Source organism: Lolium perenne, chromosome 7 (assembly GCF_019359855.2).
Source record: "Lolium perenne isolate Kyuss_39 chromosome 7, Kyuss_2.0, whole genome shotgun sequence".
In the NCBI taxonomy this organism is placed as follows: domain Eukaryota; kingdom Viridiplantae; phylum Streptophyta; class Magnoliopsida; order Poales; family Poaceae; genus Lolium; species Lolium perenne.
Window position 1 is genome coordinate 144,403,490 of NC_067250.2, and position 72,089 is coordinate 144,475,578.

General features: G+C 44.5%; 3 protein-coding genes across 3 annotated transcripts; 1 reads left to right on the forward strand and 2 right to left on the reverse strand.

Annotated features, from left to right (window-relative positions):
• The first annotated feature begins 18,445 nt into the window (after positions 1–18,445).
• On the forward strand, positions 18,446–22,124 carry LOC127318590 (uncharacterized). Its single transcript, XM_051349074.2, has 9 exons — positions 18,446–18,589; positions 18,702–18,817; positions 18,914–19,031; positions 19,123–19,178; positions 19,268–19,315; positions 19,402–19,499; positions 20,259–20,328; positions 20,402–20,512; positions 21,827–22,124. Exons 2-9 carry the CDS (start codon positions 18,728–18,730, stop codon positions 21,872–21,874), a joined length of 639 nt encoding a protein of 212 aa, XP_051205034.1. The 5' UTR covers positions 18,446–18,589; positions 18,702–18,727; the 3' UTR covers positions 21,875–22,124.
• Positions 22,125–25,130: 3,006 nt separating this feature from the next.
• Positions 25,131–26,788, reverse strand: LOC127318625 (DIMBOA UDP-glucosyltransferase BX9-like). The gene is made up of 2 exons (XM_051349113.2): positions 26,252–26,788; positions 25,131–26,083 (listed from the first exon to the last, which is right to left on the reverse strand). The coding sequence occupies exons 1-2, from the start codon at positions 26,763–26,765 to the stop codon at positions 25,203–25,205; spliced, it is 1,395 nt and encodes a 464-aa protein (XP_051205073.1). The 5' UTR covers positions 26,766–26,788; the 3' UTR covers positions 25,131–25,202.
• Positions 26,789–34,783: 7,995 nt separating this feature from the next.
• LOC127318637 (DIMBOA UDP-glucosyltransferase BX8) lies at positions 34,784–36,599 on the reverse strand. Its single transcript, XM_051349120.2, has 2 exons — positions 36,093–36,599; positions 34,784–35,978 (listed from the first exon to the last, which is right to left on the reverse strand). The coding sequence occupies exons 1-2, from the start codon at positions 36,592–36,594 to the stop codon at positions 35,077–35,079; spliced, it is 1,404 nt and encodes a 467-aa protein (XP_051205080.1). The 5' UTR covers positions 36,595–36,599; the 3' UTR covers positions 34,784–35,076.
• Between the last annotated feature and the right edge of the window lie 35,490 nt (positions 36,600–72,089).

The window sequence follows — 72,089 nt, forward strand, 5'->3', positions numbered from 1 at the left end:
CGGGGAGCGGCCCAGGCCGCGTGGCGGCGGCGGCCCAGCAGCGCCGGGCGGCGCGGAGTGCAGGCCGCGCGGGGGCGCGACGGGGGCGCGGGCCGGACGGAGTGGCGGCCCGGTTAAATTCCCGGTTGGACCGGACTGGGAGCTGGGCTGCCCGGCGCGTGGGCCGGTGGCCGCCCGGTCCGGTTGGCGCCCGGTGCGGACCGGGTGGGCCGGCGTGCAGCCCGGCAGGCCGGGCGGCAACCGGCTGCTTTCCCTTTTTTTTCTTTTCTTTTTCTTTTTCTTCTTTTACCTTTTCTTTAATAACTATTGCTCCCGAACTCCGATTGACATGAAACTAATTTCGTTGGAAAGATAACAACAAATGCTATCCAATAGAAAGTGCAAACTCAAGAAAATGTAGGAGGGGATTTTATCATGAATATAAAAGGGTAGAACCTTATATCATGAATACCCTGGTAAAATCACCCAACTTCGAAAACGCAATAGAAGATGCATGCGAACTCCGTTTTCGATGAACTTGGGCTTGTTGTAAAGCTAGCAACAAGCTTAAGAACCTCACATAGAGAAACACCAAGAAGCAATAAGGATATGCAAAGTATGCAAAGGATTGAGCTCCCTAAGACGATGTGATCAAGTTACTCAACCGAAAGCCCCTCTTAATAGTGCGGCTATCTATCCTATAATCCGGTCTCCCAACATCCACCTTGAGACCGGTAAAAGGAAAACCTAGCAAGGCCATACCTTTGCCTTGCGCATCCCGCTTGATCTTGATGATAAACCTTCAAGCTTCACACAAGCCGGAATACCTCACTTGACCAATGTTGCTTCGTGAAGACTCACAAATGCTCCCCCATACACTATGATGGGAAAGCTCCATTGATACACATCTTCACTAGTCCATTATCACCAAATGGATGGCAAGCTTCAAGCATGTGATTCACTTGAGATGCTCATCTTAAACTTGCCCAACTCAACCTTGTATCTTCTCATACTCACATAAGATAGAGCATGGCTAATATTGAGTTCCACATAAGAACTCCATCTTCATTTCTTCTTATTGATCATATCACATATATGTATCTTCATACCGATGATCTTGATGCCAATACACAAGGAATACCTTTATCTTCATGGCATCCATACTTGAGTCCAACACATGGAGTACAAGTAGTACCTATGGAATATTCCTTCATATAAACTCAATGAAAGCATTAGTCCATAGGGGTTGTCATTAATTACCAAAACCACACATAGGGGCAATGTACCCTTACAATCTCCCCCATTTTGGTAATTGATGACAACCACAATAAGAGGGTTTATATAATGAATATTAGTGACAAGTACGCAACTTATCCGAGAATAAGTTGTATACAAGAGGTTGTATTTGATATGGTCAAGTAACACAAAGCTACTAGCCCATATCAAAACCGGCTCTACTCACACAACTACAACAAATGCAATGGATGTGAGTAGAACCAATATATATAGAGAAAACTCCCCCACAATGTATGCACGTGTGATGAACATGAATTCATTGCATACATTGTCAAGATTAACCTTTGGGATAGTTTCCACTATATATATACAACCATGCAAGACATATAAATATGGAATGCATGAGAGGCAAAACACTTAAGCACAAAACAAACTTAAGTATAAAACCATTCCCTTAAACCCTCTAAACTTCTCCCCCATTGGCATCGATTGTCAAAATGGGTGAAAAATTTAGAAGGCCAATATAATGTGAGTTCCTCCCCAAAGTGTGCACTTCTCATAATTTGAGTGGAATCAAGTGCACATATCCAATGATGAATACTTGAAGGAAGTCAAACTATATTGAGGATCAAAGATTGCATAAAGATAACATGGTGAAGTGAGCTTCAACAAATAAAGCAAGCAATCAAAGATCCACTTGGACAAACAAATATATCATGATAAGAGAGATATAGTGCTCTAAAAATAAGAAAGCTCCCCAAGGTTCGTGCACAATTTATAATGTTTGCATTTGAATACAATATGCACAAACATGGAATCCTTACTCCCTATATATCATTTAGAACACAACAAAGATAAAGAGAGTATGCTTATCAAGAACAACTTTAGTCCAACAATTACGAGATATGAGAGCATGAAGAAAATAAATAAACCAAGCACTCATAAATTTTCTTTACCAACCCACTAAAAACAAAAAGGGTAAAAGATGGTCGGCAAAGATCAAGGATATCAAGGTGATGGATTAACACTCTTATGTATATGAGTTTCTAAAGTGGACAAAGTGATCCATAAAGAAACATGCACACACAAGAGGTTAACAAAGTAGATAAAACAAGATATCCAGGATGAAGTCATAAAATATACCAAAGGATGTTTGCTTAAGAAGCATATATAGCCTATGGCTCCAATTTTCACTTATGGTATATATGAATGAACTTCAACCAAGTTAAACCTCAAAAACATCACAACTAACAATAAGGGAAGTAGAGCTAGTTGGAGTGTTTTGAGAAAGGCAACAAGTATCATAAATACGGATTTATTTCGCAATTTCATCAATATTGCACATAAGAGCTCTTTGAGGAATAGATATGCAATAAATTGCTAGAGGGCATATTTGGGTAGGTGAATCATAAACATGATGTATATATATTCCCAACATATGCATCTTCTCAAATTACTCAAATGTACAATAAAAAGTTTTACTTTAAAAATGAGTTTTCAAGAACCGCAATATTTTTTGAAATAAATAACTTCATGCCAAGATACAACCTACAAGAGGTTGGATGCTATATGAGAATGCATGAAAAGGATACTTGTTACCGAGATAGCAATGGCTTGATGTAGTAGATAAGAGTTCATCGATCATCCTAGCTTGACTCCAATTCTCATATGGTGACAACACCTTCCTTATAGATGAGACAAGCCTCCATTGCATCTCCAATGTACCTAAAACATTATTCAAGTACATCTTGGTCCCCAAACTTATTGCGTCCAACATGGTTAGACTAACCACAATATATAGGACACACTCCATATAAACATGTGCATATTTAGATGAAATTTGAATTTCATGCACATCTTAGCCATTTAGGATTTGATGGAGTATATCCTACATAATGGATCAAAAGAAAGCAAGCATGCTACAAGTATAAACAAATTACATATAAGCATGCACCAAAATTTTTAAAGATCCAAGAAAGACATACTTTGGACAAAACATCAAAAGAATTAAATAAGACATAGAGGTGTCACAAAACTAATTTGTTGTCCAAATTATATCTAAGAAGCAAATCACAAAGATTTGTTCAACAAAGTTCAACAAGTGAACTAAGAAGAAACCATTGAGCATAGAGGATGAAATAAAGCAAACATGCTCAAAGATTTATCTCATTCAAGCTAATAAAATATGTAAGAAGGAATGAGATAGCAAACTCCCCAAAAGAGCAAGGTTCGAACAAATAAACCAAACCCTCACTTTTCACAATGGCACAATGTACCGTAAAGAAAAGGTATGTATCCCAAAACAACCACTTGATATGAATCAAGGAGTTTTATCAAAAGATTTTTCAAAAAGGAACAAGGAAGACATATGGGAGCAACAAAGATTTCTTGGAAATAAAATAAGGAAGTAAGAAACAATCCAATGTGAAGATGATCCAAAAAATCAACCACATACAAGGTTATCACTTGTCAAAGACAATGAGTATATTGGAAATAATTTCCGGTGGAGTATTGACAATGATAGTAAGGATCAACTTCACAATAAAAGGCATAGGATAAGTATATAGAATTATGCACTATGCACGGATGATGATTCTTGATAACTTCAACTAGTCACACAATCACGCACGGCAATGATTAGAATAACTTGAAGCAAACGGTGTCCCAAATAAGATATAGAGATATGTATTTGAGGAAAAACCGCACCAAGAATTTCATATTCAAACAAGAGCCCACAAGATGAGTAATAAAATATTTTATTAGGAATGGAGCTTGTTTGAGCAAACATGCCACCTAGGAGCAAGATAATTAAGAGCATCAACTCTAAGTGGCATAACCTCATATGTTCACATTTTCTAGGCTTGTGATATGTACAAAACATATTACTCCCCCATAATGTGATAAAACATTTCTTCTAAATAAGAAGCAACTAAAATTCAACTAGAGATGATTAATGGATATTTAGAATTTGAATTTCTCATGAGTATGGCACACCACATAGTGACTAGATAATCTTGCAATATCAATACTAAGTGGTGGTACCCATGTACACACATTTTAAAGGAAGGGAGATGCACAAAGCATATCACTCCCCCAAAATGGGATGTTCCATTAATCACTTCAAAGAGAGCCAAATAAGATATCATCAAGATGCATTAGGCTCAAAACAATACACAAGTATATGATGAGTCAAACGAACATACTTGAATACACAAGATAGGCAAGTAAGACACAACACATACATACACATATTTGGTACAAAACCAAACATGCAAAGGGGCAAGTAACTTACAATAAACATGAAGAGTTGAAGTATAAGTTACCGCAAAGAGGAACATTGGATATAAGATATAGATGATAATCCATACGACTTGGCTTGGTAAAAATATAATATATGAAGATCCCTTAATTCTTCATGAAGTAGCCAAGTCTCCAATGTCCTCCACTTGTACCTATTGATCAAGTTTGAGATTGTTGGTCCCCAACCAAGTTGGGTCCTAAGAGGTTAGTCACAATAGGCTTGGCAACCCAAATGGTTCTTTTCTTGAAACCACTTTGAGTTCCAACAAACTTGGCAAACACATTGCCATCCTTATCCTTCCCTAGAGAATAATCATCATCAACAATTATAGGGTTAGATAAGGTACCACCTAAGCAAGAAGAAGCAAAGTGCCCCTTCTCACGACATAAGTAGCAAGTGTTCCCCTTTCTCTTCTTTATTGATTTCTTCTCTTGGGGAACAATATCTTGATTCTTCTTGGGAAGTGGCCTATCTTCAACTTGAGGTCGAGCATGAGCTTGACCTTTACCTTGTGGTCGTTTCCCTTGTTGTTTCTCACTCAAGTGCTTCTTCTTTTTCTTTAATGGGCATGATCTAACATGATGCCCTTCAACCTTGCACTTGAAGCAAACTAACTTGGCCGGATCATCGACTTTATCTTGGCCCTTCTTCTTGTTGCTCTTGCTCTTGGACTTGTTCTTGTTATTGGAGTTGAATCCAAGTCCACTCTTGTCATTGGGGGATTGTTGCACACTTAGCATCTTGTCAAGTGCGGATTTCCCTTCATGACGCTTTTCCAAGTCTTTCTTCAAAGAAAGGACTTGGGCCTCGAGCTCTTTGATTTCCTCTACATGGTTAGTAGAAATACAAGTACTAGAGGAAGTAGAAGCTTCATTGTTAGAGCAACAAGGCAAAGTGAGTAATCCAACACAAGGTGTATCACTAGTTTGACTAGATGGATTACAAGGACTAGCACATGGCAATATAACATTTGTAGTAGAGATTGTGCTAACATCCATATGAGGCTCACAAGATGTTACCTTAGTGATACTTGCCTCATGAGCTAACTTTAGCCCATCATAGGAAATTAGAAGATCATCATGAGAGCTTGAGAGCTTTTTATGATTTTCTTCCAATTCCCTATAATTGCTAGTTAGCAACTCAAGTTGAGCCCTTAGCTCAACATTCTCCTCTAAGGTAGATGCTTCACAAGAATTAGAGTTAGTAGCACAAGCATCAACAATATTTTTCTCATTTTCATGCATATAGGATTCAATTTTTTGTGTAAGCATAAAATTAGTATGCTTCTCATCTTTTAGCTCATGCTTGAGGAGAGTGAATCTCATTTCCTCATTTTCAACATGGGACTCCAACTTCACTATGGTTTCCCTATATTTATTCAAGGTATCCATAGAGTGTTCGAGATTAGCACGAGCTTCTTTATTACCATGAAGAGAAGCATATATCGTTGCCATATTATGCACCAAGGTATTATATTCTTCATCATTATCATCATCATCACTCTCATCATTAGAGGAAGTGTTAGGAGTCAAAGTAGGAGATACCTTTGATCCATTTGCCATAAGGCACATGTGCATACCGGAGGATGAAGATGAAGATATTCTTGAATCCTCATTTGAAATCATGTCTTGATCCATAGAGTGTTCGGTTTCCTCTACATTGTTAGTCAACAAACAACTAGAGGAAATATAAGCATTTTGATTATGGGAGCAAGACAAGGTAAGCATATCTTCATGAGATCTATGTAAGCAATTTACACATGATATGCAAGGACTATCAACACAAGCATGTAGGTCATTTTCAATGCTAGATGTGTTTAAGTCCAAAGAGGAAGCATTACAATGGGATAGAGATGAAGAATCATCATTATTGAGCACAATATCAACATTGCAATTTTCCTCACCACTCACCATATCATTACCTCGTGTCTTGCTACACGTTGGTGAAGTGAAAGAAGATGATAACTCATCACGACCGGAGGTGGAAGCAACTTGGAGCTCTTCATGATGTGAAGGGGAAGAGAGCTCCTCGGAGTCACCACCGACCAATTGAGAAGTGGATCCACCAAACATTTCCTTAAGCTTGATCCACATCTCATGAGACGATTTTCGCTTTATATATATCAAGAACCTACGAAAATCGGGTCTCAAAGAGAATAAAAGCTCATTAGATACTTGAGCTTCAAGATGTAAGTTTTTCTCATCCTCTAAAGATAGATTTTGAGAATCCATCGGAGGAGAAAAACCGACATCTAGAAATTGCTCTATATGTGGACACAAGGTCCGAAGCTTACAAAGCAAGCAATTTCTCCACAAAAGATAATTTGTGCCATTAAAGACAATTGTGTCATTGTGCACTATACTAGCCGACATCTTTACTCTCAAGGCGGTGAAGCCTTAAACAAGGAGAGACCTTGCTCTGATCCCAATTGAAAGATCGAGATGTCGCCTAGAGGGGGGTGAATAGGCAATTACAAACTCTTGCGGATTTGTCTTGTAAGAATGCGGAATTAAACTATCGTTTAGTTTACAAGCACAAACCCTAAATATGCTAAGCTCAACTAAGTGTAACAATAGCAACTAGAGCTAAGCAAGATAGGCACAAGATATATGTAGCACAAGTGATAGCAAGATATATATACTTCAAGCACGATGGCTATCACAAGGAAAGAGAGCTCGGGTATAGAAATAACCGAGGCACGCGGAGACGAGGATGTATTCCCGTGTTCCCTTGCTTTGCAACAAGGTACGTCATGTTTGGAGGAGTGGAGGTCCCACGAAGGATTCCCCGCGCCACGAAGGCTCACCCTATTCTCCGAACCACACCCACGAAGGATAATGGCCCTTTCCTTATGGTTAGCTTTTCCTCCGCTCCGGAGATGGCAAGCTCCACAACCACTTCACAAGCTCCACGAAGGAGAAGCCCGGGCCCCTTCACAATCTTCCACGAAGAGATCACCGGGACACCAACCAAGCCAACTAGGAGGTCACCCTCCAAGAGTAACAAGCTCACGGTCTCTCACTCGAGCAAATCGTGGTGGAGAGCTCAACACTATGCAATGATGCAAAGCAAGAACACCGGAGGTGTTCAAGTCCTTCACACTCAAATCCCACCAAAGCAACGAATGCTAGGATGAGATTGGAGAGGAAGAACAAGGGGGAACGTCAACCAAAGACTCCAAGATCTAGATCCCAAGAGATTCCCTCACTTAGAGAAGAAACGGTTTGGTGGAAGTGTAGATCTAGATCTCCTCTCTCAAATCCTCAAATATGAGCAAGAACAGTTGGAGGAATCAAGGGAGAGAGCAACTTCTTCAAATGCAACAATGGAGGTGAGAGAAAGGGGAAGAAGTTGTTGCTCAAGGTGGAAGAAGGGCTATTTATAGTCTAGGGAGAAAAATAACCGTTGGGGAGAAAACCGGGTGAAAATCGCATTAAAATCGGGCTAAAAAGAGGCCAGCCGGTTGCCAGGCCGGCCGACCGGCCTGGGCGCTGAGGAGCCCGGTCGGCAGCCCGGTCCGACCGGCCCAGCAACCGGGTGCGGCCGGTGGCGCGCTGGGCGGCGGGAAGGCCACAGGCCGCGTGGGCGGCGGCGGCCCAGCAGCGCCGGCGGCGCGAGTGCAGGCCGCGCGGGGCGCGACGGGGCGCGGGCCGGACGGAGTGGCGGCCGGTTAAATTCCCGGTTGGACCGGATCGGGAGCTGGGCTGCCCGGCGCGTGGGCCGGTGGCCGCCCGGTCCGGTTGGCGCCCGGTGCGGACCGGTGGGCCGGCGTGCAGCCCGGCAGGCCGGGCGGCAACCGGCTGCTTTCCCTTTTTTTTCTTTTCTTTTTCTTTTTCTTCTTTTACCTTTTCTTTAATAACTATTGCTCCCGAACTCCGATTGACATGAAACTAATTTCGTTGGAAAGATAACAACAAATGCTATCCAATAGAAAGTGCAAACTCAAGAAAATGTAGGAGGGGATTTTATCATGAATATAAAAGGGTAGAACCTTATATCATGAATACCCTGGTAAAATCACCCAACTTCGAAAACGCAATAGAAGATGCATGCGAACTCCGTTTTCGATGAACTTGGGCTTGTTGTAAAGCTAGCAACAAGCTCAAGAACCTCACATAGAGAAACACCAAGAAGCAATAAGGATATGCAAAGTATGCAAAGGATTGAGCTCCCTAAGACGATGTGATCAAGTTACTCAACCGAAAGCCCCTCTTAATAGTGCGGCTATCTATCCTATAATCCGGTCTCCCAACATCCACCTTGAGACCGGTAAAAGGAAAACCTAGCAAGGCCATACCTTTGCCTTGCGCATCCCGCTTGATCTTGATGATAAACCTTCAAGCTTCACACAAGCCGGAATACCTCACTTGACCAATGTTGCTTCGTGAAGACTCACAAATGCTCCCCCATACACTATGATGGGAAAGCTCCATTGATACACATCTTCACTAGTCCATTATCACCAAATGGATGGCAAGCTTCAAGCATGTGATTCACTTGAGATGCTCATCTTGAACTTGCCCAACTCAACCTTGTATCTTCTCATACTCACATAAGATAGAGCATGGCTAATATTGAGTTCCACATAAGAACTCCATCTTCATTTCTTCTTATTGATCATATCACATATATGTATCTTCATGCCGATGATCTTGATGCCAATACACAAGGAATACCTTTATCTTCATGGCATCCATACTTGAGTCCAACACATGGAGTACAAGTAGTACCTATGGAATATTCCTTCATATAAACTCAATGAAAGCATTAGTCCATAGGGGTTGTCATTAATTACCAAAACCACACATAGGGGCAATGTACCCTTACACTTGGACTCTTGGAGAAGTTTCTTGAAGAATCACGTAGTCTTCTTGATCTTGTGTTTCGGGACTTGTTTACCTCCCAAAACTTCTTGGCGGCGAGTGCCATGTGCTCATGATAGTTGGTCTTGAGATCACCCGGTCCCCACTCAATGGGATCCTCATCGATTTCACTAGCCTCATGAACCTTCATCTTCAATGCAAGGTTGGGCTTGCGGGTGTTGTGGGCGCGAGCAACAAGATCCTCCGCATTCTTCTTGGAGATGTCCAAAGCGATGACTTCGCTAAGAACTTCATCGGATGTCATAGCACGGAAAGAGGCGTTTTGGCGGATGGCCGTCAACTTCACTTCCTCATAAGGGAGGAGAGCGTTGTAGAACTTGCGCTTGATCCAATGGTCATCCACAAACGTTGCTCCAAGATCTTGCATTTGCACGGCAAGAGCGATGGGGCGCTGACACATTTCTTCGGGGGTCTCTCCTTCATTCATGACGAAGTTGTCGTCCATGTTGTTCACTTCATCAAAACGAGAGCTTTGGATGCTCTCATTTCCGAGGAAGAGCTTGTCGAGTTTATCCCATGCTTCCTTGGCGGTCTTGAGCGAGCGGATATGAGCGCGGTCGTTGGGCGTGACGGCCATGTGAATCATGTTGATAGAGGTGGCGTTGAGTTGGTCATCCACCACTTCTCTTCTTGTCAAGTTCTTTGGGTCTCGTGGTGAGTAGCCCTCCTCGATGATGCGCCAAAGCTTGGTAGATGCGCTGCGCACATGAGAACGCATTAAGAATTGCCAATTTTCAAAGCTATTTGATTCAAGTAACGGTGGTGAACCATGCGACAAGATATGTGGCATAGGTATTGGAACGTTTATGGTGTAATCACTTGGTGGTGGCACCGCATGATTACCGCCTAGGCGTTCCGCAACCAGTGTCTCATCCTTCCCCTTTGTTGAAGTGTCGGTTTCCCCAAGCCCTTCCTTTTGTGGATCTTTTGTCGATTGCGCGACAAAATCAACAAGAGGAAATTGGTTAACTTTTGGTGGGGGATCCTCGACACTTGCCTTAAGATCTATGATAGGGGTTGGTTTTTGAGGAACCAACTCCAACTCCATCATCATTGTCTTCATTTGGTTAGCGATAGATGACTCAAATTTCTTGAGGTTATCCAACGTAGCCGTTGTGCTATCGATGGGTGATGATGGAGCGAGTGGCACAAGGGAAGGTGACCCATTCACAACCGTTTCTTGTTCGGCCATTTCTTAGGCGGTAAAGCCCGAGCAAGAAAACCTTGCTCTGATACCACTTGAATGGATCGTAGCGAACAAGAGGGGGGTGAATGGACGCTACATCAAGTTTTAGTCTTTTTCAATTTTAGCGGTGCGGAAGGTAAAGGTGAATCCTTAAATGGTGTTGGTGTTCCTACAGTGATCCTAGGACAAGTGCAACAAGCAAAGGAACAAGCAAGATAGTAAGAGTAAGGAGCGGGACAACCGGATGGCGCGGAGACGAGGCGAGGTTTTTTCCCGCAGTTTCTCTCACAAAAGAGAGTACATCTGCGTTGAGGAGGTGCTAGCCTCACACAAGAGGCTAGGCGGCCACACCACGAAGGAAGGCCTCACCTTCTTCCTCGAGAGAGCTCCACAAAGGGGCTCCCCCTTCTCCACTATGACACCGGTCGAGGCGGTGATTCCTTCACAAGGTTGGGGCGAGCTCCACACCACACGGAGGCTCCCAACAGCCTATGGAGCTAGCACAACACCAAGCTAGCCTCCATAGGTGCACTTTCTCCAAGATCCCACCATAGGAACCCTAACACCAAGATCCACTAAGGAGTAGCAAGTATTGGTGAAATCTCTCTTGGTAGAACTATAGATCGGGGTCTCCTCCACCACTTCTCAAAATTTGGGCAAGAATGGTTGGATGGTTGGGGAGATCCTCAAGGTTTAAGCTTAGCAACAATGGAGGAGAGAGAGAGGAGAGATAAAAACAAGCTGGGGAAGAAGGGGTCTTTATATAGGTCCCTTCAAATCCAACCGTTAGGTGCAGCTTTTGCCTAAGCGATACTACCGCTCTGAGTTCGAATCCCCACAGATCTGGTCCACGTGGACACAGAGCGGTACTACCGCTCGCGGTACCGCTCGAGGTACCGCAATAGGGTCCAAACCTTACTGGACTCAAAGCGGTACCACGGCGGTACCGAAGTGGTACTGCCGTAACTAGATACGGTACTGTGAGCGGTACCATGGCGGTACTACCGCTTGCAAGCGGTACTACCGCTCAAGGTACCGCAGAGGCACCGTAACTCGTACTGTGGGTCGAATTCAGCGCAGAACTTCAGAGCGGTACCGTGGGCGGTACCAGTAGGGGTAGCGGTACTACCGCTAATGGTACCGGTAGTACCGGCCTGACAAAAACTGTATTTCTCCCCTTTTTCTCTCCAACCATGTGAAAGATCGAGATGTCGCCTAGAGGGGGGGGGGGTGAATAGGCAATTACAAACTCTTGCGGATTTGTCTTGTATGAATGCGGAATTAAACTATCGTTTAGTTTACAAGCACAAACCCTAAATATGCTAAGCTCAACTAAGTGTAACAATAGCAACTAGAGCTAAGCAAGATAGGCACAAGATATATGTAGCACAAGTGATAGCAAGATATATGTACTTCAAGCACGATGGCTATCACAAGGAAAGAGAGCTCGGGTATAGAAATAACCGAGGCACGCGGAGACGAGGATGTATTCCCGTGTTCCCTTGCTTTGCAACAAGGTACGTCACGTTTGGAGGAGTGGAGGTCCCACGAAGGATTCCCCGCGCCACGAAGGCTCACCCTATTCTCCGAACCACACCCACGAAGGATAATGGCCCTTTCCTTATGGTTAGCTTTTCCTCCGCTCCGGAGATGGCAAGCTCCACAACCACTTCACAAGCTCCACGAAGGAGAAGCCCGGGCCTCTTCACAATCTTCTTGAAGAGATCACCGGAGCACCAATCACCAAGCCAACTAGGAGGTCACCCTCCAAGAGTAACAAGCTCACGGTCTCTCACTCGAACAAATCGTGGTGGAGAGCTCAACACTATGCAATGATGCAAAGCAAGAACACCGGAGGTGTTCAAGTCCTTCACACTCAAATCCCACCAAAGCAACGAATGCTAGGATGAGATTGGAGAGGAAGAACAAGGGGAAAGTCAACCAAAGACTCCAAGATCTAGATCCCAAGAGATTCCCTCACTTAGAGAAGAAACGGTTTGGTGGAAGTGTAGATCTAGATCTCCTCTCTCAAATCCTCAAATATGAGCAAGAATGGTTGGAGGAATCAAGGGGGAGAGCAAGTTCTTCAAATAGCAACAATGGAGGTGAGAGAATGGGAAGAACTCTTTGCTCAAGGTGGAAGAAGGGCTATTTATAGTCTAGGGAGAAAAATAACCGTTGGGGAAAAAACCAGGTGAAAATAGGCAGAAAAACGGGCCAGAAAAAGTCCCCAGCCGGCGGCCCAGCCGGTTGACCGGAGCTGTGGCCGGCCGGGCCTGGGGTCCGGCCAGCCAGCAGCGGGCGAGGCGCGCCGCGCCGGGCGGCGGAAAGGCCCCGTGCCGCGCGGAGGGAGCGGCCCGGCCGTGTGGCGGCGGCGGCCCAAGCCGCGTGGGTGGAGGCGGCCCAGCAGCGCGCGGCGCGGAGTGCGGCCGCGCGCGGGGCGCGACGGGGGTGCGAGCCGGGTGGGCCGCCGGACCGGGAAGCGGCCTGGTCAAGTTCCGGTTGGACCGGAGGGCAAGCCGGGCTGCCGGCTGGTGGGCCGGTGGCCGCCCGGTCGACCGGGTGGGCCGGCATGCGGTCCGGCAGGCCGGGCGACAACCGGCCGCCTCCCCCCTTTTTCTTTTCTTTTCTTTTCCTTTTTCTCTTTTACCTTTTCTTTAATAACTATTGCTCCCGAACTCCGATTCGCATGAAACCAATTTTGTTGGAAAGATAACGACGAATAGAACCCCAACAAAAACTGGAAATCTGGAGACTCCTCTCAGAACATTTTAGATGATTTTAGAGAGGGAGTCTCCCACCGTCAAGAACCGGTGAAGACGTCCAAACTCGAAAACGCAATAGAAGATGCATGCGGATTCCGTTTTCGATGAACTTGGACTTGTTGTAAAGCTAGCAACAAGCTCAAGAACCTCACATAGATAAACACCAAGAAGCAATAAGGATATGCAAAGTATGCAAAGGATTGAGCTCCCTAAGACGATGTGATCAAGTTACCCAACCGAAAGCCCCTCTTGATAGTGCGGCTATCTATCCTATAATCCGGTCTCCCATCAACCACCTTGAGACCGGTAAAAGGAAAACCTATCAAGGTCATACCTTTGCCTTGTGCATCCTGCTTGATCTTGATGATAACTCTTCAAGCTCTACACAAGCCGGAATGCCTCACTTGATCATTGTTGCTTTGTGAAGACTCACAAATGCTCCCCCATACACTATGATGGGAAAGCTCCATTGATGCACGTCTTCACATGTCCATTATCACCAAATGGACGGCAAGCTTCAAGCATGTGATTCACTCAAGATGCTCATCTTGAACTTGCCCAACTCAACCTTGTATCTCCTCATACTCACATAATATAGAGCATGGCTAATATTGAGTTCCACATAAGAACTCCATCTTCATTTCTTCTTCTTGATCATATCACATATATATCTTCATACCGATGATCTTGATGCCAATACACAAGGTATACCTTTATCTTCATGGCATCCATACTTGAATCCAACACATGGAGAACAAGTAGTACCTATGGAATATTCCTTCATATAAACTCAATGAAAACATTAGTCCATAGGGGTTGTCATTAATTACCAAAACCACACATAGGGGCAATGTACCCTTACACCATGTCACCTTGCGATACACACACAAAACCAGAAAACCTATAAACTACGCTTCAGTCCTCCGATCTTGACGTGTCCAGCGAGGTCACCGTGCAAAGCACACGGTGAGAACCTTCAAGTGTTGTCATCAAACACACAAAACCCGGGGTTTAGACTTTGCTCTTACAGCTATGACTTTTAAGACATCTTCTAAGTTTAAACTGCAACCACACAACCCTGTCATGGATAAAATAATCATCACTAAAACCAGGCCGATTTCTGAATATGGTCGCTAACCCACAGTCGTAAAGTCAACCTAGTCGACTTGCTGGTGTACTATAAATGAACATACAAAATATGTGGCTAGGTAGTTCTTTCAAACAAAAAATTGATGCGTCTATCTATAAATAGAGACATTTAATTACAAAAAATCTGCTCATGGAAATGTATAAGAAATATTGTATAAAATTCAAAGTATGGAACACATCATATATATTTATTTCCAACATCAGTGGTCATTAGTACCAGCCTATAATTCAACAAGTGTTGACCCAATATAGGAAATTTTACAGACATTTACCTCCGGCAAAAGAGTTAGCCCTTTCTGGGAGGTAGTACATATGTTTTACAATGTATACAGATGTATTGCCTGGTCTAATATATCTGCAGAAACTGATCAATAAATTATTTTGTCCAAGCAGATTATTAACTTGTTACTCCTGGTCATTTTGAGTACTTTTAACCGAGCACACACATGAAAACATTGCGAATAAATACACATTAGCACATGCTCAGAGTTCAGAGCTTGTAACATTATCTTGCCTATCCCATTTGACTGTCTATCTAAGTAACAAAATTAGTTGCAGAAAAACTGTACAATTAAGAAACTTAGCTCCGTGAGGGAAATTTTCACCCCAGTTGATGGACATCCAATTATATGTTCTAGGCAACGGTGGGCTTCCTCAGGCCCGGTCAATCGCACAAAGCATTATTACGCAAATGAAAATATATGATCAAGTGGAAGGAATTAAGAACTCAAATTTACTCAGTAGGGGAAATAATTAACTCACCAAGGGCACTAAATACAGTGATGTTCAATGGAGTAGATGCTGATGAAATATATGGTTGAATGGAAGAAGAAATAAGCACTCATATTTATTCCTTGAAGGCCCCAGAAATAGTAAACACAATTTTTTTTTGTTAGAATCAGGACGCAAAGCAATACATAATTTTATGATCATGAAACAAATGAAATTATTGTTTCACTAATCAATATGGTGTTAACACACCACTTCAGATATCCGAGTTCGTTCAATGTCCCTAGGTAATTACTTATTTTAGTGAACTGCTTGATGGTTATTTGTATTTCTTCAGAGGAAGTTTTCACGGTGCATGGGAACATGAAAAACATATGCTACACTAATCACATTTTACGGGTACTTTTGATAAAACAAATTCATAGTAAGAGATTAAGGCTAGATAAAATATGAACAATATGCATCTCACGTGAAGGAAAAGGAGCATAAGATTTAGCTTACTTGTGAGATGCCCTTCAATTGCAGCACTGCAAATTCTGAACTGCTCGATTGGATGTTTTAACTGAATCACTGAAGCACATATATTTTCGCCTTCAGTCTGCTTTCACATTCACTCAATAACTTGTGAGCATGGGATAAAGCCCACTTGCTGATAATCTTTTTCTTATGGCTCTAACAGAATTGTGCTAAGAAGAAAGAGCAAGATAATTAGATAATCCTAAGAAAATCCTATTGGTACAAGTGTGACGATGAAGATAATCCTTACGCCACACCGAAACTGATGCAGTTGAGCAGCCACTGCTGATCATGGCCTGGCCGGTGCTTAGACCGCTGAAGCCACCGCCACATGTGGTAGGCCTTTCAAATACAAATAATCCAACCGAAAATAAGTTTACGCCCAAACTTTGACCAAACAACTGACTGAGCACTGAACCAAACAACTGATCAAGCACTGATACTCGTACTCCTGTATATATTGATCAAATATAACAATTCATCAAGAACTGATTAAAATAATTGATATACCCTGATTGTCAGAGCATATTGCAGAGAATCGATAAATATGTATCCTTCATTTTTGACACTGTCCTCACTGAAAAATGGCATCCGAAATTTGACAGCATATTCTTAAAAATCCACAGTATGCACAATGTTATGCATCAGAGAAAGCTACAGCAGAGGACGGTGTGATTGAGTGTATGGGTGCCGTATGAAGGTATGTTTGGGAGCATTGTAAAATTCTCCCTGTTAATAAAATACTCTTGTATGTTAAAGCACCAATAAAACGACTATAGACAACAGTTTTACCTTACATTTCTAAATTGCTGTTTGGATACAAAGCAATTCCCTGCCCTTGTACAGTTTATAATGAATATAGAAACAAAGATAGGAGGAGAGGGACTTTAGTATTCTACATAAGTATATAATCCGGTGTTTCTGCACTGATCTGAACATACGAAAATTCAGAAAACAATAATACTAAATGCACACATGGTACATAAACTGCTAAGAATATCAGAGAACGTCTGCTATTAAATCGAAGAGGACGTACACATGGTCTGCAACTGATTCACACATCTGATGCAGAAATCATCCCTAGCTGGAGAACATGAGGAGTATCGAGGTGGAGAAGAGGATGGGATCGGGGAAGTGCCGAGGGTAAGCCGGCAGCACCTTCCCTGCGTATTTGGCTGGATTAGCCTTCCTCCTGTACGGTGGTTGTTCAGCAGAGGCTGACGGCATCCTCAAGTGATTAGTCAGCGGCCGCGGGGAAGTCACAAGTCAGGCAGGGGCGGAGCCGGGATTTAGACATAGGGGGGGCGAAGCTGATGCTGTAAGTATAGTAGTATGAATATTTTCAAGTGTTAAAAAATAGCATAACATCACATGTTTCGCTTGTTTGCCATCCTTTGTTTATATATAAGCAAACCGGCATATTTTTTATCAATAAAAGATAATTTCCGTACGTTTGAATATAGTTTTTTTCGTGAATTGTTTAAATATGGTTCTATTACACGGGATTTTACCTAAACTTGACACCAAACCAGATTCAAGCTCGATACAATTGGCAAAAAGCCACGAAAAAATATTATGCTGTAGCATTTCTATTTTTCTCTGATTTTAATCAGCAAATTGTACCTAAATTGAGGCAAAAGGGACTTGGATTAGACTAGCGATAAGTAATTTCGTGTACCTTGGACAAATAATCTGGCAGTGAGTCCACTCGGCATATATACGGCAATCTGGCAACGACGATCAGCGGCGGCCGGCATGCTGGCTGCCTTCATAAGCCGGCGGCGGCTTGCCAGAGCGAACAGCCGACGGCGGCTTGCCAGAGCGAACAGCCGACGGCGGCAGGCGCTCCTAGCGATCTGGCAACCAGACGGGCGAGGCGAAGCAGGCGGCCGGGGTTACTTCCACGATCAACTGCCTATACATTGATCCATTATTCATGGCCTGGACCCCTGGAACGATAGTTAGCACTTTAGGTCGTGGCCGATCAATTTGCTAATCAATATAATGGGCTAACGGGCTGTGCCTTTGTGCATTATGGATGATTAACAGGAGCTGTATTTAGGGGGGGCCGGCGGTTGGGGGGGGGGGGGGGGGGTCTAGCCCCTGCTCGCCCCTGTCTCCGCCGCTGAAGTCAGGAACTGCGGGTAGAGTGTCTCACCTTCTCGTATCCCCTCAACTCCTTCTGTCGTAGCCGCCCGAGGCCGATAATTTATTTTGCGTCGTGCGAGCATAGGAGGCGGCGGCTTGCGGCTAGGGTTTGGGGCCTGGGGACGTGTGGGCGTGGAAAACTGGCAATGGTGTGGGAGCGATGGAAATCTGGGAAGTAAATATGACAATAGTGGAGATGCGATGGCGGCGATCACGCGCGTGCGGGCGGTGGTCGATAGGAGCGTGATTTTCACGGGGATGAGGGGAGAACAAATGAATATGAATCGTTCGACTGATGCATATGAACGGTGGAGATTTGATTTTCCAACAGCACTTCGTGCCTTTATAAGTAGTACAGATACAGATACATATACAGATAATCGGATGTCAGATGGCTGATGGTTTGTATTTTTAGTTTTTTACAGCCGGGTGTAGCCTAGTGTTTGCCTTTTTCTCTTAGGCATACAACTTTCTTAAATCACTCCTCATCAGAAAAAAAAAACCGTTAAGATGCAATGAAATGGGCTTGTTGTGTAATGGGCCAGGCCCCGAAGCCTCCATCTCGAATCCAACAAAAGGAAACCCCATGCCCAGGGCAGAAAACCCTTTCTCGTCTCCGGCTCTCCTCCTCACCTTGGCGGCTGCTCTTCCGCCGCCTCTCCTCTAACTCCGCCGCCTCCCACCTCTGCATAGCCAGGTAACCCGACGACTCAGCAAACTCTCCCTTCGATTCACTCCGTTCCCCTCCGCCGTCGAAGATTTCCTTGCTTCGGCTGCGATTTTCATTCTCTCGGAACGGTGCTTCGTAGGTTTCTTCAACGACAGAGAGGCAGACATGGGGTTGAGGGACAAGAAGAGGAACCAGAGGCGCGTGCTATCGCGGCGCTCCGCTGGTCCCAAGACCGGCGAGGGGAAGGACTTCCTGGTGCGTGCTTTCCCTTCGAACCAAATCGAAACCAACAAGGAGAAAAACCAATCCTTTTGGGTCTCTGTCGCTGATGTTTTGCTTTGATTGGTGCAGCCGCTGGAAGGGAAGGAGAAGAGGATCAAGGAGAAGCTGCCCGAGGAGCCGGAGAACACGGCCACGGTCCTCTATATCGGCCACATCCCCCACGGCTTCTACGAGGACCAGATGCAAGGTCTGTCTTTGTCGGTACAGCTTCGAGAAGTATAGGCGACGCTAGGGGTGTGCTCCTATTAACAATCCTTTCGGCGTGGTTGTTTTTGCAGGTTTCTTTCAGCAGTTTGGGGCTGTCAAGAGGGTCAGGATCTCCCGGAACCGAAAGGTATCCTATACCGCAGTGCATACATGGTGTCTGGTGTTATGCGTGGATTTTATGTAAGCCTCTAACCTGCTGTTTGTTTGTGTATTTAGACAGGAAAGTCTAAGCATTATGGATACATCGAGTTTGAGAACCCTGAGGTAAGCGCCTGCGTTGGCATAATATTGGGGGCACACTGTACGTTTCTTGTCTGCTCACAAATTTGGGCATGTTCTTGGTGTATCAGGTGGCGAAGATTGTAGCCGATGAGATGAATAACTACCTGCTGTATGAGCACACCCTGCAAATTGCTCTTGTCCCACCGGAGAAAGTTCATGCCAAATTGTAATAACCGCAACCATGCTGCCTATTCAGTTGAAGTACTTGCTTATGTTCGTTTCCGCTTTTTTGATATCGTTTCTGCACATTACTTGCTACTAAAATTAGGTGAATATGATTTCTGCTCATGCAAATGGTCTAGAGTTCATGTTTCTCTGATGTGAATTACTGCTTATACTGATACAATTTCCCCACCATCAACAGACACTCCTTTAAATATTACCCAGGCTACTTGTTTCCACTGCATAGCACATCCTGGTATTATGCTAGTTCATTAATGCAAATCAAAATGAATCAACGATGCAAGCACATTAGTCTAATGCAGACTGGCGTCATTAATTTCTAATTGCATTATGCAAAACGTAAGTCCTGTCAGAAATATGCATGAAAATGTATAGTAAGTGGTATATGAGTGATTTGTGAGAATTGACCATGCTGATAAGGATCGATAATGATGAAGATGTTGTCTTAATAATATGAATATGCTTTATGCAATGTATGTATGTCTCTGCATTGATAGCTTTAACTATACTGTTAATGTAATCTCGTAGGAGCTTGCAAGGCTCCTGTATCAGACGTCATTTGTGTATAGAGATTTATACATGCTCTTTTTCTGTACCTCACAAGGTCTTAAGTACTAGAGTTTTTTTTTTCCTGTACCTTTGTACCAATATAGCTGTGCATAGTCACTGTTTATTGTCTTTCGATAAAAATGAGCACATGATTCTCATGATCTACAATGTGTACATGTTGTATCGATTTAAGATGGAAAGGCGTGCGGAAGGGATTTGTACCAATTGACCGGGTAGCAATTGAACGCAAGAAGTTTAGCAAGGTAAATCCATTTCCTAACTACAATTGTAAGAGGGAAGTGTGTGCTATAGACTAATCGGCTGTTCTGTTACCAGGATAAAACAGTAGAGGAGCACAAGAGGATGCTTGAAGGAATTGTAAAACGGGATGAGAAGCGTCGCAAAAGAATCAAGGCTGCCGGTATTGATTACGAGTGCCCAGCCCTGGTAAGTAACACTTGATGCAGTTCACTTTTTTTATGATTTTGTTTTGCTTAATCAGATGTGAAATAGTTCTCCACTACAGAGTTCTATTTGACATGGACTTCTCTCTTTGTTTTAGGAAAATCTCATGTCAAATTTATGGAATGTAATTATTTATTGACATACGTTTTGTGAGATATAAAAAGAGATTAGCCTAGAAATTCCCAATTTTCCTGCCTCACCCAGTGCTGTGGGAACTGCAGCCTCCACATCTCTCTTCCTTGCCTCTTCTTCGGATCCATCTTCTCTAGAGCCCCCCTGTCTTCGCAGCCTGCTTACATCCTTACTTGATCCAAAGATCTGGCCTCCCTGGACTTGAGCCGCCCTGAGTTCGCCAGTGCTGAAGGGGGCTACTGTCATTGGTAGTGGCGTGGAGCTCCGTCATGTGGGTTGGTCACCACATTGCTGGCCATATCCATCGCAAGATGCTGATAAAGAGGCGATTTCGCATGATGAATTGATAAGAACCGTGTGATGAGCTCCTCAAGACAGGTAGAGAAAATCATGATACTTTTGCAAGGTCCTTCTGTTCCAAGCAACCAGGCTTACTAATCTTGGCAACCAAGCATCACATTGTCACGCCCAAGTCTAGTTCTTCTAAATACCTGATCCCAGTGTAGCGACTAAGTGAAGTCACTGATAACAGTGATGGATGCACCTGCACGCTGGTGACCTTGATGAGCTGTTCCTCCATGTGGGATAAATAGCGCTCAACGAGAAAACTCGCCTTTGCTTCTACAGTTTGCTCCGTGGAACTCCAGTTTTGTTTGTTGTCAAAATCCTTGTTTGGATTTGAGCAGAAAGAAAAAGAAGAGACTGATGAGATAGAGGCTGAATATCCTTACATTTGCCCCCCATATGGCAGTGACAATATAGTGATTAGATGAGGAAGAAATCCGTTTTACAAAAAGTACCATCATATTGGCTGTAGTGTGTTTCAGCAAATTGCCATATCATTTATTAGGCCTGGACAAATTGCAACTTCTTTTTATGTTGTGGAGCAAAAGACAATTGTAGTATCCTAGAGCCGTTTTGCTGTGTTCTGTTGTGTAGTCAGATAATTCACAGTTCTCTTCGTTTATTCTCGCGTAGTTATTTTACATGTGTGCAGCGTGGAGATAGATTATAAAGGATAAACAGTTCATAATGCTGCACTTTAGCTCTTTACTTTCTAGCTGGCTCAGTTTAGCTTAACAACGTTATTTTCTGATCCTATGCTATGTGAGATCATGTCAAAATATGTGCTTGGTTGCTAATAGTGTTTTCTACCTTGTACAGGTCGGCTTTCAGCCTTCAGCTAAGAAGATCAAGTTTGATGAGGATTAGCTATATGCCTATATGGAGGGCACAAACATGGCTGGTCGGTTTTAGTGAGGACGAGATGGTGATTTCGTACTTGGGTTTTGTATCTTGTCTCTTTAGTCCATGTTGTGTTAGTTAAATGTGACTGGTTTATGTAGCGAGGAAGCTTATGAAGCTTGGTTGGAAAAAAGAACTTTCTTGCTTTGCTCCACCATGATATATGTATTTACATCTATACCTCTCAATGCAGGCTTCCTGAATGTTTGACAGAGTAGCTTTGCAGAGATTTTGCTGGAAAACTATCAATTTATCTATCAGTAAAACAAGTGAATAAAAATCGGAATAGCAAGTTATCTGAGAATTAAATCTCAGGTGCTCATGTAGGCCCTGTTAGATCCATAATTGAGATTTGTGCTGGGATATCTAGTTGGTAGTGAACTAGTGATTGATAGATTTTAGCAGCCCACTTACGTTGGAACTCAAGCCGAGATTTGGTTTCAATAAGGTTTTGTGTGGATTTTGTTTCGGAAAAGGCTAATCAGTAATCATTGAACATATAGCCGTGCTCACTGGGTGAATTCTGAGCGGAGTAAACTAAAATTTGCTCTTGACAGGAGCTTGGTTTGACAAAAGAGAAGCTTGGAGCCGGGCATGCCAGCGTATTGCCAATTTGTCAAGGCCGCAACATGATTTGGTCTCGTTCCACTATTAGCCAATCCCCCTATTGCCATTGCGCTTGCTCATCTTTTGGCACATCTAAACCGTGATTATAATCCATGTTCAGTTCAGCAAAATTTACCCTCTCGCCGTCTTTTTCTGAGACGTGCTTCTCAGCCATTTTTTTTGAACAGGGATAGGGTCCGAAGACCCTAGATGCTGCTATCATTTCCAAAGCGGCGAGTACATGTTTCAGAAAAGCCCCTACAGAACAGGTGAATTCTGGATAAGGAATTTTTACAGAAAAGACCCTAGAAAGATTATGGAAAAAGCAATCAGGTCCTTCCAACTGAGCACCGCTTCTGATGGATGTCGCCGTCGACATGCTCCGCCACAAAACTGACACCGGCGCCGGGGACGAACCACTTGGTCCAGCGTCATGGCTGGAGAAGCTTGTCTTCCCCTCAGACTGCTTGGTCTCTGGGATGAAGAGGTTGAGGAGGGTCGCATTCGACCATAGATTGCGGAGGCAGGGCGGCGGAAGCCGCCGGCATCGGTCCTCCGTTGAAGAGCTCCTGAGACAAGAGCACAGAGGCTCTCAGGTGCAGCACCAATATCCCATCTCCACCGCCGATTACCTGACGAGCTGCATCGGCCTCCCAACTCTTCCTCGCCGCCACAACCGGCCAAGAGAAGAGAGACATCAGCAGCATCAGGGAGAGGGCGATGAAGACGACGCTTATTGAGGGGATTCGCCACCAGGACGCCATTTATCCCCTTCCACCTTGGAAGCAGGAGCATGGTGTCCATGAGCGCCCATCCCGGGCCGCGCGAAAGCACCAGGAGGGAGAAGCATCCCCGCCCACCTCCAGATCCCGCCGGCACGGAGCTGCCCTTCTCACCCCCCTCGCCTCCACGGCCGGCCAGGAGAAGAAGAAGCAGCACCAAACAGCAGCAGATCGAGAGGCAGCAACAACAGGCCTTATTTGCGGAGATCCTCGAAGGAGTCAGCACCACCGCCCACTCCGGCCGCCGGAGCAGAAAAGCAGTGGAACCACACCTCGAGCTGCTCGAGATCTGGCCAGAAGAACCCGAAGCCCTACTCCAAACTACCGGCATATAGCCGAGAACTAGAAGACTAAGCCTAATATCTACTCCGGCACCCCTCCCTCGCCATCTCCGGCCGGCAAAGCCGCCGGAGAAGGCTCGGGAGCGGCCCGGTCTCTCTGGGAGCTGTCAAGGAAGGGGAGAGGAGAGAGAGAGAGGAAGGGGGAGGTCTAACTCACCTTCTTCTCAGCCATTTTCAATTGCATCGAACCCAAATCTGTTCCCAGTTCAGTTTTTTTTTAAATGTTCACAACAAGTGTTTTCTCCCCCACAAAGGAGGCCAGATGACGGGCTACTCAGCTGACCGCCTGGAGATGCTGAGCCTTCACTTCCGAGCAGTCACTGCTTCCGAAGATGCCAGCAGCCGCCATGGATGTCACTCCCGCAGCCGCAGGTTACTTGTTGGTTTCGTACTTAATTTTGTCTATGAATTATAAATCGTCTAGGAATATGAAAGTTAAGTTTCAATTGTTTGGTGAAACTAAACGTCTCTATCAGATGCGCGACATCTAATTGTAGCCCATAATTTTCGTAAATTTCTCTATTGTCGATTTGGTTTTGGGCTCTAACTAAAAGCAGGATGAAGTTGCTGTTCTTGCCAGACTACTACGTATATTTGGTACTCCAATATCAATTGCATCGAACCCAAATTTAGTTCAGTTTTTTTAAAATGTTCAACAAGAGTGGCTCCCCCCCAACTGCACGAAGGAGTGGTAGACGACAGGCTATGCAGCTGACCGCCGGGGGATGCCAGGCCTTCACTTCCGAGCAGTCACTCTGCTTCCGACGATGCCGCCAGCCACCATGGCTGTCACTGATGCAGGTTACTTTGTGTCTTTGTGCTTAATTTTGTCTATGAATTATAAATCAGCTAGGAATATGAAAGTTAAGTTTCAATTGTCTGGTGAAATTAAACCAGTGTGTATCAACTGTATCACATACTTTTCGTATATTTTTCTGTTGTCGATTTGTTTTTGGGTTCTAAAAGCAGGATGAAGTTGCTGTTCTTGCCAGACGACTACGTATATATATCACTGGCTTCCCGGAAGCTTCTTTGTTCCGCGGCTTTACCTGAACCAAAATATCCATCCTTTCCTAGCCATGATTCCTAGGTGTGATGAGTAATCTTAGCTGGAGTGCTATAGTTAACTAATTAATTAGAAGCCAAGAACAAGAAGCATTCGCAAGACAAAAACCCCAAGAACAAGAAACATCATTAACCTCTAAATGCTGAATTGTTTTGCTTCCAAGTTCCAACCATAGTTTGCTTTTAATATAGTAATAGCCTAGCCTTTTGTATCAAAACCTTTTCTGATCAACTAAAGTGTGTCTAAACCTAAGTAATATACTGCTTATGCGAGTAAACATCCACAATTGATCGAGAGAACTATAAATTGCACCGATGCTAACAACATGGTAAGGGTTTGAATAGCAACTTGAAACATGTCCACATGTTTTGTTTTCCAAATGAAAGAACAACAAAGGACAACAAAGTATCATAAAAAAAATTGGTTGGTGAAAAGAAGCCTGGTACTCCAATACCAACATCATCAATTATTTAGCTGCAAAAATCTACACAACACGAATTCTACAGAGACAATATTTGTCCAATCAACTTATCAATGGCTAGCAGAGAAGACCCGCCACTCTCTAAACAAGACTCTACCTTCTTCTTTAGCTCGTGTGCTCTTTCCCTTGCAACCACTCCCTTGGCGTCTTTCATAAGCTTCCGAACTGCCTCCTCGATTTTGTTTCTCTTCAGCTCACCCTCCAGCTCAAACCCTACACCCCATGCTGCCTCCACATATCTCGTGTTCATCATTTGGTCCGCGAACTGAGGCCTGCAGATCATGGGGATACCCTCGCTGATGCTCTCCAGTGTCGAGTTCCAGCCATTGTGCGTCCAAAACCCACCCACTGCAGGGTGGGCCAACACCTCCTGCTGCGGGGCCCATGGGATCACCTTGCCCCTTCCCTCCACGGCGAGAGCAAACCCCTCCGGCAGATCTGATCCGTGTGATCCTCGCACGAGGTCCCGTCGAACAACCCATAGAAAGGGCTGGCCACTGTTGGCCAATCCCCAAGCGACCTCCAGGAGCTCCGCGGCGTCCATGGACGTCAGGCTTCCAAAGCTCACGTACAGCACGGATCCTGTGGGTTGCGTGTCCAACCACTCGATGCAACTACGGTCCTCTCGCAGTAAGCTGCTCCCGGTGCTCCGGGTGGAGAGCTTGTGCAGTGGACCGACCGCGAGCACGACGGCGACGTCTAGCTCCCTTCGGATCCTCTCAAGCTCCGCGGTTTCGAGAGCGTCGAACGTGTTGATGACGAGGGCTTTTGAGTTCATCACTGCTTCAGTCGCTCTGGCCAGAACTTTGCGCATCATTTCATGGTTGCTGCTGCTCGAGATGAACAGGTCCCTGACACGCAGGGGTGGCAGCTCCTTCACCGGCGTGTAGAGCTGCGATTCTGAAACACACAGATTCAACGGCTGCATCTAACCGCTAGAAATGTATCTTTCTTTGTTTCTAATGAGCTACGAGACTGATTAATTAGCAAAATTGCAAGATATGCAAACACGGATCAGAATTTAGTGCCGATCTCATTCTATTTAGTGAAATGTTTTTTCTTACTGACCTTTGGGAGGCAGATAACCGTTTTGGTGGAGCATCGGATAGGCGAGGAAGCAGCTGAAGCAGGCGGCGCTGGCGGAGCGCAGCACCATGGTCGGGAGCCCGAGTGCCGTGGCGGCCTTCTGCACTGCCAGGAGGTTGGCGTCGATGAACAGGCACGCGGCCGTACGCTTTCCCGTTTCCCCGAGCACCGATGCGAGGGCGTCGCGGACGGGCCCCGGCTCCTCCATGGCGGCGTTCATGGCGAGGATGATGGAGATGACGCTCCCCGAGGCGGCGACGTCCGCAGGGATGCCGTCGGGCACGGCGACGAACGTGAACTCAGGGTGGAGGGCGGGGTCCAGCGCGTTGAATCGGGTGTGGAGGACGGTGACGGCAAGGCCCCGGGAGTGCAGCGCGTCGGCGAGCTGCAGCATCGGGTTGATGTGGCCCTGGAACGGCAGCGGGAACACAAGCACCCGGCGCCCGAGTGGCCGTCTCCGGCCGTCGCCATTGGATGATTCTTGGGCACTAGCCATTCCTCTCTGCTTGTGTCTCTCGGCTCGTGGTGCAGTTCGATCCCGATCTTAGCAAGCGGGAATATCGATGGCTAATTGGCTAGAATCAGTACTTTAACTGGTGACGTCTTGCTTGCCGGCCATCCGGCCAGGCACGTTTTGACGTAATCATTGGAGTTTTCAATTAAGAATAGGCACAGTGGAAGTATTAGGCTACCACTAGTATCGTAGATATCATCTAAAAAAAAGTATCTTAGATATACTAGTTTAACCAATCCAAAGTACCTTGAAACCAATGGCGATATCCAATAGAAAAAACAGGACCGGTCCGTTTTCGGTGTCGTTGTTAATTACAATGTTAAAATATATAAACTAATTTAAAACAAATTTTATAGAAATTCAATTCAACACATGGGAGCATATGCTCAGAAAGAACTTTTAAAATGTTAAAAAAGTTTGAACAAAATTTTCCACGCTTACATATCGACATTATATGTGCACACATCAAATTTTACGAAAAAATGATATTTTTTGTAACTTGCGAAAAAAGACAGAATTCCGTCACGTGTAAAACCTTTTTTACACCAAAATCCATCCTTTTTACACATGACATTAAGAATGTCGGTTTTCTATGGAATTAATTTGTGAGCCTGTAGAATTTCGAGATGCATGGATTAAATTTTTTGTCCGACTTTTTCAACATTTTGAAAGAGTATTTAAAACAAAATTTACAAATTGGGAGCATCTCCCACGTGCGAAAACACCATTCCCCAAATTTTAGATCTACAATATAGTATTTCAGAACAGAGAAAATATTATGCATTCTAGCTCCATAAAAATGCTGATGTGGCGGTTAATTAAAGGGTTGAGAGATGATTTAGAGTAACATATGTGGATACCGTATCATAACGCACAGTACGATAAAAGTTGATGTCAAATACTCCCTATGTCCAGGTTTACAAACCATGAACATCTCTAGATGGCCAAATTGACCAACATAATAAAAAATATATAACATAGATAAATATCATGAGAAACTTGAACATCTAAACTTTCCATATTATATGCTTTGTAATATATGCTATATATTACGTTGGTCAAATTTACGCTCTAGGGATACGCGTAAGGCTGGACACGAGCCAGCTCGGGCTGGGCTCAGTCCGAGCCTGAGTTTAGCTCGCTCTAAAGTGGCTCGGCTCGGGCTGGCTCGTTTGTCTCACGAGCCGAAAAAAGAGGCTCGGCTCGAGCTCGCCTCTAGCTCGAGTTGGCTCACGAGCCAAGCATCAGGAACAGCTGACAGAGAATAGCTAGTCAGTACAGAGAGTTGTTTTGCAATTTCTGAAACTTTTAGACATCAAATTAAGCGATGATGTTGATGGCATGGACAAGGAAGATTTGTCACGTCCGGCCACGCGTCCTACATCGGCGATGTGGGCAGCGAGCTGGCGAGGCGCTGCTCGTTTTCTTCACCGCCGGCGCCGGATCTTCATACAAAGAGGACAGGGGTTTCTCCATCTTCGAGTCCATGACGTCGTGGACGGCAGGGCACGGCCACAACGAGATTCTGTGGCAGAGAGGCCGCGCTGGACGGTGGGCCGCGAGGTAGACGGCTAGCCAGCGGTGGTAACATCAGAGGCGGCGGCGCGGGGGGGCTTCGTGCATTGCGTGGGAGAACGAAGAGATAAAATACTGAGCATGCTAGCGTGACCTACCGCCTTGCTCCCTTTCTTCATGGGCTAGAAATCAGCCCACTCTCTACTTTGACCTTCTCTGATTTGTAAAAAAAAAATACAACGAGCTTTCGGGCTGGCCCGATCCGAGCCTGGCGAGCCAAAAGCCCGCGACGTTCCGGAAAAATGGGCTCGGCTCGGTCCGCCTCTTCCGCGGGTCGAGCTCAACTCGGGCCGAGCCACAAAAAGCTCGGGCCGAGCCAAAAACTCGGCCCGTTTGTCCAGCCTTAGATACGCGTAGGGCCTACAAACCGGAATCGAGGTAGTAGAACTTATACACAATTTTATAATAAAATTCTAAAAATTAATAAATATAATAAGAGTATGATATTACTCTCCATGATACATTGCATGATAGAGAAAATAGCATACACAAGTATGTATACATGATACTACTATATGATGGTAACTAATATGGCTAGCCTTATGCATTTGATACATTTAAAATTATTGTGTTACAGAAAATGATAGAAAAGATCATAGTAATATCATAGTTACTCCTAACCAGAGAGTGAAAAATAGAGTATCATAACACACTAGAAAAAATACTTATAAATAGATCTTGCACATAATTTTGCCTTAAAATTATATAAACTAATAAATATGAACATAAATAGCGCATGTGAGTAGGTAGCCGTGGATCTAGGCAACGACGATCATGGTTTTCTCACTATAAAAAATAAGAAAAGTACGAATTTCCATGGCCCACAACAAACATGCGCTGGCAAATTTTTTTTGTCGCGGTGATATTAGAGAAGAGAGGATAATAAATGAGAGATCTTATGATTTCTAGAAAATTCTCTAGCCTTATACTAGTCCCTAACAGAGGGAGTAACATATACAACTATGCGCAACGTTAACTACACATTTTAATAACATGTCATATACTTGGGACTTCCTCTATCACTCGTTAGGTTGACGAGACGTGATCTACAACCGTAGGTCGACAAAGTGGCAGCGCATGTGCCTACATGGAAAGATTCAATGTTTGGGAGGAGTGGAATATTGATACTTGTGGACTCAACTTTGATCGTGACCCCCATTTACCATCTGCTATGCCACCAGCTGTACTCAAACAAGCTCCTAAGTGGCTTGTTCTGGTCGACAGCAATAGAGGCAAGGAAATGACAATGTATTCTAGCCAGGGACATGATCTGTTCGCTGAAATTTTTTGGTGGGCTGGGGGTGGAGAATTTGAGGCTGCTGGATATGGTGTTCAGAATGAGATGTCGTTGGCTCGAGATGGAGGAGAAAGATAGACCCTGGAAGGGACTGCAGTTTGCCATTCATGAAGTTGATGAGGATCTATTCAGAGCTACAACAAAGTGCGAGATGAGCAACGGCAAGCGATTGAAATTTTAGGTCGACCAGTGGATCGATGCATGGCCATTGTGTTAGGCAGATTGCGCCTAACCTGATCAAGCACTTGAAGCCCGGATAGCTTGAAAGTTAGTGTGGCATCCGTGATGGGCAACAACAACTGGGTTCGCATGATCAAGGGTACATCGTTAGGCTGGTGCCAATGGGGGCGGGAGGGGAGGCGATAGCGCCCGGCGCGGGGCGGAGGCGGGCGGGACGAGAGCGAGGGGCGACGGCGGGGGCGCCTGGCGGTATCGCCCGCTCCCGCCCGCGTTGGGGGCGAGAGCGAGGCGAGAGGCGGGGCGGCGCGCTGGCAGAGGGGGGCGAGAGGCGGGGCGAGAGGGAAGGGCTGAGGTGGCGCGTTCTGATTGGTCGTTGGGGTAGCCGTTGCTGGTTCAAAAAATCCGAAAAAACCCCAAAAATTCATCCCCACCCGCTATAAATACCCCCATATGGTTTCACTCATTCCACACCTCAATTCATCTCCTCCACTCTCCATTTCCACTCCTCTCAACGCTATGTCTTCGTCTAGCAGCAGTTCGAGCGAGGGAATGGAGGGTGATATGATCGAGCAGTTCCAGGAGGAGTATGAGGAGGAGATGCTCAACGAGGAGGTGGTGCCAAGACGTCGACGCCGCCGAGAGTTCATCAGGCGTGATCGTCTGGGTGCCCACGATCGGCTCTTCGAGGACTACTTCGCCGACGACTGCAACTATCCTCCGAGCTACTTTCGGCGAAGGTATCGGATGAGGCGCTCCCTTTTTCTGCGCATTGTGGATAGATTGGGTGAATACTCTCCCAAAGAGTTGATGCTCTCAACCGTGTTGGTTTTTCTCCCCTACAAAAGTGTACTGCGGCTTTGCGTCTGTTAGCTTATGGAGCCGCTGCAGATACGATAGATGAGTGGCTTAAGTTAGCTAGACAAACTTCATCAGATTGTCTAGATAGATTCTGTGAATGCATCACTGAGTGTTACGGGGAGACGTTTTGCCGTCGCCCAAATGTGGAGGATACTCAGCGTCTGTTAGCGAAAGCCGAGGAGCGTGGCTTTCCGGGCATGTTAGGGAGCATCGATTGCATGCATTGGCAGTGGAGGAACTGCCCAGTGGCTCATGCTGGTCAATTCACAAGGGGAGACATCAAACACCCTACCATAATCTTAGAAGCCGTGGCGTCGTATGATCGTTGGATCTGGCATGCCTTTTTTGGAGTGGCCGGGTCCAACAACGACATCAATGTACTCAACCAGTCGCCGTTGTTCACTGATGTGCTTAGGGGAGAAGCACCCGTAGTGAACTTCACGGTGAATGGACACGAGTACCACTATGGTTACTACCTTGCCGACGGCATCTACCCCTCCTGGCCGGTGTTCATGAAAGGTGTTACTCTTCCACAAAGTGAAAAGCATCGAGTGTTCACTTCTGCTCAATCAGCGCATCGCAAAGATGTCGAGTGTGCCTTTGGAGTGTTGAAGGCTAGATTCAACATTCTAGCAGTTTCGGGACGCTCCTACTCGAGGCGTACTCTTGGATTGATCATGCGTGCATGTGTCATTCTGCACAACATGATCATCGACGATGAGCGTGGTACAAATTTGGACAACATCTATGAGACAGTTGCTTCAAATGTCGGCCCTGCAATACACCAGCATGCACCACCAAGCCTAGCAGCCAGGATTCAGATGGACACCGAAATGAGGGAGTCACCGATGTATACACAGCTCCAGCATGATTTGATTGAGCATGTGTGGGCTCATTCCTAGATTATGTAATTTTTTCAAATTTTTATGTAATCTTTTCAAATTTTTATGTAATTTTTTTATGATGTAATCGGTAACAATTTTAGTTCAATAAAATAATTTTCTTGCATTATTTATATTGTTGTAATGTGAAAAAGAAATGCTGATGTTGAAGAGAGAGAAAAGCTGACGTGGAGGAGAGAAGTAAAGCTGGCACTATAGCCTGTGCATTGGCACCGTGGGGTGAGAGTGTGGTGAGAGTGGGGTGAGAATGAGGGAAAAAGCTGACGTGGCGGGTGAGAGTGTTGTGGTGTATTGGCACCAGCCAGTACATACAATTGCCGAGTATCTGGAACTATGAGAGAGAATGCACGAAATGATTGCTACAGATGGTGTACCCGACTTCGTTAGTTGGAGGCTCACGGCTTGTTCGGCGTACTCCGCTAAGACTGTGTATGACATGTCCTTCATCGGGGGGACAAAGATGTTGGGAGCGAAGGAACTGCGGGCGGCCAGTGAACCCCTAAAGCACACACTTCACATGTGGCTAGTGCTCAAAGATAGGCTATGGACATCGGACAGATTGGCGAGGCACGACCTACAACACCCGACTCTATGTGTGATGTGCTGCCATGAGGAGGAGACGGTCGAGCACCTCACGCTGCAGTGCTCATTCTCGAGAGAGATCTGGTACCATCTGCTGCTACCATTAAGGATGTACAGACACACGCCAAATATGGATGCCTTGCCTAAGTAATTGTGGCCGAACCTATCTAGTGCAACACCCAACCAACACATGAAAGAGATGAACACCCTGGTGATTTTTGTGGCGAGAAAGATTTGTCTCGAGTGAAATTTCAGTCTTTGACAAGGCTGCAGTACTGCTGGCTGAGCTTAGACAGATCAAGGTCAAGTTTCAGTTTTGAAAGGATGCTAAGCTATGTGGAAGCGGATATTAGAGAGGAATAACTTTTTTTTTTAAACAGGGATAGGGTCCGAAGACCCTAGAAGATGCTGGTATTACCAAAGCGGTGGGTACATTTTGCAGAAAAGCCCCTACAGATCAGGGGATTGGTGGATAAGGACAGAGCTTTACAAAAACGATCTCAGAAAGAAATTGAGAAAAGCAATCAAGTCATCTGAGCTTGGCACCGCATCTGGAAGCCGCCGGCGAGTTCCTCCGCCACAGAACGGACACCGGAGCCGGGGACGAACCACTTGGTCCGGCGTCGTGGCGGAAGCTATAGATCTTCCCCTCGGACTTCTTGGTCTCTGGGAAGTAGAGCTTGAGGAGGGTCGCCCTTCGACCATGAGATGCAGAGGCAGGGCGGTGTTGGCCGCCGGCATCAGTCCTCCGCTGATGAACTCCTTGGACGAGAGCACAGAGGCTCTCCGGCGTTGCAGAAGGATCTTCCCTGCTCGCTCCAGATCCTGTCAGGTCTAGATAGATCTCAAGACGAACTGCTCTGTCCGCCCCCATGGTGGCAAGAACAGCATCAGAGCCATCCATATCTTGCAGCTCTGGAGCAGCGTCGAGCTTATTCTTCATGGAGGGTGAGGGGTTGCTGCTGCTCACGTCCGTCTCCGCCCTCCGGAGCTCTGCAAGCAGAAGCCACACCATCACCGGCCGCCGAGCACCGCCCGCTAGCGTCGGCCACCAGATCTCCACCGGCATCTCGCCATACTCCACTACGGGAAGAAAAACTAACCCTACACTACTATGTACAGAGGGGGGCCGGCCTCCCCTCTCCCAGTCACTCCGACCGACGAGGCCGCCGGAGGAGAGGGAGAGGGGAGCCGGAACAGAGAGAGCGACTCTCAAGAGTACTGTTCACTCGCGAGAGCTGGGGAGGGGGAAATGAGCTCTTCTGCGCTATCCAGAGAGGAATAACTTACGCGTGTCCCTAGGTCGTAAATTTAACGATGATAATGCAACGTACATATGTATTACAAAATATATATCATTAGAAAGTTTAGATGTTTTACTTTCTAATGATATAATTTTTACATTATACAAATGATATTATGTTAGCCAAATTGATAATCTAGAGATACGCGCAAATCCTATGAACTAGGACGGAGGTAGTACCTCTATTTGGATTTAATTGACTTCCATCACTACGTTATTTGTTCATTAGCCTTCACCCCTTCGCGTCGATTAAATAGGTATGAAGGGAGCATTGGAGAAGATTTAAGTACATGACTCGTGCATTAATTACCATGACAGCCTCTTGACCGCCTTTTCTTCCTATCACACGGACTATGGCCGCCTTTTCTTCCTAAAATAAGATGAACATAGTATTTTTAATCAAAATCAAACATTTTGAAAAAAATTGACCATCTATATAAACAAATGTCAGACATTTTTATACTTGACAAATATTTAAAAATATTGTAAAAAATGTTTCAAAACGGGTCTATTTTGTGTTGATGTTTTACAAAAGAGCCAAATTGATTCATTTTCACCATAGCAGCAGCCGTCTATGGAACGTGCTAGCCACTGAACAAAAGGCAAATCTTTATTCAGATACGTTTTTGTCACTCTCCTCCACGTGACCGATCCCTACGACAACTTGAAATGGATGCAGATCCAATCCACACATAAAAATGCAAATGTTGGTTGGTGCTTGGAACGGAACCGGGGTCTGACTGTTTTTTTTTTGACAATCAGTACGACATATATTTATAATAACAAATAATACATGGTATAGATACACGAGCCGTCTCCATAATTACAAAGTAAAGTCTAAAAGGTACTACTGTAGCAAATTTTTGAGGTCTTCAAACTCTTTCTTCTTTCAAAACTTAATCTTGTACTTTCCTGAAGGCAACCAAAGATAGATAACAAATCATAGACCTCTAAATACTAACGATGGTTCTTCCATAATTTTAATTTAAGCCGCAATACCAAGGTTGCGTGCATGCGGGCAACCATTAAAGTAGTCGATCAACATCGGCAAGAGTACCAACACCAAATATGTCAGGGAATAAAAACCGATCAGCCTTATCGACGTTGATGGCGAGCCGAGAGTACGAATCACCATTGTCGAGGACGTAGCAACCGGGACAAAACTGCGAGGATAATCCTCCTCGCGGCAACTATGAGAAAAGATCCAAGATCGATCTGGCGAAGCAAGATCTGAACACCCATACCTAGATAATTGTAATCTTTCAATACCACTATTAACGTTGGGAAGGAGATCTCGTCATCGAACAAAAGACTGAAAATCGTTTATTGCAGACGATGTCATCTCTATTGCGGGGAAACCAACAAGAAAACGGTGACCAAAATCCTAACATAGACTACTGAAAAGACTACTTTTATTTAAAACTTCACGCATAGATCGGGTTCCCCACTCCTCCCGACACCGATGAAGCTGGCCGAAGGAGAGGGAACTGATCTATGGAGGAGACTGAAGTGGAGGCGGCTATAATTTTTTCTCTGGAGGCGGCGGCTAGTTAGCGAGACTGTTTTTCCGTCCGTTTCCAGACTCTGGAATTCGTACTACCGGGTCTGACTTGACTTATACAGCGACAGAATGTGATTCACTAACTTGTCGATGTTGAGACGAGAAGAGCCAGCACCGTCGGTAGCCTGAGCTGCTCTGCTTCTGAGCTCCTGAGCTCGCTTCCTCATCTCGTCTCCCTCCTTGCTCTTCATCAGCCTTCGGACGGCCTCCTCCACCTTGCCCCTCTGAAGCTCACAGTCGAGCACGAACCCAGCCCGCCAGACGTGCTCGACGTACCTCGCGTTGCCCATCTGGTCGCCGAAGTAGGGTCGGCACAGCATCGGCACTCCGCCGCACACGCCCTCCAGGGTCGAGTTCCACCCGCAGTGCGTCCAGAACCCGCCGACGGCGGCGTGCGCCAGGACCTCCTCCTGCGGCGCCCAGCTCACGATCATGCCCCGGTGGCGGGTCGCGGCGTCGAAGCCGTCGGGCAGGGTGGCCTCCGTGACACCGCGCACAAGGTCGGACCGTAGAACCCATAGGAACGACTGGCCGCTGTTGGCGATGCCCCATGCCGTCTCGGCGAGGTCGGCGGCGCTCATGCTCGCGAGGCTGCCGAAGCTGATGTAGAGCACGGAAGCCGGGGCCTGCACGTCCAGCCACTCCAGACAGGCACGGTCTTGCAGCAAGAGGCTGCTGGACGCCGCCGGTGAGATCTTGTGGAGCGGGCCGATGTCGAACACGGGCAGGGCGAGGTCTTGCCGGGTCGTCGCCAGCACGTCGGACTCCAGCGCGTCGAACGTGTTGAGTATGAACCCTGACGAGGCCCTCACTGCCTCGACGGCCCGGGACAGGAGCTTGCACGATAGGTCGTGCTCGTCACGGCTTCGGCCGATGGTCATCAGGTCCCGGACACGGTACGGCGGTAGCTCCTTCACCGGCAGGTCCAGCTGCGATTCTGCTTAATCACAAGTCAATCACGGCGATAGAGGTAGTCAAGATCACGCCATGAGCGAGATACATTGAGGAGGAGCACGCACGTTCGTGCACGTGCAGAGGAGGGCGAACGAACCTTGAGCTGGGAGGTAGCCCTTGTCGCAGAGCATCGGATTCGCCATGATGTTTCGGAAGCAGGCGGCGCTGCCGGTGCGCAGCGCCAGCGTCGGCACGCCTTGCTTCCGCGCCACGTCCATCAGAGTCAGCAGGTGCGCGTCGGCGACCAGGCACGCGACGTCGTCCCTGGCGCCCGGTGCCCCCAGCAGGGCGGCCAGGCGCTCCCGGAACGGCGCCTCGCAGGAGCTGTTGATGGTCAAGATGTGCTCGGCGGTCTCCTTCACCGAGACGGGACTGTACGGCGGCAAGCCATCGGGAACTGGGACGAAGTCGTAGGCGGGGTGGCGGGACGGGTCAGGGGCGTTGAAGTGGGAGTAGAAGACTGTGACCGCGAGGCCGCGCGCGTGGAGGAGGCCGGCGAGCTGTAACATGGGGTTGATGTGGCCTTGGTACGGGAGAGGAAACACCAGCACACGGCGGCCGCGCAGGCCGCCGCTGACGGTATTTCCTTCCGATGCCATGGAAATGGAATGGATGGCTGTCGTCCAGAAAAACCTCTTTTTGCAGTGAACCCTACCTACAGCAGGCGTCATCAGTGATGTCAGCTATGTGCTAACCTAGTCTACTCACGAAACTATGAAACCAAACCGAAATAAAACTGGAACACGATATTTTGTGAAACTTATCGAAGTGACATCAGTCATCAGTTTCATTTTTTGCCAGAATATTTCACAATAGTTTCCATGTATTAGTTTAGTTTTATAAAAGTTTCACCTCTATTTCAATTATTATTTTTATATTAAATAAATATCAAAAGCCTCACCAATCTCAAAACATTGGGTGAATGGTAGATGTGGCTCCTGTAGGTAACGTTGCAGTTGAAAACGCCTGATAAAGTTCAAAATATTGTGCTCCTATGTTTCACATCAGGGTAGGTAGTTGGCACTTGAAACTTATATAACTTATCAGGACGATTGGTACCTAGGGTCCTAGGCGCATGAATATATGTGACGAGGTTGGACCATGAGTACAAGATAATATTAAATATAAACGTAGACAATAACAAATTGCTTTTGACGTTTTTTTCTTTGAGGGTATGTTTGAAGGTATACCATATCTTTACTATTAAATTATAATATCTAATCTTAATTTTCTATATAATATATTTACTATTAAATTGCAATCGGAAGTGATGCTTGGTAGTAACAATTAAAGTTGCAAAGGGTTGTGGTACTTGGTTGTAGAGTTTTCTGAAAAACACAAAAAAGATAAAATATGTCTAAGATTAGTCAAAAGTCAATGTTCTCTGAGTTTGATCGAGTTTATACACATAAATATGAACATTCATGATACTAAAACATTATTAATACATTCACTATAAAGTATACTAGGTGAAAGACGCACTTGGCTGGGCCGCCTGCACTTCATTTTGGCATAGCTTGGTCAGCACTGTTAAATTACACGCATATTGGTTTGAAAACGAACAAAGCAATTGCGTAAACCTGCATATTGTGTTTGGAGGCATAGAATTGAGCATGGAATCATGGAACCTGAAATTGGCGTTCAATTCCACCGTTTGGATTGGCCTCGGAATTAAAGCCTGGAAACTGAACTAAATTCCGAGGTACCCCTTCGTCACATGTAAACAACCTGAATTTTTTGTGTGCTCGCCCACTCCAAATCGCGTGGAAACACTTATTCCTTCGTACCTGTTCATAACTGAGAGAAACAGAGAGGAGCGAGCTCTCACGATGCGAGTTTCCACGTTGTCGCGGCCGACGTGCGACCGGCGACCGGTGGCACCTCGTAGGTTCGGCCCTCCTTCTCTTCTCCCTTACCTCGCCTCCACCTTCCTAGTCTTCGCCTGGACCTAGTTCCCTTGTGCCCCAACAACCACCCTCGTGCGCTGATGTGGGCATTAACCTTCGCGTAACCCATATTATGTTACCTTTTACGGCCCAACCAGGGGCCCGTAAAGATCATCCACCGACCAAGGTGGGCCGATACCGCGGTTCCGAAGAAATATACTTGAAGAACAAGGCAAGAAGACGAAGGACAATGAAAGTCTAGATGTAGGACTGTTTGTAACCTAGTCGAACCCGGACAGAACTCTCGAGACCTGGCTCACAATATAAGGACCATGAGAGGGTCTGCCGAGGGGCACACAATCAACATTGCCAGAATCACCGCAAGTCTATAGTGTTGGAGATATGCCCAAGAGGCAATAATAAAAGTGGTTATTATATATCTTTATGTTTATGATAAATGTTTATATACCATGCTATAATTGTATTAACCGAAACATTGATACATGTGTGATATGTAAACAACAATGAGTCCCTAGTAAGCCTCTTAACTAGCTTGTTGATTAATAGATGATTATTTTCATAATCATGAACATTGGATGTTATTAATAACAAGGTTATATCATTATATGAATGATGTAATGGACACACCCAATTAAGCGTAGCATAAGATCACGTCATTAAGTTATTTGATATAAGCTTTCGATACATAGTTACCTAGTCCTTTTGACCATGAGATCATGTAAATCACTTATACCGGAAAGGGTACTTTGATTACATCAAACGCCACTGCGTAAATGGGTGGTTATAAAGGTGGGATTAAATATCCGGAAAGTATGAGTTGAGGCATATGGATCAACAGTGGGATTTGTCCATCCCGATGACGGATAGATATACTCTGGGCCTTCTCGGTGGAATGTCATCTAAAGTCTTGCAAGCATATGAATAAGTTCATAAGAGACCACATACCACGGTACGAGTAAAGAGTACTTGTCAGGAGACGAGGTTGAACAAGGTATAGAGAGATACCGATGATCAAACCTCGGACAAGTAAAATATCGCGTGACAAAGGGAATTGGTATCGTATGTGAATGGTTCATTCGATCACTAAGTCATCGTTGAATATGTGGGAGCCATTATGGATCTCCAGATCCCGCTATTGGTTATTGGTGAGAGAGAAGTCTCAACCATGTCTACATAGTTCGCGAACCGTAGGGTGACACACTTAAGGTTTGATGTCGTTTAAGTAGATATGGAATATGGAATGGAGTTCAAAGTTTTTGTTCGGAGTCTCAGATGGGATCCAGGACATCACGAGGAGTTCCGGAATGGTCCGGAGAATAAGATTCATATATAGGAAGTCATATTCCAAGTTTGGAAATGATCCGGTGCATTTATGGCAGGTTCTAGAAGGTTCTAGAAAAGTCCGAAAGAAAGGCACTATGGAAGGTGGAGTCCCGGAGGGACTCCACAAGCTTGGCTGGCCAAACCCTAAGGAAGGAGTCCCAGGTGGGCTCCACCTGAGGTGGCCGGCCACCCTCCCTCAAGGAAAGGTGGGAATCCCACCTAGAGTGGGACTCCCATCTTGAGTAGGTTTCCCACCAAAGGTAGGTTTTGGTGTTGGGGTCTTATTCGAAGACTTGGGATACAACTCTTGGGGCTTCCACCTATATAATGAGGGGCATAGGGGAGGGGCCGGCCACACCAAGCCCTCCTAGGCCGCAGCCCCCAAGTGGCCGGCGCCCTAGACCCCCTCTCCCAAACCCTAGCGCTTCTCCTCCACCACATCTCCCGCATACGCTTAGCGAAGCTCCGCCGGAGATCTCCATCGACACCGCCACCACGCCGTCGTGCTGCCGAGATTTCGAGGAGGATCTACTACTTCCGCTGCCCGTTGTAACGGGGAGAAGGACGTCGTCATCAACACCGAACGTGTGACCGAGTACGGAGGTGCTGCCCGATTGTGGCACCGTCAAGATCTTCTACGCGCTTTTGAAAGCGGCAAGTGATCGTCTACCGCAGCAACGAGAGCCTCCTCTTGTAGGCTTTGGAAATCTTCAAGGGTTAGTCTCGTTCATCCCCTCGTTGCTCCCATCTTCTAGATTGCATCTTGGCTTGGATTGCGTTCTCGCGGTAGGAAATTTTTTGTTTTCTATGCTACGAATCCCTACAGTGGTATCAGAGTCGTGTCTATGCATAGATGGTTGCACGAGTAGAACACAATTGTTTTGTGGGCGTTGATGCTTATGTTGTCTTTAGTTTGAGTACTTTGCATCTTTGTGGCATAGTGGGATGAAGCGGCTCGGGCTAACTTTACATGACCGCGTTCATGAGATTTGCTCCACGCTCGACATGCAACTTGTATTGCATAAGTGGCTTTGCGGGTGTCTGTCTCTCCTACTATAGTGAAGATTCAATTTACTATTCTATTGACAACACTAGTATCACAGTTGTGGTTCATGTTCGTAGGTAGATTAGATCTCACTCGAAAACCCTAAACCACGTAAAATATGCAAACCAAATTAGAGACGTCTAACTTGTTTTTGCAGGGTTTGGTGATGTGATATGGCCATAATGTGATGATGAATATGTATGAGATGATCATTATTGTATTGTGGCAACCGGCAGGAGCCTTATGGTTGTCTTTAAATTTCATGTTGAGTAGTATTTCAAAGTAGTTGTAATAGTTGCTACATGAGGTGAACAACCATGAAGACGGTGCCATGGACCTTGACGCTACGCCGACGATGATGGAGATCATGCCCGTTGATGATGGAGATCATGTCCGTGCTTTGGGGATGAAGATCGAAGGCGCAAAGACTAAAGGGCCATATCATATCACATATGAATTGCATGTGATGTTAATCCTTTATGCATCTTATTTTGCTTAGAACGCGACGGTAGCATTATAAGATGATCCCTCACATTAATATCAAGATAATAAAGTGTTCTCCCCTCGTATGCACCATTGATATAGTTCGTCGTTTCGAATCATCTCGTGATGATCGGATGTGATAGACTCAACGTTCACATACAACGGGTGTAAGCCATGTTGCACACGCGGAATACTTGGGTTTGCTTGACGAGCCTAGCATGTATAGACATGGCCTCGGGACAACGGAAACCGAAAGGTTGAACACGAGTCATATGGATGATATGATCAACATGTTGATGTTCACCATTGAAGCTACATCATCTCACGTGATGATCGGTTTTGGTGTAGTGGATTTGGGTCGTTTACAACTTAACAACTATGAGGGATGTTGTATTAAGTGGGAGTTCATTAGTAATTAGATTAAAACATGAACTAATTATCATAAACATAGTCTGAGTAGTATTTTGAATTAATTTTGTAGTATTGGCATCCGTTTTTTCTACCATGCGCTAGTCTTGTAATTGAGATAGAAATACTGTTAAAATCTGACAAGAAACTTTACGGACTGGTACCGTATTATTAAAGAATCAAGAAATGATTAAGTCCTATTGCAAACTTTTAGTAAACCTCACATTGTTGATTCAAAGAGCTATGGTTTCAATTAGTACCTAAAAGTCATCTTGTCTTCGTGAAACTTGAAGTTCAAATCTGTTTGAAAAGTAAGGAGCTGGAAATTTAGTTTTCAGAAATAATCAAGGTATAAGATATATGTGATATCTAAGACCTTATTGCAAGATGATAGAATATAATTTGGTGAGACTACATAAACTAATAAGTTTTATTGGAATGTATGAAGGTTGAAGACACCAGGCGTCACAATCCTCCAACTATTGGGGCACTAACGATATTCGCATATCCATGAAGTTATCGTCCTTAGTATGCACCGTTGCTAAGACTCGTCGTTTCGAAGCATCACGTGATGATCGGGTGTGATAGATTCTACGTGTGCATACAACGGGTGCAAGCCAGATTTGCACATGCGAATACCAAGGTTAAAACTTTACGAGCCTAGCATGTACAGACATGGTCTCGGAAAGTCGTCATGATATGATGGATAAAATTATGAGTGAAATTGTTCATCATATTACAAAGTTACTAATAGTGAAATCTGAAACACTTGTCATATGATGATCAACTTCAAAGTAAGAACCTCAAGGTTATTGGTATTTGACCAACAAACCTAGAAGTTAATGATGTTAAAGTGTTTTTTCTGAATAATGAGGAAAGCTAAAAGAGAAACCGCAAAAGATATTTTGGCAGAAAGAAAAGAAAAGACTAGAAAGTCTAGCTCAGCTGTATATAAATGATATACATGTTATGGTTGTATTCCTAGTTAGGTCAAACAATGAAATTCTTGGGTATTAGTACCATATTGGTTGGTATGAAGTGTCATACAAAAACAACGCAATACAAGAATACAATGGCCTAAGTGACTGACAAGGAATATGATAGGAATGCACGTCTCGAACAAAAATAAAGTGTTATTATGTTCGTCATTGGCATTCTATCTAGCCCTTAGAATTTATAATAAGGAACTTAATAATTGTTATTTTGCTCTGATCAAATGAAAACAATGAGTTGTTCAAATTATGACATTACTCCATGTACGATGGATAAGTTATTATAAATCTTAATGGTGGAACATACATACTGTTATCACCAGAATTTGACCAAGTCAGAGGTGGGCCACGATCAAGATGGGCTTGAAGATTATATACGGAAGAAATACGTGGATCGGCCTTATATGCAAAGTTGGGCTAGATTGCCCATATATCTGTAATATAGTAGATCGTATCTTAGATAGAGTTTTACCCGTGCACGGTTAGGTGCACGCCTAAGTTAGAAAGTCCCCTGGACTATAAATATGTATCTAGGGTTTATGGAATAAACAACAACCAACGTTCAACCAACCAATCAATCTCGGCGCATCGCCAACTCCTTTGTCTCGAGGGTTTCTACCGGTAAGCATCATGCTGCCTAGATCGCATCTTGCGATCTAGGCAGCAGAAGCTTCATGTTGTTCATGCGTTGCTCGTACTGAAGCCTTTTTGATGGCGAGCAACGTAGTTATCATAGATGTGTTAGGGTTAGCATAGTTCTTCGTATAACATGCTATCGTAGTGCAACCCTTGCATATCTAGCCGCCCTTACACCTATCTTAGGTGTAGGGGCGGCACCCCGCTTGATCATTATTTAGTAGATCCGATCCGTTACGGTTGCTCCTTGTTCTACAAGGATTAGTTTAATATCTGCAATAGTTAGGCCTTACAAAGGGTTGGAGGATCCAGCGGCACGTAGGGTGTCGTTTGCTAGTCCTAGGCAGGATGTTCCGGGGATCAACCTCGTGTTGGTTTTTAGGCCCTATCTAGGATCGGCTTACGATCACCGTGCGTGGCCGCGAGGCCCAATCGTGAGTAGGATGATCCGATTATGCGGTGAAAACCCTAAATCGTCGTAGATCGCATTAGCTGTATCTTGATCAAGCAGGACCACCATATATTCGTGCACCTCGTACGAATCATGGGTGGATCGGCTCCCTTGAGCCGATTCACAGGATAACCTGAGAGCCGATCGAGGCTCGTATTTAATGTTTACGTGTATGCCATGCAGGAAACTAAGCGAGGCATCTCCATCACCTTCCTGACCAGGTATAGGTCAGGTGGCACGCCCTTGCATCAGCATCGGACGTGTGTACCAGAGGCTTTGCGGGCCGTCGCTCGGAGGGATCAGGGCCAGCCGAAGCCCTAGGTTGTTCCCGGCTCTACTGTGTTGCCCGTCGCTGCCCGCCGGTGGGTTTTGACCGCAACACATTCTGGCACGCCCGGTGGGACAAGCTTCGACATCAACCACCTCGCCATCTACATCTGAGATGGCGGACGGCACTCCAGTCACGTACGAGGATCTGACCGACGAGCTCAAGAAGAAGTATGACGAGGTCAAAGCCATCCTCGAAGCCGATCTCATCGGCTCTTTTCACAGAACCCGTTCACATGGCATCCGGTGGAAGGGGTTCTCACCGGAAGGCGCGCTCGATGGAGTGGACCTATCCGTCCCGTCAGAAGAACGTACCAGGTCCCTGCGCCAGGAGATTAGCTGCATGGTGACTCATTCGCTGCATCGCCATTCTGAGAGCCTGGTGAATACTTTGGAGCATGTTGCTTTTCGGATGATCCAGGAGGTCATGAAGCATCAGCACTTTCTATTAGGACCAGCTCTCAGGACCTACCAAGGAGAAGTGCCACTTCAGCCCCGTCCACCGTCGTCATTCGCATTGGCGGCACCAGAAGTGCCTAATCCACCGTCATGCGCCGCTGACACGGTTGAAGACACTTACCCCGGGAGGTGCCAGCCTAGATACTCGTTCAACATCAACATGGTAGAACTGGGGCACCTCCCTGATGAGGGTGGAGACGAGGGCAGCTGCTCTCATAGCGAAGATAAGGAAGAAGCTGCTCCACGCGATCGGCCCCGACACTGCCAAAAGATCCTGGTGATGATCAAGATGGAAGCCGATTCTAGCGATCGGCCTGTATTATCCATACCACCTGCTCTCCCAGTATGTGGCGTCGACCTCACAGGTGACGGAAAGCTAGGGTATGGGTTTACATCGGCTGATGAGCTAGAGGAAGTCGACATTGGTCCTGGAGATAAGCCGCGACCGACTTTTATCAGCAAGAAGTTGGATCCACAGCTCAGGGGACAGATGATAGCTTTGTTGAAGGAATACCCAGATTGCTTTGCATGGGATTACACGGAGATGCCTGGGTTGGGCAGGAGCATCATTGAACACCGGCTCCCCCTTAAGAAAGGATTTCGGCCGTTCCAACAACGAGCACGTCAGATGAGGGCCGAAATCCTGGAAGAAGTCAAGGAAGAGATCGAGAAGATGTTGGCCGCCGGGTTCATCAGGCCATGCAGGTATGCTGAGTGGATCTCCGATGATCGTTCCTGTAGAGAAGAAGGACGGCCGATGGCGTGTGGCCATCGATTTCAGAGATCTCAATAGAGCCACTCCAAAGGACGAATATCCGATGCCGGTGGCAGAGACGTTGATAAATGCCGCTGCTGGCCACAAGGTGTTGAGCTTCATGGATGGCAACGCCGGCTATAACCAGATCTTCATGGCTCCAGAAGATATACACAAGACCGCATTCAGAGTACCAGGAGCAGTAGGTTTGTTTGAATATGTGGTCATGACCTTTGGGTTGAAGAATGCTGGTGCAACGTACCAACGAGCCATGAATTATATATTTCATGATCTGATCAGTAAGTTGGTGGAGATCTATATCGACGACGTGGTAGTCAAATCTGTCTCCATGGGGGGACACTTGGATGATTTACGGCGCGTCCTAGACCGAACTCGGAAATTCGGACTGAGAATGAATCCGAAGAAGTGTGCTTTTGGCGTGACGGCTGGTCAATTCCTAGGTTTTCTGGTTCATGAACGGGGAATTGAGATCGGCCTGAAAAGTCAGGAGGCGGTGCGTACCATGCAGCCGCCAACCACGAAGAAGGAGCTCCAACGTCTCATCGGCAAGATCAATTTTGTCCGACGATTCATCTCTAATCTGTCAGGGCGAATCGAGCCGTTCATGGCGCTGGTGAAGACTAAATCTGATGACGAGTTTCACTGGGGGGCAGAACAGCAACAGGCGTTCGATGAGATTAAGCGGTATCTGACGACGCCGCCTGTGCTAGTTCCGTCCCAGCAAGACAGGCCGTTCTACATCTACTTGTCAGTAGCTGACACATCCATCGCTTCGGTGGTGGTGCAACTCTACGAGGGCGTTGAAAAGGTCGTTTTCTACCTCAGCAGAAGGATGCTGGACGCGGAGACAAGATATCCTGAGGTCGAGAAACTTTGCCTCTGCCTGTTCTTTACCTCCACCAAGCTTCATCACATCCTTTTGATGGCAGAGATCATCGTCATATGCAAGTCAGATGTTGTCAAGCACATGTTGTCGGCCCCTGTTTTGAAAGGCCGACTTGGTAAGTGGATGTTTGCGTTGTCAGAGTTCGATCTCCGGTATCAGCCTGCGAAAGCAGTCAAGGGACAAGCGTTGGCCGATCTTATCGCTGAACGGATCAGTACCAATATAGCAGCACTATCTATACGTGCATGGGCTATGTTCTTCGATGGATCGGTTTGTGACGATGGTTGTGGCATCGGCATTCTGCTCGTGTCGCCTCGGGGGGCAGAATACTCCTTCTCCATCAGATTATCTACCCCTTGCACCAACAACGTAGCAGAATATGAGGCAATACGTAAGGGAATGGAGTTGCTACTGGAAGCCGGAGCAGAAGCAGTAGAGCTTTTTGGAGACTCCAAGTTGGTAATTAACCAGCTCACGGATGAATATAAGTGCGAAAGTGAATCGCTTTTCCCATATTGGGTGGAATGCCGTGAGTTGATGACGCAGTTTCGGTACATCAACTTTAATTGGGTCCCAAGATCCCAAAATGCCGAGGCCAACAATCTCACACAAATGGCGTCAGGTTATATAGATATATCTGACGGGTCGGAGGTTCAGGTACAATTCCTGGAACAGGATGATTGGAGAGCCGAAATCTTCAATTATTTAAAAGATTCGGCTCGGGGGGCACCTAAACGGATAAGGTACAAAGCCATGAAGTATGTCCTCATAGGAGACGATATGTTCTACAGGACGTTGGAAGGGTTACTACTTAAGTGCCTGGGGCCAACTGAGTCTAATCGGCTCTTACATGAGGTGCATGAAGGCGCCTGTGGAACTCATCAGTCGGCTCATAAGATGAAGTGGTTAATCAGGCGATCAGGGTTTTATTGGCCCACCATGCTTGAAGATTGCTTCAATTATTACAAGGGGTGCCAAGCGTGCCAGATGTTCGGGAAGATTCAGATGGTACCAGCATCAGCGATGAACCCTATCATCAAGCCTTGGCCGTTTCGGGGGTGGGGCATGGATATGATCGGCAAAATCCATCCGGCGTCGAGCAAAAAACATGAATGTATTTTGGTTATCACAGATTACTTCACCAAGTGGGTGGAAGCCATCCCTATGAAAAAGGTGAAATCAGAAGATGTGATCAAATTTGTGAAAGAACACGTCATTCATAGGTTCGGGATTCCCCAAACTATCACGACCGATGGAGGTTCGGTCTTTGTTTCTAAAGAATTCAGGAAGTTCTGTGATGACATGGGGATTAAACTGATCCGATCATCCCCGTACTATGCTCAAGCTAATGGGCAGGTTGAAGCGTCCAATCAGAGTCTAATCAAGCTGATCAAGAGGAAAATTGACGAGAACCCTAGGGATTGGCATGAGAAGTTGTCAGAAGCGTTATGGGCCTACCGCATGTCGTGCCATGGAGCTATAAAGACTTCGCCGTACCAGCTTGTCTATGGACAGGAAGCCGTATTACCTTGGGAAATTACGGCTGGATCAAGACGTGTCACGTTTCAGAATGATCTGACAGCTGAAGAATATGCAGCCTTGATGAGTGACACTATTGAGGACGCAACAGAGCTTAGGCTTTGGTCGTTGGAGAAGATTAAGGAGAACAAAGCCAGGGTGGCTCGTGCCTACAATAAAAAGGTTAGACCAAAGGAGTTTCAAGTTGGTGATCTAGTATGGGAAGCTGTGTTGCCGTTAGGAGCCAGGGACAAGGCATATGGCAAATGGTCTCCTAATTGGCACGGTCCGTACAAAGTTGTCCAGGCCTTGAAGGGTAATGCATACATGTTGGAAGAGTTGGACGGCGAGAAGTTCCCAGTAGCTGTAAATGGTCAACATCTCAAGAAGTATTTCCCAAGCATGTGGGATGACGGGCAGTAAGACGTGAGGGCCGATTTAAAATCGGCCAGTAAAAAAAAAACACAGCCGATGCGCAGGATGAAATATACATCAAGATATGGCATCGACTTGAGAAAACGTATGGAGATAACAGTATGCAAATACAGCCGATGCACGAGCATCGGCTTCAGAATAACAAAGCCGATACGCTGATATCGACTCTAGAGGAATAAGCTCAAACTAGCAAGTTAACAGAATCGGTTCAGACCAGAAATCATGATGTGTGAGACGAATCTCTTAGTGGTTGCTGAGGAATTCATTCTGATGGTTTGGACGAGAATTAGGCCTATTGAGGCCTGTTGGACTGCGTGTTTAGGCAACAGCTTGGCCTCGGATCGCAATACGAGCCGATGTTCTGCTATCGGCTCTCAGTTCAGCAGCCCCATTCGACGATCGACAAGGTTGACAAGGAAGCGAAATTAATTAAGAGATTTTTCTTCATTAATAGGGGGATTCCTTGCAAAGAAAAAGCCGATTGCTCAGGGGAGAAGAGGGCAAAAGCCAACTACTACTACTGATCCCTAATCTAGGGGCCGTTGCTGCCCTCGTCGTCGCTGCCTCCGGCGCAGCTGCTGAGAGGCTCCTCATCGGAGCTTCCGTAGCCTTCTACGGGAGCCTCATCTTCCTCATCGTTGTCATCGCTGTCGTCATCCCCCAGGTGCGGAGGCACTTCGCTGGTGGGTAACCTTCAAGGGAGTCTTCGTCGTCGTCGTCTTCCTCCGCCTCTTCCTCGGAAGAGGTGAAATCGTCCCAGGAGAAGCGGTCATCCTCGCTCTCCGCCTCCTCTTCCCCTTCGACGAGGAATTGAAGGTCGCCCTCTCCGTCGGTCAGGGATTTGTCATCCTCAGACCAGATGGAGGAATCGTGTTCCTCTTTGTCCCACGTCGTCGGGGCGAGAATGTCGTGCGCCGCCAACGAGCCCCACTCCGGCGTCGGCTCGCGGGAGGAGGAGGAGTCGGAGAAGACCGACGAGGTGGAAGAGGAAGAAGAGGAAGACATGGCTATGGGAGATTGGGGGTTTTTTGGGTGCCGATGGCTAGAACAGAGCAAGATGATGAAGTGGCAAACTGCTCAGAGCGGTTAAATAAAGGGGCTATAGTAGAAATTCAATGCCACAGCAGTTTCCGAGGAGGCGGTGCCCAAAGACAACGGTCAAATCACGTGGAATAGTTGAGAAGACAGGGCATCATGATGAAGAATGCTGCGACGGTTCTGCTCTGCCATGACCCGACGAAGAAAAAACGGAGTGATTTTGGAATTATTAATTCCAAAACCAGGGGGGCATGTGTTATCACCAGAATTTGACCAAGTCAGAGGTGGGCCACGATCAAGATGGGCTTGAAGATTATATACGGAAGAAATACGTGGATCGGCCTTATATGCAAAGTTGGGCTAGATTGCCCATATATCTGTAATATAGTAGATCGTATCTTAGATAGAGTTTTACCCGTGCACGGTTAGGTGCACGCCTAAGTTAGAAAGTCCCCTGGACTATAAATATGTATCTAGGGTTTATGGAATAAACAACAACCAACGTTCAACCAACCAATCAATCTCGGCGCATCGCCAACTCCTTCGTCTCGAGGGTTTCTACCGGTAAGCATCATGCTGCCTAGATCGCATCTTGCGATCTAGGCAGCAGAAGCTTCATGTTGTTCATGCGTTGCTCGTACTGAAGCCTTTTTGATGGCGAGCAACGTAGTTATTATAGATGTGTTAGGGTTAGCATAGTTCTTCGTATAACATGCTATCGTAGTGCAACCCTTGCATATCTAGCCGCCCTTACACCTATCTTAGGTGTAGGGGCGGCACCCCGCTTGATCATTATTTAGTAGATCCGATCCGTTACGGTTGCTCCTTGTTCTACAAGGATTAGTTTAATATCTGCAATAGTTAGGCCTTACAAAGGGTTGGAGGATCCAGCGGCACGTAGGGTGTCGTTTGCTAGTCCTAGGCAGGATGTTCCGGGGATTAACCTCGTGTTGGTTTTTAGGCCCTATCTAGGATCGGCTTACGATCACCGTGCGTGGCCGCGAGGCCCAATCGTGAGTAGGATGATCCGATTATGCGGTGAAAACCCTAAATCGTCGTAGATCGCATTAGCTGTATCTTGATCAAGCAGGACCACCATATATTCGTGCACCTCGTACGAATCATGGGTGGATCGGCTCCCTTGAGCCGATTCACAGGATAACCTGAGAGCCGATCGAGGCTCGTATTTAATGTTTACGTGTATGCCATGCAGGAAACTAAGCGAGGCATCTCCATCACCTTCCTGACCAGGTATAGGTCAGGTGGCACGCCCTTGCATCAGCATCGGACGTGTGTACCAGAGGCTTTGCGGGCCGTCGCTCGGAGGGACCAGGGCCAGCCGAAGCCCTAGGTTGTTCCCGGCTCTACTGTGTTGCCCGTCGCTGCCCGCCGGTGGGTTTTGACCGCAACACATACATAATGCTGACGCTAAAATGCCATAAGGCAAATGATTTGAATTCCACTTATTTGTGGAACCGCCATTTAGGTCATGTTGGAAAGGAACGCATGAAGGAACTCCATGCAAATGGATTTTTGGAGTCATTTGATTTTTGAATCGTTTGGCGCTTGCAAAATCTTTTCTAAAAGTAATGACTGAAATACCGTTCATAGGCCAAGAGTTGAACGGGCAACTAACTTAGTGGAAAAATACATAATGATGTATGTGGTTCACTGGGCATAGTTGTGTGCGGGAGATTCTTCTACTTCATGAAAACTTTCAACAATGAATTGATTATATATATATGGATATATTCAATAAGGAAGAAGTTTGAAACATTTGAATGGATTCAAATAAATTTCAGCATGAAGTGGAAATCATCGTAATAGAAAAGTCAAATATCTATGATTGGATCATGGTGGAAATATTTGAATTACGAGTTTTTTTAGCGAACATCTAAGAGAGTCATGAAATTGTTCTACAACTCACATTTCTTGGAGTATCATAATGATGATATAGTATCTGAGAGATGTATCCAAACCTTGTTGGATTGATGATAAGATAAAATATTATGACGCCATTATATTTTTGTGGATTATGCTTTAGTGACTACCGCTTTTACACTGAATAGAGCATCATCATGATCCGTTGAAATGACACCATACGAGTTATGGCATGGGTATGAACCCTGATAGTCTTTTCTTAAATTTTGGTATGCATAGCATAAGTAAATAAGTTTAAAACCAAAATCGGATGAATGTCTTTGTTGGTTATCCCAGAGATTTGATTGGGAATTCTTCCCACGAGACAAAGACAAAAGTGTTTGTCAATGTTTCTTATTTCCGAGAAATTGTTTCTAGCGAAGTATTTGAGTGGGAGGACAATAGAACTTGATAAGGTTTATGAACCTGAGCATAATGATCAGAGTAGCGCAGCATCGGAATTGGTTCCGGAAGCGGCCACGACGATCATGGCTCCCATGACTACAAAGTGTTTTAGCCATGGAGATCGAAGTACATATTGAACCTTATAGGTATGGTTTACTTTGTGATCAAATAAATGATTTGTGGACAAAGGATTGATTTTGAACAATGATAAACCAACTACAAACAAAGAAGTTATGATGGGCCCAGACTCCGTTAAAATGGCTATACGCCATGAAATCCAAGATAGATGAATACTTTTTGAAAGTAAATGGATCTATAAAATTGATGGACTTGGATGAAATATCCTTGAAGAAGCTCGATTGTCGAAAAGTTGTTTACGACAAAGTTCAAAGAGTTGACTACGATAAGATTAGATCTTTCGTAGCAATGCTTATAGTCTATGTGGATTATCCTAGTAATCACTACATATTTCTTTTATGAGATATGCTAGTAGGATGGTGATACGTCTCCAACGTATCTATAATTTCTGATGTTCCATGCTTGTTTTATGACAATACCTACATGTTTTGTTCGCACTTTATATCGTTTTGATGCATTTTCCGGAACTAACCTATTGACAAGATGCCGAAGTGCCAGTTCCTGTTTTCTGCTCAGAAATCCTAGTAAGGAAATATTCTCGGAATCGGACGAAATCAACGCCCAGCATCTTATAATTCCACGAAGCTTCCAGAACACCCGAGAGGGACCAGAGGGGGGCCACATGGCCACCAGACGCCAGGCTGGCGCGGCCAGAGGGGGGGCCGCGCACCCCTATTGTGTCACCACCTCGTCAGCCTTCCGACTCCGCCTCTTCGCCTATTTAAAGGTCCCTGACCTAAATCTTCGATACGGAAAAGCCACGGTACGAGAAACCTTCTAGAGCCGCCGCCATCGCGAAGCCAAAATCTGGGGGACAGAAGTCTCTGTTCCGGCACGCCGCCGGGACGGGGAAGTGCCCCCGGAAGGCATCTCCATCGACACCACCGCCATCTTCATCAACGCTGATGTCTCCCATGAGGAGGGAGTAGTTCTCCCTCGAGGCTAAGGGCTGTACCGGTAGCTATGTGGTTAATCTCCCATGAGCTGCTTAACATGATTGAGATCCATATGATGATGCTTGTAATCTAGATGTCGTTATGCTATTCAAGTGGATTTTACTTATGTGATCTCCGGAGACTCCTTGTCCCACGTGTGTAAAGGTGACAGTGTGTGCACCGTGTGGGTCTCTTAGGCTATATTTCACAGAATACTTATTCACTGTTATGAATAGCATAGTGAAGTGCTTATTTATATCCCTTTATGATTGCAATGTGTTTTGTATCACTATTCATCTATGTGCTACTCTAGTGATGTTATTAAAATACTCTATTCCTCCTTCATGATGTAAAGGTGACAGTGTGTGCATCATGTAGTACTTGGCGTAGTTTATGATTATGATCTCTTGTAGATTATGAAGTTAACTATTACTATGATGGTATTAATGTGATCTATTCCTCCTTTCATAGTATGAAGGTGACAGTGTGCATGCTATGTTAGTACTTGGTATAGTTGTGTTGATCTATCATGCACTCTAAGGTTATTTAAACATGAATATCGAATATTGTGGAGCTTGTTAACTCCGGCATTGAGGGTTCTTGTAGCCCTACGCAATTAGTGGTGTTCATCATCCAACAAGAGAGTGTAGAGTATAGCATATATCTATTTATTCTGTTATGTGATCAATGTTGAGAGTGTCCACTAGTGAAAGTATAATCCCTAGGCCTTGTTCCCAAATACCGCAATCATCGCTTGTTTACTGTTCTACTGCATCTGTACTTCCTGCAATATTACCACCATCAACCACACGCCAGTTGTAGCATCAAGCCATTTTCTGGTGCCGTTACTACTGCTCATATATATTCATACCACCTGTATTTCACTATTTCTTCACCGAACTAGTGCACCTATACATCTGACAAGCGTACTGGGTGTGTTGGGGACACAAGAGACTTCTTGCTTTGTGGTTGCAGGGTTGCATGAGAGGGATATCTTTGACCTTTTCCTCCCTGAGTTCGATAAACCTTGGGTGATCCACTTAAGGGAAAAGTTGCTGCTGTTCTACAAACCTCTGCTCTTGGAGGCCCAACACTGTCTACAGGAATAGAAGCGTGCGTAGACATCAAGCTATTTTCTGGCGCCGTTGCCGGGGAGGAAAGGTAAAAGGTACTCACACTCCGGATCTCGGCTACTAAGCTATTTTCCGGCGCCGTTGTAAGTACTCGAAGCTATTTCCTTTAGATCCTGCAATTGCATCTTTTTGTTTCTTGTTTTACACTAGTTTGGCATAATGGAAAGCAACAGTGAGCTTTTAAAATTATTTCCTGAGTTAAGACATGGATGGTTTGATGCGAAAATTATAAAACCCATGGAACATATTAGTATGAATACTTTGAACACCATTGCTGCTAATGATATGGAAAATTCTAAGCTTGGGGAAGCTGGTTTTGATGAGCTTGATATTTTTAGTCCCCCAAGCATTGAGGAGAAAATTTTCTTTGATGATACTTTGCCTCCTATTTATGATGATTATAATGATAGTAGTCTTTTGGTACCGCCTGTTATGGAGGATAAATTTGATTATGATTACAATATGCCTCCTATATTTGATGATGAGAATAATAATGATAGCTACTTTGTTGAATTTGCTCCCACTATTACTAATAAAATTGATTATGCTTATATGGAGAGTAATAATTTTATGCATGAGACTCATGATAAGAATGCTTTATGTGATAGTTATATTGTTGAGTTTGTTCATGTTGCTACTGAAAGTTATTATGAGAGAGGAAAATATGGTTGTAGAAATTTTCATGTTACTAAAATGCCTCTCTATGTGCTGAAATTTTTGAAGCTACACTTGTTCTATCTTCCTATGCTTGTTACTTTGCTCTTCATGAACTTGTTTATTTACAAGATTCCTTTTCATAGGAAGCATGTTAGGCTTAAATGTGTTTTGAATTTGCCTCTTGATGCTCTCTTTTGCTTCAAATACTATTTCTTGCGAGTGCATCATTAAAACTGCTGAGCCGATCTTAATGGCTATAAAGAAAGAACTTCTTGGAAGATAACCCATGTGTTTATTTTACTACAGCAATTTTGTTTTATATTTGTGTCTTGGAAGTTGTTACTACTGTAGCAACCTCTCCTTATCTTTATTTTATTGCATTGTTGTGCCAAGTAAAGTCTTTGATGGCAAGGTTGATACTAGATTTGGATTACTGCGCAGAAACAGATTTCTGTCTGTCACGAATTTGGGCAGGGTTCTCTGTAGGTAACTGAGAAAAATCTTCCAATTTACGTGAGTGATCCTCAGATATGTATGCAACTATCATTCAATTTGAGCATTTTCATTTGAGCAAGTATGGTGCCTCTTAGAAATTCGTCTTTACGGACTGTTCTGTTTTGACAGATTCTGCCTTTTATTTCGCATTGCCTCTTTTGCTGTGTCGGATGGATTTCTTTGTTCCATTGACTTCCAGTAGCTTTAGGCAATGTCCAGAAGTGTTAAGAATGATTGTGTCACCTCTGAACATGTGAATTTATGATTATGCACTAACCCTCTAATGAGTTTGTTTTGAGTTTGGTGTGGAGGAAGTTTTCAAGGGTCAAGAGAGGAGGATGATACAATATGATCAAGAAGAGTGAAAGCTCTAAGCTTGGGGATGCCCCGGTGGTTCATCCCTGCATATTTCAAGAAGACTCAAGCATCTAAGCTTGGGGATGCCCAAGGCATCCCCTTCTTCATCGACAACATTATCAGGTTCCTCTAGTGAAACTACATTTTTATTCGGTCACATCTTATGTACTTTACTTGGAGCGTCTGTTTGTTTTTGTTTTTGTTTTTGTTTGAATAAATGCTTGTGTGGGAGAGAGACACGCTCCGCTGTTTCATATGAACACATGTGTTCTTAGCTTTTAATTTTCATGGCGAAGGTTGAAACTGCTTCGTTAATTGTTATATGGTTGGAAACAGAAAATGCTATATGTGGTAATTGGTATGATGTCTTGAATAACTTGATACTTGGCAATTGTTGTGCTCATGATTAAGCTCTTGCATCATATACTTTGCACCTACTAGTGAAGAAATACATAGAACTTGCTAAAATTTGGTTTGCATGATTGGTCTCTCTAAGGTCTAGATATTTTCTAGTAAGGGTTTGAACAACAAGGAAGACGGTGTAAAGTCTCATAATGCTTGCAATATGTTCTTATGTGAGTTTTGCTGTACTAGTTCATACTTGTGTTTGCTTCAAATAACCTTGCTAGCCTAAGCCTTGTATTGAGAGGGATTACTTCTCATGCATCCAAATCCTTGAGCCAAAAACTATGCCATTTGTGTCCACCATACCTACCTACTACATGGTATTTCTCCGCCATTCCAAAGTAAATTGCTTGAGTGCTATCTTTAAACACTTCAAAAGTTATTACCTCTTATTTGTGTCAATGTTTTATAGCTCATGAGGAAGTATGTGGTGTTTATCTTTCAATCTTGTTGGGCAACTTTCACCAATGGACTAGTGGCTTCATCCGCTTATCCAATAATTTTGCAAAAAGAGCTGGCAATGGGGTTCCCAGCCCCAAACTAATTAACTTTCATGATTTTACAAAAAAAAGACACTCCTCCATGGTATGTGATTGTTGGACGGCACCCGAGGATTCGGTTAGCCATGGCTTGAGAAAGCAAAGGTGGGGAGGAGTGTCATCTAAATAAAACTAAAATAAAAGGCACTCCTTCATGGTATGAGATGTTGGCAGGCACCCGAGGATTTGGTTAGCCATGGTTTGTGAAAGCAAGGTTGGAAGGAGTGCCACCCAAAAATAAAAATGTTTCATGGGAGCCGCTCTTTGAAGGTTTGTCTGGCAAGGGGGTTAGAGTGCCCACTACCATTCGTTGACAACAACAAACACCTCTCAAAACTTTACTTTTATGCTCTCTTTATGTTTTCAAAATAAAATCTCTAGCACAAATATAGCAATCAATGCTTCCCTCTTCGAAGGGCCATTCTTCTACTTTTATGTTGAGTCAGTTTACCTACTTCTTTCTGTCTTAGAAGCAAACACTTGTGTCAACTGTGCATTGATTCTTACATGCTTGCTTATTGCACTCATTATTTTACTTTATGTTGACAATATCCATGAGATATACATGTTACAAGTTGAAAGCAACCGCTGAAACTTAATCTTCCTTTGTGTTGCTTCAATGCCTTTATTATGAATCTATTGCTTCATGAGTTAACTCTTATGCAAGACTTATTGATGCTTGTCTCGAAAGTACTATTCATGAAAAGTCTTTGCTATATGATTCAGTTGTTTAATCATTGTCTTTACCATTGCTTTGAATCACTTCATTCATCTCATATGCTTTACAATAGTATTGATCAAGATTATGATGGCATGTCACTTCAGAAATTATCTTTGTTATCGTTTACCTACTCGGGACGAGTAGGAACTAAGCTTGGGGATGCTGATACGTCTCCAACGTATCTATAATTTCTGATGTTCCATGCTTGTTTTATGACAATACCTACATGTTTTGTTCACACTTTATATCGTTTTGATGCATTTTCCGGAACTAACCTATTGACAAGATGCCGAAGTGCCAATTCCTGTTTTCTGCTGTTTTTGGTTTCAGAAATCCTAGTAAGGAAATATTCTCGGAATCGAAAGAAATCAACGCCCAACATCTTATAATTCCACGAAGCTTCCAGAACACCCGAGAGGGACCAGAGGGGGGCCACAGGGCCACCAGACGCCAGGCTGGCGCGGCCAGAGGGGGGGCCGCGCCCCCCTATTGTGTCACCACCTCGTCAGCCTTCCGACTCCACCTCTTCGCCTATTTAAAGGTCCCTGACCTAAATCTTCGATACGGAAAAGCCACGGTACGAGAAACCTTCCAGAGCCGCCGCCATCGCGAAGCCAAGATCTGGGGGACAGAAGTCTCTGTTCCGGCACGCCGCCGGGACGGGGAAGTGCCCCCGGAAGGCATCTCCATCGACACCACCGCCATCTTCATCAAAGCTGCTGTCTCCCATGAGGAGGGAGTAGTTCTCCCTCGAGGCTAAGGGTTGTACCGGTAGCTATGTGGTTAATCTCTCTCTCCATGTACTTCAATACAATGATCTCATGAGCTGCTTAACATGATTGAGATCCATATGATGATGCTTGTAATCTAGATGTCGTTATGCTATTCAAGTGGATTTTACTTATGTGATCTCCGGAGACTCCTTGTCCCACGTGTGTAAAGGTGACAGTGTGTGCAGCGTGTGGGTCTCTTAGGCTATATTTCACAGAATACTTATTCACTGTTATGAATAGCATAGTGAAGTGCTTATTTATATCCCTTTATGATTGCAATGTGTTTTGTATCACTATTCATCTATGTGCTACTCTAGTGATGTTATTAAAGTACTCTATTCCTCCTTCATGATGTAAAGGTGACAGTGTGTGCATCATGTAGTACTTGGCGTAGTTTATGATTATGATCTCTTGTAGATTATGAAGTTAACTATCACTATGATGGTATTAATGTGATCTATTCCTCCTTTCATAGTATGAAGGTGACAGTGTTCATGCTATGTTAGTACTTGGTATAGTTGTGTTGATCTATCATGCACTCTAAGGTTATTTAAACATGAATATCGAATATTGTGGAGCTTGTTAACTCCGGCATTGAGGGTTCTTGTAGCCCTACGCAATTAGTGGTGTTCATCATCCAACAAGAGAGTGTAGAGTATAGCATATATCTATTTATTCTGTTATGTGATCAATGTTGAGAGTGTCCACTAGTGAAAGTATAATCCCTAGGCCTTGTTCCCAAATACTGCAATCATCGCTTGTTTACTGTTCTACTGCATCTGTACTTCCTGCAATATTACCACCATCAATCACACGCCAGTTGTAGCATCAAGCTATTTTCTGGTGCCGTTACTACTGCTGATATATATTCATACCACCTGTATTTCACTATCTCTTCGCCGAACTAGTGCACCTATACATCTGACAAGCGTATTGGGTGTGTTGGGGACACAAGAGACTTCTTGCTTTGTGGTTGCAGGGTTGCATGAGAGGGATATCTTTGACCTCTTCCTCCCTGAGTTCGATAAACCTTGGGTGACCCACTTAAGGGAAAACTTGCTGCTGTTCTACAAACCTCTGCTCTTGGAGGCCCAACACTGTCTACAGGAATAGAAGCGTGCGTAGACATCAGATGGCAAAATACATTACTTATCAGACGTGTGTATTAAAGGTGTATACAAGATACAATCAATTGTTTTGCTAGTCCGTGGAATACTAAATAGGTATAAAAACTTCAATTGGATGAAGTGAGTATCATGGAGTTGGAATCTTCACCAGATGAAATAGTCAAAGAGTTTTTGATTTCATCAGAAACGATGAAGAGGCTTGCATTTGCAAGAAATTAAGTGGGAGCGCTGTGACTTATTTATAATACTTTATTTATATGACATATAGTTAGTTATAAATGATGTAATTATATACTTGATTAAAAAGTTTTCATTGAGAATTAATTTCAATGAAAGGATATGGACTGAAACAAATATCTATGAAGATAGATTGAAATACATTATAAGTTTAAGTAAAAGTACATAAAATGGATATCGAAGTAGTTCAATATAGAAATATTAAGAAAATGTTCTTATCATGTGAAGTTTTAACAAGACTTGAGTGTATCTTACACTCAATGAGTAAAAACACATGAGTGATTATAGATCACAAATAATATGTACACAATCAGATGTCATGTGCTCTTAAAAATGTTATGAGCATGTACCAGAATGATTCATGTGATGATCATTGAAAAACAGTAAGAATATTCTTGAGTACTTAAGAAGAACCAAGGATATATATATAGTTTTGTACGGAGAAATGACAAACAAATCGCTGTAAGGTGTTGCACCGATATTTGTTTTGTCACATATGAAAATAAAATTTCAATCTCAAATTAGACTAAGTATTGTTTAAAAGGTAGCACAATGAGCTAGAAGTTGTCTATGCTAGATTTAGAAGAGTTCTAAATATTGTGACGGATTCTACAAAAGAAGGCAGAGTATGTCATTGTTTTGACAATGACAAAGGATGTTAAAGTCAAGAGGTTCTTTGAGAACTTGGTGTAGTTCCGACAGAGTCAGAACTTTGAAGCTATATTGTGTGTGACAATATTAGTGACATATTTCAGACCGCGGAATTAAGGTTCCACCAGAAGACCAAACATATTTAATGCCGACTCATTTGGAAATGAGTGATGCGTTGAGACGCAAATGAATTACAAAATACATACGTTTCTGAGTGTGTCAGATCCGTTGACTAAAACCTCTCCCGTGAGCAAAACATGATAAAGCACCAGAAGGCCAAGGTGTTATATCTTTACAAATGTAAACTAGATTATTGACTCTAGTGCAAGTCTATAGTGTTGGAGATATGCCCAAGAGGCAATAATAAAAGTGGTTATTATATATCCTTATGTTTATGATAAATGTTTATATACCATGCTATAATTGTATTAACCGAAACATTGATACATGTGTGATATGTAAACAACAATGAGTCCCTAGTAAGCCTCTTAACTAGCTTGTTGATTAATAGATGATTAGTTTCATAATCATGAACATTGGATGTTATTAATAACAAGGTTATATCATTATATGAATGATGTAATGGACACACCCAATTAAGCATAGCATAATATCACGTCATTAAGTTATTTGCTATAAGCTTTCGATACATAGTTACCTAGTCCTTTTGACCATGAGATCATGTAAATCACTTATACCGGAAAGGTACTTTGATTACATCAAACGCCACTGCGTAAATGGGTGGTTATAAAGGTGCGATTAAGTATCCGGAAAGTTTGAGTTGAGGCATATGGATCAACAGTGGGATTTGTCCATCCCGATGACGGATAGATATACTCTGGGCCCTCTCGGTGGAATGTCGTCTAATGTCTTGCAAGCATATGAATAAGTTCATAAGAGATCACATACCACGGTACGAGCAAAGAGTACTTGTCAGGAGACGAGGTTGAACAAGGTATAGAGAGATACCGATGATCAAACCTCGGACAAGTAAAATATCGCGTGACAAAGGGAATTGGTATCGTATGTGAATGGTTCATTCGATCACTAAGTCATCGTTGAATATGTGGGAGCCATTATGGATCTCCAGATCCCGCTATTGGTTATTGGTCGGAGAGAAGTCTCAACTGTTGGAGATATGCCCAAGAAGCAATAATGAAAGTGGTTATTATATATCTTTATGTTTATGATAAATGTTTATATACCATGCTATAATTGTATTAACCGAAACATTGATACATGTGTGATATGTAAACAACAAAGAGTCCCTAGTATGCCTCTTAACTAGCTTGTTGATTAAAGGATGATTAGTTTCATAATCATGAACATTGGATGTTATTAATAACAAGGTTATATCGTTATATGAATGATGTAATGGACACACCCAATTAAGCGTAGCATAAGATCACGTCATTAAGTTATTTGCTATAAGCTTTAGATACATAGTTACCTAGTCCTTATGACCATGAGATCATGTAAATCACTTATACCGGAAAGGTACTTTGATTACATCAAACGCCACTGCGTAAATGGGTGGTTATAAAGGTGGGATTAAGTATCCGGAAAGTATGAGTTGAGGCATATGGATCAACAGTGGGATTTGTCCATCCCGATGACGGATAGATATACTCTGGGCCCTCTCGGTGGAATGTCGTCTAATGTCTTGCAAGCATATGAATAAGTTCATAAGAGACCACATACCACGGTACGAGTAAAGAGTACTTGTCAGGAGTCGAGGTTGAACAAAGTATGGAGTGATACCGATGATCAAACCTCGGACAAGAAAAAATCGCGTGACAAAGGGAATTGGTATCGTATGTGAATGGTTCATTCGATCACTAAAGTCATCGTTGAATATGTGGGAGCCATTATGGATCTCTAGATCCCGCTATTGGTTATTGGTCGGCGAGAGTTCTCACCCATGTCCACATAGTTCGCGAACCGTAGGGTGACACACTTAAGGTTTGATGTTGTAATAGTAGAACTTGAAATATGGAATGGAGTTCGAAGTATTGTTCGAAGTCTCGGATGGGATCCCGGACATCACAAGGAGTTCCGGAATGGTCCGGAGAATAAGATTCATATATAGGAAGTCATTTTATAAGTTTTAAAATGATCCGGTGAATTTATGGAAGGTTCTAGAAGGTTCTAGAAAAGTCCGGAAGAATTCACTTTGGAAGGTGGGACTCCACCACCCATGGCCGGCCAACCCTAGAGGGGGGAGTCCAAGGTGGACTCCACCAAGGGGGCCGGCCACCCCCCCCCTCATGGAAGGGTGGGAATCCCACTTGGGTGGGAGTCCCACCTTGGGTAGGTTTCCCTACTACATGGAAGGTTTTGGGTTGGGGTCTTATTCGAAGACTTGTAGTCCAACACTTGGGGGTTCCAACTATATAATGAGGGGCCAAGGGGAGGGGGCCGGCCACCAAAAAGCCACAAGCTGGCCGCACCCCTTGAGGCCAGCCACCCCCTCTCCCAAACCCTAGCCGCCCCCTCTCTCCTCCACCTCTCCCGCAACGCTTAGCGAAGCTCCGCCGGAGTTTTCCATCGCCACCGCCACCACGCCGTCGTGCTGCCGGATTCAAGGAGGAGCTACTACTTTCGCTACCCGCTGGAACGGGGAGAAGGACGTCGTCTTCATCAACACCGAACGTGTGACCGAGTACGGAGGTGCTACCCGATCGTGGCACCGTGATCAAGATCTTCTACGCGCTTTTGCAAGCGGCAAGTGATCGTCTACCGCAGCAACAAGAGCCTCATCTTGTAGGCTTTGGAAATCTTCAAGGGTGAGTCTCGATCATCCCCTCGTTGCTCCCGTCTTCTAGATTGCATCTTGGCTTGGATTGCGTTCTCGCGGTAGGAAATTTTTTGTTTTCTATGCAACGAATCCCTACAGTGGTATCAGAGCTGTGTCTATGCATAGATGGTTACATGAGTAGAACACAATGGTTTTATGGGCGTTGATGCTTATGTTGTCTTTAGTTTGAGTACTTTGCATCTTTGTGGCATAGTGGGATGAAGCGGCTCGGGCTAACTTTACATGACCGCGTTCATGAGACTTGCTCCTCGTTCGACATGCAACTTGTATTGCATAAGAGGCTTTGCTGGTGTCTGTCTCTCCTACTATAGTGAAGATTCAATTTACTCTTCTATTGACAACACTAGTATCACCGTTGTGGTTCATGTTCGTAGGTAGATTAGATCTTTCTCGAAAACCCTAATCCACGTAAAATATGCAAACCAAATTAGAGACGTCTAACTTGTTTTTGCAGGGTTTGGTGATGTGATATGGCCATAATGTGATGATGAATATGTATGAGATGATCATTATTGTATTGTGGCAACCGGCAGGAGCCTTATGGTTGTCTTTAAATTTCATGTTGAGTAGTATTTCAAAGAAGTTGTAATAGTTGCTACATGGGAGAACAATCATGAAGACGGCGCCATTGACCTTGACGCTACGCCGACGATGATGGAGATCATGCCCGTTGATGATAGAGATCATGTCCGTGCTTTGGAGATGAAGATCAAAGGCGCAAAGACAAAAGGGCCATATCATATCACATATGAACTGCATGTGATGTTAATCCTTTTATGCATCTTATTTTGCTTAGATCGCGACGGTAGCATTATAAGATGATCCCTCTCACTAAAATATCAAGATAATAAAGTGTTCATCCTTAGTAGCACCGTTACTAACACTTGTCGTTTCGAAACATCTCGTGATGATCGGGTATGATAGATTCAACAAGTGCATACAACGGGTGCCGGTCGTTATCAGAAGCAATAGTAAGTCAATGGCACTCTAAGGTTGGGTGATTCCACTACCGCCTGTCGAGGAGCCGTCCATTCACTTACTACTAGTGACCCGCCCCCCTGGTTGCCCGCTTTTTTTGTCTTACCTCCTCCTAAACATCCTGACTTACTAGATTAGTTTATTTGAAGATAAGTGGCATCCTGTATTTGCATTTTGCTACCCCTTCTGTTCTGGACATAGCGTCTTCCTCCCTTCTCAAACCTTCCTCCCTTTCTTTCTGCTCGATGACGCCCCAGGTGCAGGGCATATACAAAACTTTTTATAGCGGGATCGTATCATCCTCTTGTTTATCTCGACAACATTTTTTTTGAGACACACCTGTTGTTCTACCCCCTCTTAGTGAAGGGGCGTAAGAAGGACACACCTTCTCACTCGAGCCTGACTGTTGTCATCCCTGAATATACTTTATCGATTGCCATTGACGGATCACCAAGTTGCGTTACATTCACCACTTTGATTACTCCGATCTGAGTTCTTCCTTTTCGTGAAGAAGCTAAAGTTACTTTCCACCTAGCATTGGAAACTCAGAAAGCAACTTGCCAATCTTAGACTGATTTCCTTGATGATATGAAATCGTTTTTAATAACTGCCCAAGGAAACGCTCGCTACGGTGAGACGCTGCCTTCCCTCTTAGCCAGCCTCGGGATAGGATCTGAATGGCACTTCCCGGCTAGTCTAGGTTGACCAAGCAGCTATTCGAGCATCATAAGCATCAAATCAAAACTAAGATTTCAGATCGTTTGTCGCGGTGAACGTGGATTGGTTGGGTGAATCCGTCTTTGGATTCAGGGTCAAAGAAGCGCCTCCTGCCAATTTTGCACACGCGGATACTAAGGTTGCCTTGACGAGCCTAGCATGTACAGACATGGTCTCGGAACACGTGATACCGAAAGGTAGAGCATGAATCATATGATTGATATGATGAACACTTTGAGTGTTCGCCATTGAAATTACATCTTGTCTCGTGATGATCGGACTTAGGTGTGGTGGATTTGGTTCGTGTGATCACTAAGACAATTCGAGGGATATTGTTTTGAGTGGGAGTTCACCTAGTTTTTAATTTTGTTGAATTAAAATTTGAACTCAATTTGTCATAAACTTAGTCTAAACTATTGCAAATATATGTTGTAGATATGGCGTCCCCAATCAATTTAACCAGTTCCTAGAGAAAGAAAAGCTTAAGAGCAACGGTAGCAACTTCACCGACTGGTTCCGTCATGTGAGGATCTTCCTCGCTGGCGGAAATCTGCAATATGTGCTTGATGCACCACTAGGTGACCCTCCTGCAGAAACTGAAACCGATGAAGTAAAGAATGTTTACGCGACTCGGAAAACTCGGTACTCTCAAGTTCAGTGTGCCATCCTGTGCAGTCTGGAAGCCGATCTTCAAAAACGTTTTGAGCACCACGATCCTCATGAGTTGGTCAATGAGCTGAAAGCTATATTTGAAACTCATGCGGTCGTGGAATGCTATGAAGCATCGAAACACTTCTTCAGCTGCATGATGGAAGAAGGCAGCTCCGTCAGTGAGCACATGCTCGCCATGATCGGGCATGCGAAGAAACTCAGTGACTTGGGAATAGTGATTCCTAACAGACTGGGGATTAATCGTGTCCTTCAATCACTGCCACCTAGTTACAAGAACTTTGTGATGAACTACAATATGCAGAACATGAACAAAGAGTTACCTGAACTCTTCGCCATGCTAAAGTCTGCTGAGATTGAGATCAAGAAAGAGCACCAAGTGTTGATGGTCAACAAGACCACCAGGTTCAAGAAACAGGGCAAGTCTAAAGGTAAATTCAAGAAGGGTGGCAAGAAAGCTGCCACGCCTCCTATGAAACCTAAGAACGGCCCTAAGCCTGATGCTGAGTGCTATTACTGCAAGGAGAAGGGACACTGGAAGCGTAATTGCTCCAAGTATCTGGCTGATCTGAAGAGCGGCCTTGTCAAGAAGAAGAAAGAAGGTATATCTGATATACATGTTATAGATGTTTATCTTACTGGTTCTCGTACTAGTACCTGGGTATTTGATACTAGTTCGGTTGCTCATATTTGTAACTCGAAACAGGAACTAAAGAATAAACGAAGACTATTGAAGGATGAAGTGACGATGCGCGTTGGAAATGGATCCAAGGTCAATGTGATCGCAGTCGGCACACTCCCTCTACATCTACCTTCGGGATTAGTTTTAAACCTACATAATTGTTATTTTGTACCTGCGTTGAGCATGAACATTATATCTAGATCTTGTTTAATGCAAGACGGTTATTCATTCAAGTCTGAGAATAAAGGTTGTTCTATTTTTATGAATAACATCTTTTATGGTCGAGCACCTGAAAAGAATGGTTTATTTCTATTAGATCTCGATAGTAGTGATACACATATTAATAACATTGATGCTAAGCGAATTAAATTGAATGATAATTCTACTTATATGTGGCACTGTCGTCTTGGTCATATTAGAGTGAAACGCATGAAGAAACTCCATACCGATGGATTACTAGAATCACTTGACTTTGAGTCACTTGATAGATGCGAAGCATGTCTAATGGGAAAAATGACTAAGACTCCATTCTCTGGTATGATGGAGCGAGCTACAGACTTATTGGAAATCATACATACCGATGTGTGCGGACCAATGAGTGTAGCATCGCACGGTGGTTATTGTTATGTTCTAACCTTCACAGATGATCTGAGTAGATATGGGTATATCTATTTCATGAAACATAAATCCAAAACTTTCGAGAAGTTTAAGGAATTTCAAAGTGAAGTAGAAAATCAACGTAACAAGAAGATTAAATTTCTATGATCTGATCGCGGAGGTGAGTATCTGAGTTATGAGTTTGGCATGCATTTAAAGAAATGTGGAATACTTTCACAATTGACACCACCGGGAACACCTCAACGAAACGGTGTGTCCGAACATCGTAATCGAACTCTCTTAGATATGGTTCGTTCTATGATGTCTCTTACTGATTTGCCACTATCATTTTGGAGTTATGTATTAGAGACAGCTGCATTCACTTTAAATAGAGCACCATCAAAATCCGTTGAAACGACACCGTATGAATTATGGTTTAATAAGAAACCTAAGCTGTCGTTCCTTAAAGTTTGGGGTTGCGAAGCCTATGTAAAGAAGTTACAACCGGACAAGCTAGAACCCAAAGCGGAGAAATGCGTCTTCATAGGATACCCTAAGGAAACTATAGGGTACACTTTCTATCACAGATCCGAAGGCAAAATCTTTGTTGCTAAGAATGGAACCTTTCTTGAGAAAGAATTTCTCACTAAAGAAGTGACTGGAAGAAAAGTAGAACTCGACGAGATTACTGAATCTTCACTCGTTGATCAGAGTAGCGCAGTACCGGAAGTTGTTCCTGTGCCGCCTACACCAGCAACAGAGGAAGCTAATGATAATGATCATGAAACTTTGAACGAGGAAACTACTGAACCTCGCAGATCGACAAGGGAACGTGCCACTCCTGATTGGTATGATCCTTGTCTAAATGTCATGATTGTGGACAACAATGATGAAGACCCTGCGACGTATGAAGAAGCGATGATGAGCCCAGATTCCAACAAATGGCAAGAAGCCATGAAATCCGAGATGGGATCCATGTATGATAACAAAGTGTGGACTTTGGTAGACTTACCTGATAGCCGCAAGGCTGTCGAGAATAAATGGATCTTCAAGAGAAAAACAGATGCTGATGGTAATATTACTGTCTATAAAGCTCTACTTGTTGCAAAGGGTTTCCGACAAATTCAAGGAGTTGACTACGATGAGACTTTCTCACCTGTAGCGAAGCTAAAATCTGTGAGGATTTTGTTAGCAATAGCTGCATTTTTCGATTATGAGATTTGGCAGATGGATGTCAAAACGGCATTCCTTAATGGAGACATTGAGGAAGAGTTGTATATGGTACAACCCAAAGGTTTTGTCGATCCTAAAAATGCTGACAAAGTATGCAAAATTCAGCGTTCAATTTATGGACTGAAGCAAGCATCGAGAAGTTGGAACCAACGCTTTGATAAGGTGATCAAAGACTTCGGGTTTATACAGTGTCATGGAGAGGCCTGTATTTACAAGAAAGTGAGTGGGAGCTCTGTAGCGTTCCTGATATTATATGTAGATGACATATTATTGATTGGGAATGATATAGAACTATTAAGCAGTGTAAAAGGTTATTTGAATAATAGTTTTTCAATGAAAGACCTTGGTGAAGCATCGTATATATTAGGCATCAAGATTTATAGAGATAGATCAAGACGCCTAATAGGGCTATCACAAAGTACATACCTGGACAAGATTCTAAAGAAGTTTAGAATGGACAAAAGTAAGAAAGGATTCGTACCTATGTTACCAGGCAAGGTCTTGAGTAAGACTCAAGGACCGGCTACGGCAGAAGAAAGAGAAAGGATGAGTCAGATCCCTTATGCCTCGGCAGTAGGCTCTATCATGTATGCCATGCTATGTACTAGACCGGATATAGCACATGCTGTTAGTTTGACTAGCAGATATCAAAGTGATCCAGGAATGGAACACTGGACAGCGGTCAAGCATATCCTGAAGTACTTGAAAAGAACTAAGAATATGTTTCTTTGTTATGGAGGTGACCAAGAGCTCGTTGTAACAAGTTACACCGATGCAAGTTGGAACACTGATCCTGATGACTCTAAGTCACAGTCTGGGTACGTGTTTATATTGAATGGTGCTGCAGTAAGCTGGACAAGCTTGAAGCAGTGCACGGTGGCGAAGTCTTCAACAGAATCAGAGTACATAGCGGCTTCAGAGGCTTCATCAGAAGCGGTATGGATGAAGAGGTTCATTGTAGAGCTCGGTGTGGTTCCTATTGCATTGGACCCACTAGTCATCTACTGTGACAACATGGGTGCCATCGCCAATGCACAAGAACCAAGGTCACACAAAAGGCTGAAGCATATCAAGCTGCGTTATCACTCGATTCGCGAGTACATCGAAGATGGAGAAGTAAAGATTTGCAAAGTACACACTGATCTGAATGTAGTAGATCCGTTGACTAAAGCTCTCCCTAGGGCAAAGCATGACCAACACCAGAATGCCATGAGTGTTAGGTACCTTACAATGTAATCTAGATTATTGACTCTAGTGCAAGTGGGAGACTGTTGGAGATATGCCCAAGAGGCAATAATAAAAGTGGTTATTATATATCTTTATGTTTATGATAAATGTTTATATACCATGCTATAATTGTATTAACCGAAACATTGATACATGTGTGATATGTAAACAACAAAGAGTCCCTAGTATGCCTCTTAACTAGCTTGTTGATTAAAGGATGATTAGTTTCATACTCATGAACATTGGATTTTATTAATAACAAGGTTACATCATTATATGAATGATGTAATGGACACACCCAATTAAGCGTGCCATACGATCACGTCATTAAGTTATATGCTATAAGCTTTCGATACATAGTTACCTAGTCCTTATGACCATGACATCATGTAAATCACTTATACCGGAAAGGTACTTTGATTACATCAAACGCCACTGCGTAAATGGGTGGTTATAAAGGTGGGACTAAGTATCCGGAAAGTATGAGTTGAGGCATATGGATCAACAGTGGGATTTGTCCATCCCGATGACGGATAGATATACTCTGGGCCCTCTCGGTGGAATGTCGTCTAATGTCTTGCAAGCATATGAATAAGTTCATAAGAGACCACATACCACAGTATGAGTAAAGAGTACTTGTCAGGAGACGAGGTTGAACAAAGTATGGAGTGATACCGATGATCAAACCTCGGGCAAGTAAAATATCGCGTGACAAAGGGAATTGGTATCGTATGTGAATGGTTCATTCGATCACTAAAGTCATCGTTGAATATGTGGGAGCCATTATGGATCTCCAGATCCCGCTATTGGTTATTGGTCAGAGAGAGTTCTCACCCATGTCCACATAGTTCGCGAACCGTAGGGTGACACACTTAAGGTTTGATGTTGTAATAGTAGAACTTGAAATATGGAATGGAGTTCGAAGTATTGTTCGAAGCCTCGGATGGGATCCCGGACATCACGAGGAGTTCCGGAATGGTCCGGAGAATAAGATTCATATATAGGAAGTCATTTTATAAGTTTTAAAATGATCCGGTGAATTTATGGAAGGTTCTAGAAGGTTCTAGAAAAGTCCGGAAGAATTCACTTTGGAAGGTGGGACTCCACCACCCATGGCCGGCCAACCCTAGAGGGGGGAGTCCAAGGTGGACTCCACCAAGGGGGCCGGCCACCCCCTGTAACACCCCAAATTTCAAAATAAAGAGAAAATAAATTTCCTTTTTATAAAAATGAGAGCCAACAAAAACTTTTCTTAAATAGAGTGCTATGCTTAGTGCTCCTCCATATTACTTGTGCTTCTGCCCTGATGAGTGTTAGTATGCTTGTGTGATAAAACCCTAAAACCCTAAAGTGATCAAGGGAAGATCACAAACCCAATGAAATCAAAAGAGAAAGAAATCAAATAAGAAAAACCCTAAACCCTAACCTTTTCAAAAATCTTTTGAATCTATTTTGAGTAACCTAAAATAAAAGGAAGAGGCATATGTGCCTATGGCTATTTTTGTAAAACTTTACCCTAGGCCTTTCTAAATTATTTAGAGGTTTGGAAAACCTTCTCAAACCTTATCTAGTACTTTTCCAACACAAACCAAAGTGGAACACAAGGTTTTCAAAAAGAAAGTAATGATGCCATAGAGGCATATGAGAGCAAAATATCAAATTTGTGAAATTAAGGATCTTGACCCTAGACTTGAAGTTGAATGGGTGGATCACTCCTATATACCTATCAACTCTCAACAACATCAATTGGGTCAAGCCTAGCCAAATCAAAAATCAATTGCCACATATGCATAGAGGCATGTGTGACCCATAGCCATTTTCACCAATTCTGGTACTATGCACTTCTACTTTTACCAAATGGTGTGAAACCATCTCTGAACCAAAACTAACCCTAAAAGTGACCCTCCACCTTGCTCAAGTAAAGCAAGGGGAACACCTTACCAAAATAAGAAATCTTGACAGGTCCCCTCTCCTGTGTCCTAACCAATTTTGCAAATCTTTGAGCTAGAACTTTTGGAATGGTTTCAATGGTTTGAAAATGTTTCTAAACTAATAAAAATGACATTAGAGTCAAGACAAGTCCAATCAAATGGAGAGAAATCCAATAGTGGGATAATTCCATTTCCCTCACATACACATAGGGCCAATTTATCAAACCTTGACCTAGGCACCAACCTTGTCTCAAAATGGTTGGAACCTTTTATCCCACACAATCTAACACCAAATAAACCTCACTCTTGTCTTTTTGAATAAAAGAGGAATAAAAGATTAAAAGCTAGAATTTCACAAAACCCTCACCTATGGCTTATGCCATTTTTATAAATTTTGACCCTAGGCCATTTTGGCCTTCACCATTAGTTGTATAATGTTACTAAACATTTATCACAACTATTGGAATCCAAGAAACCCAATTCAAATGTTTTTCAAACTCAATTGAGGATCACATGTGATAATGGTCAAATCTGCATTTATAATCTGGTCCCTACTTTGAGCCTCTCTATCTCAAGTTTTTCAAACTAAACTTTCCCAACTCTTTGCATGTCATCCAAGAGCACATCAAGATGAACACTTTTTGTAAAGACCACCTTGCCAAAATCCTTCTTGATCAATTGATATGCTCATCCAAAGTTGGCACTTTTAATTAAGTGGAACAATCTCCCACTTATCAAATTTTGCCATTCTTTAAATTTCTAAATTCCACCACCACCTCTCTTTGCCTCTGGTCATTTAGAACCAAACCAAATACATCCTTTTCAAATTGGTCAACCCTTTTAAACTATTTCAAATTTGGATAAAATTGAGGAATTTCAAATAGGGAACTATGCCAACACTATTCTAAATAGTGTTCTAGCTAACCCTATTACCCCAAAACACTCTCTCTGGTTCCCTTGACCCTTCTCACCCTAGCCAACCCACAGAAACCCTAGGGGAGAGGCTAGCCGGCCATGGACATGGCCATGCACACACCATGCCGGCCATGTTCTTCTCCTTTCTCTCCCCTTGCTCTCCACTTCTGGCCCTGGTGCCCAAACCCTCCACCATGCATCCCTACACCACCCTAGCCCCTCCAGTGTCGAGGTAAACGACGACAGCCGCCGGACGACGTGTGCCCAGAACGGCATCGGCATGCCGAGGACGTCGCGAGCGTGCCCGCCGCAGACGTCACTGGACACGCGCCGCACGGCCACCTCACGCAGGCCCTGGACCCTCCCGCTGCTCGTCGAGCCTCAGCACACCACCTCAGGAGCGCCAGACACACGCGCGACCACTAACCTTGCCTGCCGCCGCTGGAGACGGCGACAAGATCCCGTGAACGCCGCCGCGGACACGGAAGCAATGCGTCGCCGTCCGACACCGTCCGACCCCGCTGTCACTACCAGGAGAACCGCCTGGACTTGCTGAACATCGCCACGTCGTTGCCCAGCCCTCTAGCCCGCCGGAACCGCCGCGCCCTGGTCGACCTCACTGCACCTTCGCGGCACCTCGAGCGCCTATAAAAGGAGGCCCCCTCCCACTGATTTCTTCACACCATCATCGTCGCCTCACTTCCCTCGATCTCCTCGACCACCTCCTCGCCTCGATTAGCCACCGGAGCCTCTCAATTTCATCATCACTGCCGAGCGCCGCCGCGGAAGCTCGCCGCCGATTGGAGCCCTCCCCGGAGACGCCACTGCTACCAGGAGGACCGCCGTCTTCGACAACGTCGCTGCGCACATCGCCGTCGATCGCCGGAGCCCCAGCTCGCCGTCGACCCCCTACCGCCGCCGTGCCAGCGCCTCCCTCGCATCGTCGACGACGACGACGCCCAGCCGCCCGATCTGCATCTAATCCTACGGCCCGCACCATCCCGTACCGTTTCGGTAAGCCTTAGTCGCTGACACGTGGGTCCCCCTGTCAGCTGGCCCGCTGCGCGCTGGACGCCTTGCTGGGCCGGCCCAACTCGTCTTCGCTGCGTTTTAAACAGTTTCGGCCCGTTTAGTTTCCCGCCAGCCCGCCT

Coding starts and splice junctions, on each gene's coding strand:
- LOC127318625 (XM_051349113.2), bottom strand. CDS start 26,765: ATGGCTAGTGCCCAAGAATCATCCAATGGCGACGGCCGGAGACGGCCA. Junction 26,084..26,251: donor CGGTTATCTGCCTCCCAAAG/GTCAGTAAGAAA, acceptor TGTGTGTTTCAG/AATCGCAGCTCTACACGCCG.
- LOC127318590 (XM_051349074.2), top strand. CDS start 18,728: ATGGGGTTGAGGGACAAGAAGAGGAACCAGAGGCGCGTGCTATCGCGG. Junction 19,032..19,122: donor CTACGAGGACCAGATGCAAG/GTCTGTCTTTGT, acceptor TTGTTTTTGCAG/GTTTCTTTCAGCAGTTTGGG. Junction 19,316..19,401: donor TCGAGTTTGAGAACCCTGAG/GTAAGCGCCTGC, acceptor TTGGTGTATCAG/GTGGCGAAGATTGTAGCCGA.
- LOC127318637 (XM_051349120.2), bottom strand. CDS start 36,594: ATGGCATCGGAAGGAAATACCGTCAGCGGCGGCCTGCGCGGCCGCCGT. Junction 35,979..36,092: donor GGGCTACCTCCCAGCTCAAG/GTTCGTTCGCCC, acceptor GTGATTAAGCAG/AATCGCAGCTGGACCTGCCG.